The sequence below is a fragment of the Protomyctophum bolini genome (genome assembly GCF_963924005.1).
Source record: "Protomyctophum bolini genome assembly, chromosome: 5".
NCBI lineage: Eukaryota > Metazoa > Chordata > Actinopteri > Myctophiformes > Myctophidae > Protomyctophum > Protomyctophum bolini.
Genome location: NC_137866.1, coordinates 2,298,091 through 2,370,179, shown reverse-complemented (window position 1 = coordinate 2,370,179; position 72,089 = coordinate 2,298,091). Strand labels below are relative to the sequence as shown.

The 72,089-nt window shown below is 43.1% G+C and overlaps 5 protein-coding genes across 7 annotated transcripts in view; 4 read left to right on the top strand and 1 right to left on the bottom strand.

The window, feature by feature from the left end:
- Positions 1-12,600, top strand: part of LOC308315455 (NSFL1 cofactor p47-like) — a 21,251-nt gene extending 8,651 nt beyond the window's left edge. For 2 of the 3 annotated variants that reach the window (XM_080763439.1, XM_080763438.1), the window contains 4 exons: positions 1,100-1,209; positions 2,668-2,805; positions 6,921-7,091; positions 9,449-10,682. In XM_080763439.1, the coding sequence (XP_080619565.1) occupies positions 1,100-1,209; positions 2,668-2,805; positions 6,921-7,091; positions 9,449-9,611 (582 nt within the window). In that variant the 3' untranslated portion in view covers positions 9,612-10,682. Of the gene's footprint in view, positions 1-1,099; positions 1,210-2,667; positions 2,806-6,920; positions 7,092-9,448; positions 10,683-11,162 lie in introns of those variants that run through there. The other variant, XR_013964030.1, reaches the window with a different exon arrangement.
- A 2,888-nt stretch (positions 12,601-15,488) lies between these two features.
- On the top strand, positions 15,489-40,829 carry LOC308315454 (sodium-dependent lysophosphatidylcholine symporter 1-like). The gene is made up of 14 exons (XM_080763437.1): positions 15,489-15,696; positions 17,362-17,484; positions 18,096-18,220; positions 19,675-19,813; positions 20,289-20,367; positions 21,814-22,004; positions 23,289-23,379; positions 27,813-27,934; positions 28,186-28,269; positions 31,259-31,342; positions 32,107-32,219; positions 35,338-35,481; positions 37,913-38,095; positions 40,305-40,829. Exons 1-14 carry the CDS (start codon positions 15,580-15,582, stop codon positions 40,354-40,356), a joined length of 1,647 nt encoding a protein of 548 aa, XP_080619563.1. The 5' UTR covers positions 15,489-15,579; the 3' UTR covers positions 40,357-40,829.
- A 1,545-nt stretch (positions 40,830-42,374) lies between these two features.
- On the top strand, positions 42,375-48,598 carry LOC308315458 (myosin light chain 5-like). The gene is made up of 7 exons (XM_080763443.1): positions 42,375-43,134; positions 43,368-43,475; positions 45,053-45,128; positions 45,793-45,897; positions 47,000-47,078; positions 48,091-48,139; positions 48,247-48,598. The coding sequence occupies exons 1-7, from the start codon at positions 43,132-43,134 to the stop codon at positions 48,346-48,348; spliced, it is 522 nt and encodes a 173-aa protein (XP_080619569.1). The 5' UTR covers positions 42,375-43,131; the 3' UTR covers positions 48,349-48,598.
- Positions 48,599-49,883: 1,285 nt separating this feature from the next.
- Positions 49,884-64,331, bottom strand: hpse (heparanase; the record flags this gene model as incomplete). Its single annotated transcript, XM_080764110.1, has 13 exons — positions 49,884-50,145; positions 51,772-51,924; positions 52,596-52,720; positions 53,790-53,904; positions 54,597-54,703; positions 55,001-55,094; positions 55,785-55,832; positions 58,127-58,298; positions 60,693-60,866; positions 61,504-61,586; positions 61,761-61,803; positions 62,910-63,058; positions 64,069-64,331. The coding sequence occupies 13 exons, from the start codon at positions 64,329-64,331 to the stop codon at positions 49,986-49,988; spliced, it is 1,686 nt and encodes a 561-aa protein (XP_080620236.1). The 3' UTR covers positions 49,884-49,985.
- A 2,684-nt stretch (positions 64,332-67,015) lies between these two features.
- The window catches only part of fkbp1ab (FKBP prolyl isomerase 1Ab), a 17,351-nt gene continuing 12,277 nt past the window's right edge, over positions 67,016-72,089 (top strand). Inside the window, exons 1-2 of the mRNA XM_080763447.1 lie at positions 67,016-67,168; positions 67,339-67,386. Coding sequence (XP_080619573.1) covers positions 67,132-67,168; positions 67,339-67,386 — 85 coding nt within the window. The 5' untranslated portion in view covers positions 67,016-67,131. The remainder of the gene's footprint in view (positions 67,169-67,338; positions 67,387-72,089) is intronic.

Below are 72,089 nucleotides of genomic sequence, written 5' to 3'. Positions count from 1 at the left end.
TCTTTGAGGGTGCGCTATAGGACGTCCACCGACATCGAAGGCACACATCTTTTCGAATCCTTATGACGGCCTCATGCGTCGTATGAACTGAAACGGTTAAAAGAGTCAGTAGACTCTGTGGTGCTCTCTAAAGAGTCAGTAGACTCTGTGGTGCTCTCAGGTGTTTAGGGAGAAAGAGAGTTCCAAGGCCCGGTCGCCCATGGTGCGGAGGTGGGTGTAACCACGCTGTAGGTCGCTCACCGCCAACACGTCACACACAGCGAGCTGCTTCCACTTGTTAGCGTGGGGACCTACTTTCCGTTTTCTCCCCTTTCTAATGGGAGTGGGTGGAACTTGAGATGCCAATGGAAGCGTACGTCTGCTCGCCCCAGCCCACTGGGATCAGATTGCTCCAGGGTTTCCACCAGACCGTACGTCTCAAAGTGCGTGCCCACTGGGATCAGATTGCTCCAGGGTTTCTACCAGACCTGTCACCTGATGTGTGTGAAAGATGATCCTGCTGATAGCGTGGCCCTAACCCACAGTCCATCTAGAGTGTGGTCTCAATGTTCTACAACACCGCTGGTGGTTCCCAAACGGCAGATCTGCAAGCTCACAACGCATCGCTTCACGCCGCGTTGTGAGCTCGTAGATCGGCTATTTTTATCACTACTTCTAAACATTTGTTTTCTAATTCATGGAATTTCTAATTTTTTCTTTTAATTTGTTCATGAAATCACTGGGGGGAAAAAAAAATCACTTTTTTGTTGGGTGGATGTTTCTGAAAAACCTGTTTTTTTATAATCAGTGGTTCTCAAACTATTTAATGTGAAGGATCCCCAAAATCATATGTAATCGCCCGCAGACACCCATCTGAAAATATGTTGTTCCAGGGACCCCCCCCCCCCCCCCCAAAGCAAAAATATGAGCTAAAACCATTCGATGTGAAAGAATATATATTCAAAGATTTGCGCCACATTTTCACGATGTTTCAACAGCTGAAGTTTAAAATGATCTTTAAAAGCTAAAATACTGTGTTATTTGTGTGTGACTGTGACTGTGTGTGTGTGTGTGTGTGTGTGTGTGTGTGTGTGTGTGTGTGTGTGTGCGTGCAAACCAGGTGCACGTGGTCCTGAAGCTCTGGAAGACGGGCTTCAGTCTGGACGAAGGCGAGCTCAGGAACTACAACGACCCGGGAAACGCCATCTTCCTGGAGTCCATCCGTAGGGGGTAAGAGACCTAATCTATAAACTACTACTACTACTACTATTCTGAACGGGAACCCATTTTGGTGTTAGCATCATGTTATGCTTTAGCTATTGAAAAATAGCAGACCTACAAGCTCATAGCGCGCCACCGAGTGGCGCGCTACGAGCTTGTAGGTCTGCTATTTTTTGAAAAATCGAAGAACGACTGACATTTTTTAGAATCTGATCTCAGGTCAGAATGGGTTATAATCAGACCAGTGTGTGTCCAGTGGAAAACCTCGTATGAATCTGATCTCAGGTCAGAATGGGTTAACATGCATCCCTGTCAGAGCATGTGAGCGGGGCGCGAAGCGGCCGAGATATCTGCTCTTCACTCTCGACGGCTTTTGTCCCGTCATTCGCTCGTGTTGTGTGTGTGTGTGTGTGTGTGTGTGTGTGTGTGTGTCCTTCGCTCGCTCAGCACTCCCCTTCCTTTGCGCGTCGGGCGCTCCGCTCAGACACGCCCGCTCAGCGGCAAAAGAAATTACGGGAAAGGGAAAAAGAAAAAGGCTGTTTTCCTGAATAAGCAAATTAAACGGCATTATTGCCTGAAGGCATTCGAAGCATAAACATTTATAAATGTGTTTTAAAAAGTGATGTTCTTCTGTTTTATAATCTAAACACTGACACATTTTAAAATCACGTTTCCACTTTTAACTAACAGTCGATTGATATCATCATGCTCATTAAAGGAGAATTCCATACTAAAAGGCTTTCTTACCTTTCTTTGTAGTCGTTACGTCCCCACCAAAGAGGTCCAGGTGTTATTTTGTGCAAAAGCTCCTTATTGGCTATTTCCCCTACCATAAGCCCTATGAATTGAATGGGAATTTAATGGGGCTATGGGGTGTTGTTCTAATTCGCTTATTTCCATCGCTCAAAATTATAATTTCTTTATATATATCCTCTCTTCATAATGTAAATAATATCCCAAGCGGCACACTTTACTACTTCTTTCGATGGAAATAAGCGAACTAGCATAACACTCCATAGCCCCATTCAATTCCCATTCAATGCAATGCAATTCATTGAGGGCTTATGGTAGGGAAAACAGCCAATAAGGAGTTTTTGCACAAATAAACACCTGGACCTCTTTGGTGGGGACTACAAAGAAAGGTAAGAAAGATAAGAAAGCATTCTAGCATGGAATTCTCCTTTAACTGCGTCTTTGATGGCTAACTGAAGCAGATTAATTGGGCGTCGCAGGTGTAAACTTGACACGGTTAAGTACTGGTTTACCATAGCCAACGTGGGCCAACGTGCAACGGGACATATCACACCGCAGGGACCACGCTAAAACCGTCTGGACCCTTTGGTGTGGTTAGGGCTTCAGGAACATGGAACACTGGGGAATACTTGACATATAAGTTCACACATTAGCAAACATCCTGTCACAATTGCGACAGTTTTCTTTTTAAAACATCTTGCTTCTCCTCCTCAGGGAGATTCCTCTGGAGCTGAGGCAGCGCTCTCGGGGCGGACAGGTCAACCTCGACATGGAGGACCACCGAGACGAGGACTTCTCCAAACCCAAGGTGGCCTTCAGGGCCTTCGGTGGCGAGGGAATGAAGCTGGGAAGGTCAGTTCTTTAAAAGGAAACTCATGTTAAGGTGGTCTTCAGGGCCTTCGGTGGTGAAGGAATGAAGTTGGGGAGGTCAGTTCTTTAAAAGGAAACTCATGTTGTTAAGGTGGTCTTCAGGGCCTTCGGTGGTGAAGGAATTAAGTTGGGGAGGTCAGTTCTTTAAGAGGAAACACTCATGTTGTTAAGGTGGCCTTCAGTGGTGAAGGACAAACTGGGAAGGTCAGTTCTTTAAAAGGAAAGGAAACCGTCCTAAAGTCGTCTCTTCGGTGCTACTGAAATTTTTTGACGAGCCGAAATCATTTCGGCGCTACAGCGGTAAAATAGGAGTATGAATCGGCCCTAATACTAGTCCCAAGGATCCTGAGGATTCCACTCGCTCCTTTTAAAACATTTCTAACTGAATACAGAGTCAAACAGAACGGGTGTTAACGGGTTCTTATTACAATTTAAGCATTTATCAGACGCCCTTAATCCAGAGCGATTTACATTAAGCAAGAACAAAAACATGGCATACATCACATAAATATAAAAAAAGTAGTTATCATGAATCATGTATAAACTAAGAACGCCCTTTCGAGCCCTATTTTGTGGAATACATTCTGAACAGAACCGGTATCTTTTACTCGTAGCAGACCATAATGTGTGCCAGGTAAGGTAACATCTATAATAGGCTTTGTTCTTTGTGTTGTGAAGCGGAAAGATCAAACAAATTATATATCGGCCCACAAAGTCATACATGTACTCAGCGGTGCCGCTTAGAAGCTTTATTTATAGATACTCCAGATGCCTGGCTGTCTGCCTGCCTGTCTGCCTGTCTGTCTGTCTGCCTGTCTGTCTGTCTGTCTGTCTGTCTGTCTGTCTGTCTGTCTGTCTGTCTGTCTGTCTGTCTGCCTGCCTGCCTGCCTGCCTGCCTGTCTGTCTGTCTGTCTGACATAACCAATATTAACCATTCACACACAAGGCAAAATCCAAAATCCAAGTACTCATTAGGCAGAATGTCTCCATTTAAAGTTTTATTTTACTTTACGACAAGCTCACATGCTCTCGTGCGCTCCGATTGCGGCAAATGGCCGAAATGTACGTATATAGGGCGTAAGTGGTGAATGTATGTTTAGTATAATATCACAATCTACAAAGTAACCCAGTAACTAAAGTTTTCAATGGATCCAACAGCACAGCTAAAAGGATAACACACCAAAAAAAAAGGTACAGAGGACTTGTTTGGTATTGTCAGCACTGAGCATACAACAACAAGACGCACGCCACCACGGCCGTTTAGCGTTACAGAAGTCGCTTTTTCAGTAGCACAGCAAAAATTGCAAACTTAAAGCAGGGGTGGACTGGCCACAGGACGTACCAGTTAAGTTATGATGTGATTTATTTATTTTTTGACAGGCAGGCAAAGTGACGATAAACCCTCTTCTATCTTGAATCCTTTTGCCAGCATCATTCTTGTTAGAGCAACAAAGGGTTGTGTAGTTAGTTGTCTGTTGGTTTGTATCATTTATGATGTTGTTTTTAATTTATTTTGTCGACCGGTCCTTCATTGCCATCCCCAGTTCCTGCTTACTGATGCATGTGTCCCTAGCGATGACATCATGTGTCCCTAGCGATGACATCAGGGAACAGTACTTTTCTAACAGACAGAAGGCAATTGACCTTTTTACCAATACAATAATATTAAAGAAACTGGTTAACTGGCTAATATGTGTGCCGTCACTTAAAAAGCATAATTTTGTTTACCCCGAACAGTATTTTTCAACCGACATGTTTGTGCCAGCGTGGGCGATTACATTTATTTCTAGACATACATGTTTGTGCCAGCGTGGGTGATTACATTTATTTCTAGACTGACATGTTTGTGCCAGCGTGGGTGATTACATTTATTTCTAGACAGACATGTTTGTGCCAGCGTGGGTGATTACATTTATTTCTAGACCCACACGTTTGTGCCAGTGTGGGTGATTACATTTATTTCTAGACAGACATGTTTGTGCCAGCGTGGGTGATTACATTTATTTCTAGACAGACATGTTTGTGCCAGTGTGGGTGATTACATTTATTTCTAGACAGACATGTTTGTGCCAGCGTGGGTGATTACATTTATTTCTAGACAGACATGTTTGTGCCAGCGTGGGTGATTACATTTATTTCTAGACAGACATGTTTGTGCCAGTGTGGGTGATTACATTTATTTCTAGACAGACATGTTTGTGCCAGCGTGGGTGATTACATTTATTCCTTGACAGACACGTTTTTGCCAGCGTGGGTGATTACATTTATTTCTAGACCCAACATGTTTGTGCCAGCGTGGGTGATTACATTTATTTCTAGACAGACATGTTTGTGCCAGTGTGGGTGATTACATTTATTTCTAGACAGACATGTTTGTGCCAGCGTGGGTGATTACATTTATTTCTTGATCGCCTCTTGTGTTGATTGTTGAAACATGACGTCATGGGCCGCTATGCTCCATAACGGGCTTGATAAGCCCACAGCTTATTGATAACGGGTTATCACTCCCTCCCATCTTGTCCAGAAACGAGTCAGTTGTTCTGCATACTGGTGGATTTATTGTGAAGAACTTGAAGCACACACACCAACGTGGAACTGATAAACAACAAAAAGTACACAAATGCTTAGTATAACATGGCATAAACAATACAGCATATAAGCATGAATTAAATTACACTCAAATAACATGCAAAACAACAACATTAACATACCTTACTGGCTGCTCTAAGCATAAGGGAATGAGATAGCTGTGCTGAACACAGCGATGCACAAACTTGGGAACTTCTGTCTGCATCACGCTGTCAAACAGACGTGTGTAACCTGTCTACCTGTCTCAGTGATACCAGACTGCCCTATAAGGGGTTCCGCATTATAGCCAAACAATGGCACTTCCGGCCTGAATTAGACATGCAATGAATAAGACATTATGCGAGCAATTATTAACTTGAATACAAATGAATTGGAATAATTGCAGCAGTTACAACGGGTACCCGATAAGCTTGTTATCTGATTTTCTTCTGGGTATCGTTTATCGAGCGCCATCTCTAGTCACTACATGTAATTCATTCAATAGACACGTTTTACTGTGTTACAAGGAAATGGTTCAATTTATTTGCAGGCTACACAAAAAGGCCTTGCTGCTGTTGCACTTTCTGTCCACAAGATGGTGCAACGGAGTGACAGAATACATTTTTGCAATAGTCTATATTAGCTTGACATATATTGTTTACTAGTGACTACCTTTTGTCAAATGTATTTAATTATATTCTACAGTGGCATTAATTTGTTGTGGAATTATCATTACAGTTTTATGAATATTAAAGAATTCATTCCTCACAGAAACCCTTCAGTTTGTTTCTACAGTTATTACCTGCAAATGAAAGACATGATTACAATACTAGACATGCACTAAATGGTCACTTTACTGTTCCTCTGACCAAAACCAATGCACTTAACCCACTTAGACCTGAATTAAAAACATTCACTTTAAAAGAATATATATTCAAAGATTTGCGGCACATTTCTACAATAAAAAAAAGAATAGCAGGCGCGCTACTCGGCAGGTGACAACTCATGACAATAAACCATTTTTTGGGGGCCAAACAAATAATTAGAAGAAAGAAAATAAGTGTTGTACTCTCTGCCCTTTCTAATTATCTGTTTGGCCCAAAAAAGTTGTCTTATTGTCATGCGTTGTCACCTGCCGAGTCGGCTTATTGTCCGAGGTTTTAAAGGTCTTTAAATAAATACTTTATGAAACGTCTATGGGGAAAAATGAATGGGGAATTATTTCCTGGTGCCCTCGCATGGGGCGGGACTGCGACGCTCTGTTATTGTATGTTTATGACGATAGCTCGGTCTTGGGCTTAAACTCTTGAGTTCAAGTTTTACTTACTACTACTACTACATATATGTATGGATGTCATATTCCCATGTCTTTGATTGATTGAATATTTTATTAGACAAAAGAAAAATGCAAACAGCACAAGGTACAGTTCAGGCATTTTGGTCCCAAAAGGATTTCAGAAGAAAGACCTTGCGGTCTTGTTTCCATTCTGGTCCCATGCACTGACACACATATTCCTCTGTCTCCACAGCGCCACCCCAGAGCTGGTGTCGGTCCCAGGAGGTGCACAAGCAGAGCAGGCCACCAACGAGGCCCAGGCCAGCTCCTCCGTGACCCTTGACCCCTCCCAGCCCGTCACCAACATTCAAATCCGATTGGCCGACGGCGGGAAGCTGGTGCAGAAGTTCAACCACACCCACAGGTGAGCCATTACGGAGCTGTGTGTGTGTACAATGTCCATGCACAGGGCTCCAACTATTAAGTCGCATATGCTACTTAATTTCTTAATGTTTAGTGAGTTAAATTTGAACGAGGTCGCACCGGTGCTACTTATTGCTTTCACTCCCAGCCTCAACCATGAAGCACGGGAGTTGGGTGCAGGTCTTTTTTCCGACAGCATATTGATCCGAAACCTCAATCCTAACCTAACCCTAAACGCAAGCACGGGAGCAGCGCATGTCGGACCATCGCTTTTTCGCATCGCTGCGGAGCGGACCGTTGCCCCGTCGGCTAGAATGCTGTCGGGGGGGGAAAAAAGGCCGCACTAACTCCCCGGGAGTTAGTGCGATAATAAAATATTACTTTATTCTCCCTCACTCCTTCGAGTCTCGCCTCCTCTCTCTCTTTCTCGCTCCCTCTCTCTGCCTGTCTGTCTGCACACGACACACGTGAGTCCAACAGCGGCGGCGCGCTCACTGATCAACCCCGAAAAAAACGAAACAAAGATTTCAGCATCAACTGTACACTTAAGTTTCCCCGGAGCGCACACTTCACACAACACATTTTACAACTGGGATGATGATGATGCTGTGCATTGCTGTAGCTGAATCCACGGAGACAGCAGACACAGAACATATGGGGGACTGCACAGTGCGCCTCGTCCCCGACCCCAAACACGGTAAACTTGTTGTTGAAAAATAGCTTCCAATAGCTTGTTGTTTTGTGTCGTGTAGCGCTGTGTGCAGGCCATAGACTGTATGCAGGCCAGGCTACATACATGATCGCCTCGAACAAAATACATCTCCCACGTGAAACCTGGTATATTCTTCGTCGTGCGACGTGGTGTTGCATGCTGAAAATAGCAGATTTACAAGCTCACAACGCGTCGCGTCCATCACACGTTGTGAGCTTGTAGATCAGCTAGTTTCAGCACATAGGAAATATGCAGGCTAATCCGTTTAGCCATGTTCCCCTTCTCAATAAAAGCACATCAGCTTTCACACGTTCATTCCATATAAAGAAAAGACGGGAGCAAAGTGGGCAAGGATTATGAATTCGGTGGCATTTCACATTGCAAAAGGGTGCAGGAAGCGTGGGCACGTGGGCACCTCGGTGTTAAATATCCTTACGCCAGGGCTCCACCGGGGGGCGCGTCCGAGTCCAGTCAGCGTAGGGAATGTTCCCTTTTAATCAATGGAGGGTGGCTCCAATGCCCGCGCTGCGTTGCGTTGTGCTGCGTTCGGTGACTCAAAAATTGCCCCGGTTCGTTTTTTGACGCGCGCACGTATACAGTACCTACAATACATTAGCCATAATGTTGCTGACGCGCAGTTTTCAAAAGCCCGCGGTGGAGCACCTCTATAGCGTGACGTTGTCATGACGCGAGCAGGACGCGACGGAGACGCAACGCGTCCGTCCGGTGGAGCCCTGCCGTTATTGGCCATTAGGTTGAACATGGCAATGCAGAAGGTAAGGGGTGTGTGTCTCATTTCTGTTTCATATTTCCAAATGATAATAACGATATGGAAAAATGCATTATAGGTTAATTCATTATAATAATTTCCTATAGAATGTGTGAGTGAGAAATATTCAATTTCAATTTCAATTTCAATTTAGGCATTTAGCAGACGGTCTTAATCCAGAGCGACTTACATTAAGCAAGAACAAAAAGCATGGGGAATACATCACATAAAAACATTTATCATGAAAATATTCCATGTTATGTGCTTAATTTAAGGCATTTATGCTTCAGCCAAGAAAACCTTTGCTGGCCTTGGTGATAAGGTCATACAAAGAAAAAGTTGGTGCTACCCAACGCAACAGGTGGCACCAGTGCTACCTGGTGCCACCTGCTTTCCTTTTTTTTATTATATTTTTTTTATCCCACGATTTTGTAACCCATTTTTCACCCCTGTGTCAATCATCTAATGTGATCCTGGGCTCTACACACCCTCCACCAACCTGGGGAGAGCAACGGACTTAACTCATGCTTCCTTCATGCCTGAGTGTCCAAGTTGCTCCTTTACACCTAACAGGGGGGACTTTCCCTGGTTGGTCGTAGCGCGTGGAAGGAACACGTTATTCCAACCAGTTCCTTTCCCCTCCATCAGGCGCCCCGGCTGGCCAGGGGGAGGCAGTTTAGAGACCAGGATTACTGCATGTTTTTGTGAGGGTACCTACCCTAGGGGACACGGGGAGAACATGCAAACGCCACACAGAAAATGCCACCTGCTTTCCTGTGCTCCGACATTTGCTCAGATCATTCCGTGCAACAAACACCTCAACCTGTCTGTTGTCCCACATGGCCTCTGCCCTTGGCTCCGTTGTTTCTCCCTCCAGGGTGTCGGACGTACGCCAGTTGGTGGTGGCGGCGCGGCCTCTGATGGGCGCCAGAGAGTTCGTCCTCATGACCACCTTCCCCAACAAGGAGCTGGCGGACGAGAGCCTCACGCTGCAGGACGCCAACCTCCTCAACGCCGTCATCGTCCAGCGACTAAAGTAGACGCAGGAGGAGGAGGAGCTTCCTGCTCTCGCTCCCTCTCCTTCCTCCCTCCCCCCCCCACCCCCACCCACCACCTCTCACGCTGAGAGGGTACAAATGGAACCAAAATGGATCCCGTAACCGTAAAGGGGTCCATTAGGTTCCATTTGTACACGCTTGGTTGGACCTCTTTTTTTAAAACCGGTTGGTTCCCGATGAGAACCGGTTCAGTTCTTTGTGGTTCTCCAAAATTGGAAACGTTTAATTATGAATTGAGTTTATATCAAAAACCATACCTAATATTAGACCGTTATCACCATGAAACTCCCCCAGTGGATTACTTACACGAAGACAAATTTAACAATTTAAACATGCAAATTAAATTAGGCATTATATAGGAACATTTCGCAAAAAAAATAAAAAATATATGAAAAAGCTGCTACTGTGGAAGTGTTATCATATATTAATTTACGTGTATTGATCCTATAAACGATTTAACATGGGTACAGTGTTGCCCACTCAATTCAAAATGAACGTTCCAATGTTTGGAGCTCTGGGCTCTTGGTCTAGGAACCACAGAGAACTGAAGCGGTTCCCAAACCGGTGGAAAAAAGGGGTCTCTGAGACGAGTGGACAGATGTGTCCTCTCTCAGTGGTGGCTGAACAACAGCAGCGGATGAGAGGAGAGAGAGGACCCCCTACCTTTCCTCCTGAGAGAGGGGGATAGGGAGAGAGAGGACCCCCTTTACTCCTCCTGAGAGGAAGGAAAACCCATGGACTTAACATTTTGGACTTCTAATTTCTTCTTTTGTTTTTCTATAGCAATGCATATAACATTCTTCTAGACGGCCCCTCACTCCTCCTACCTACCCTACCCTACTCTTCAGCAGTCTGTGTCGGGTAAAGCAACGCAGCGTGGCGGGCGGGGGAGGAGTCGGTGATATGTGTCAGGTAAAACGACGCACACAGCAGGCGGGCGGGGAGTCAGTGATATGTGTCAGGTAAAACGACGCGCACAGCAGGCGGGGGGGGAGTCAGTGATATGTGTCACGTAAAACGACGCACACAGCAGGCGGGCGGGGAGTCAGTGATATGTGTCAGGTAAAACGACGCGCACAGCAGGCGGGGGAGGAGTCAGTGATATGTGTCAGGTAAAACGACGCACACAGCAGGCGGGCGGGGAGGAGTCAGTGATATGTGTCAGGTAAAACGACGCACACAGCAGGCGGGCGGGGAGGAGTCAGTGATATGTGTCAGGTAAAACGACGCGCACAGCAGGCGGGCGGGGAGGAGTCAGTGATATGTGTCAGGTAAAACGACGCACACAGCAGGCGGGCGGGGAGGAGTCAGTGATATGTGTCAGGTAAAACGACGCACACAGCAGGCGGGCGGGGAGGAGTCAGTGATATGTGTCAGGTAAAACGACGCGCACAGCAGGCGGGGGAGGAGTCAGTGATATGTGTCAGGTAAAACGACGCACACAGCAGGCGGGCGGGGAGGAGTCAGTGATATGTGTCAGGTAAAACGACGCACACAGCAGGCGGGCGGGGAGGAGTCAGTGATATGTGTCAGGTAAAACGACGCGCACAGCAGGCGGGCGGGGGGGGAGTCAGTGATATGACGTACAAGCAGCAGAGGCTGTACACGTGTTTAAAAAAAAGAAGTTGGAAACGTTTTGCCGTTTAATACAGTTTGGGGGTTGAAATGATGAAAATGTTGGTTGCGATGTTATGCCGTTTAAAACAGTTTGGGGGTGGCGAATTGATGAAAATGTGAGAACTCAAGCTGCTGCACCCCCCCCCCACCACCACCACCCCCCCAATGTGTACCAGTAGCCTTACGTCTACATTTATGCTCTGTAGTATGACGGTGTCGCTTGACAAAAATAACACATGATTTGTGTTTGATGGGGCAGCAATCGGCCATCTCAAACACAAATGTTTGGTCAAACCATGATGTGACTCTCTACATTGGAATTGCATTGTGGCGGCCATATTAATTAATCACAGACAAAGCATAGAACATTAGTTTGATGCAAGGTTTTTTTTTTTTTTGCGTGCAACACTGTCGTACGACGAAGTATTAAATTGGACTTCAGTTCATGCTCCTTTAGCCACCTCTGGAAACACGACTCACTGTGTCCAAAAGAAGATGGAATTATTTTTTTAAGCGGACTTCCACCCCCCCTCGCCCCCGCCCACCAACCCCGCCTTCCTTTGTTTTTCTTTTACAGACGTGTAAGATGGTTGGATTTTGATATTGTGCAACATGAAAAAAAAACACTGCTTTAGGTTTAAAACCAATGGTTTGGAACAAAAAAAAAAGATGAAGACTTGTATTGTAAAAAAACACTGGGTTGTAGCTAGTCGTGGCAGTTTGAATTCCTATAACACACACTGACCTCTGCTATGCATCCTGAGACACTGGGTTGTAGCTAGCTAGTAGCGGTGGTCAGTGTGTGTTATATTCCTAATACACACTGACCTCTGCTATGCATCCTGGAACACTGGGTTGTAGCTAGCTAGTAGTGGTGGTCAGTGTGTGTTATATTCCTATAACGCACACTGACCTCTGCTATGCATCCTGGAACACTGGGTTGTACCTAGCTAGTTGTGGTGGTCAGTGTGTGTTATATTCCTATAACACACACTGACCTCTGCTATGCATCCTGGAACACTGGGTTGTAGCTAGCTAGTAGTGGTGGTCAGTGTGTGTTATATTCCTATAACACACACTGACCTCTGCTATGCATCCTGGAACACTGGGTTGTAGCTAGTAGTGGTGGTCGGTGTGTGTTATATTCCTATAACACACACTGACCTCTGCTATGCATCCTGGGACACTGGGTTGTAGCTAGCTAGTAGTGGTGGTCAGTGTGTGTTATATTCCTATAACACACACTGACCTCTGCTATGCATCCTGGCTGGACAAGACAGGGAACGATGGAGAATTGTACGTTTGGTTTGGACCTCTGGAACAATTAAATCAATTTTATGTTTGGTGTAAAGAATCTGTTGTCCCGTGTGTTTCTTCTTCTTATCGCCGTTTATTTTTCAGCTGTCGGGGGTCATTAATTTTGTTTTAATGGGCTGCTGTATGTATGTTACAAAAATAGACTATTGGAAATGTCTTGGACAGAGTCATGTTTTCTGTTCATTTGTATTATTGAAATGTAATCTGTATGCTTGTAAGACATTCCATTTAGTTGCTAAGAGTGTTGAGTAATTAACACGATTAGCATAATCGTGTTCCAATTAACAGTTTTGCTGCATAACCCGCTTTCCACGCTATCTAATCCCTGTTCTTCCCCTGCGTAATACGTTAAACCCGCTATTGGTTTTGTGTTTAATTCGCCGTTTTATTTTATAATGAAAAATAAATGGAGGATTTGTCGCGGACCTGGTGACGAGGCCGTCGCGTTATGACGACGTAACCGGAAATCGACCCGTGCTCTGGTGGGCTGCAAGGGCTTCTGGGAAAATGAGTTCAGTGCAAGTGAACGGAAGTTTCAACTAGACTACACCAGCCCTCACTGCTTGTAGTTCCGGATCGCGACGGAATATTTTTCCCATGGAACTATTTTCAGGGGGATTTTCATGGATCAAAGGAGCAAATACTTCGGCGTATGCCCTAAAGGTAATTAACCCATTCTGAACGGGAACCCGTTTTGGTGTTAGCATCATGTTATGCTTTAGCTATTGAAAAATAGCAGATCTACAAGCTCATAGCGCGCCACCGAGTGGCGCGCTACGAGCTTGTAGGTCTGCTATTTTTGAAAAATCGAAGAACGACTTGACATTTTTAGAATCTGATCTCAGGTCAGAATGGGTTCATCAGACCAGTGTGTGTCCTAGTGGAAACCTCGTATGAATCTGATCTCAGGTCAGAATGGGTTAAACGATCTCGGCAGCCTCTGTATATGTCTCCTTTTAATCTAAAGCTGCACCGAGTGCAGTGCTACACACTTGTAGATCAGCTGACTTTTTTATCGTGAATGTGGCGCAAATATTTGAATATATATTCTTAACGTTTTTAACTCCTCTTTGCTTTTTAGGGGGGTCCCTGCTGGAACTACATATTTTCAGATGGGGGTCCCTGGTCCTGGAACTACATATTTTCAGATGGGGGTCCGCAGCCAAATACAGATAATTCTGGAGGTCCTTGACATAACAAATGATTGAGCACCAACTGACATGGAAACATAGGGTTTTCAGAAAACATTTAGGATTCAGAAGACTTTTTATTTATTTATTATAATCGTGCTCAGTCCTAAATGGGATAAGATGCTAACTTTGCTTCACCCAGGTCTTGAACTTGACTTTGTCATGAAGCTATACCCAGAGACGCACATGGGGAAAATCAGAGGCGTCTTTGAACCAAGACGTTATGCAACCACCATGGTTGCACCAAGATGCATTAAGCAATTTCCAACTACTGGATGGTGACAGAAAAACCGCAACACATTTTGTAAAATGCACCAGAAGTATAACGAATACACAACTTCATAATTCCTGCTAGCTTGAAGCATTTGAACTTGCCCACATTTTGCAATGTATGGTAGCACATACAGTAACTGATTTGCTATGAATTTTAATTTGAACAGTTCTGTGGAAGTGGAGGCTGCTGGGAAGTCGAAACGGGCCCTGCGTGTTGACGTTGTACTAGGAAACCAACCGTCAGTCAGGCATTCTGAATTCAAAACCATGCATAATATCTGTCCTCTGACCTTTACTTTACTGATTTTTTTTTTTAGAAAATAGCAGAGCTACAATCTCACAACATGTAGCGATATATGATTCGTTGTGAGCTTGTAGATGTGCCATTAAAGTCGTATTTTTAAGAATAATTATTTTTAAAGAATTTCATGCAAATGAATATCGGCTAAACTGGGCTACTGTATAGGTTAAAATACCGTAAATCCTGTCCGATAAAATGTCTACAGGTGATTTCTTAAACCCACACGGACCTTACGTCTCAGAGTATGCTAGCTACACTACACTTTCGTTGTAGCGTGGTATTAGTATAGCACCTTTCATGAGTAGATATTTATTATTTTATGTCCATTCTGCATTAATCAAACTTTGTTTTAACCGTTTGCAGGGGGGAAAAGCACAGGAAAGTAGGCCTACTGTAGTCTGATACGAGGATTTATTTATAACCCAAGAAGGCACTATGGCTTGTTTCCATTCGCGTCCTTCTTATTCAATTCATCTGAACTTTTTGTGGCATACAAATATGCACATTATGCAGTACTACTGGATCCCCCAGGAGGAAGTCACTAATGTTGCTCTGGAGAGGGAAGTCTGGAGCACTCTGGTGGAGCTGAACAGTGGAGGTCTTCTTGACTTTGACCTGGCCATGGTCCTCCTGGCACACACAAGTACATCTTGATGACATCATACTGTATACATATTGAAAATGTATTTAATTTAGAGGATAGCCCCTTGAGATGTATCATCCCGTTTTAAAGGGGGTCCTGGATGTGATTCACCATGTTAATGATTTTTTTCAGACCTCCAATTCGCAGGAAACACAGGAGGGGGGGGGGGCTTTTTATTATTATTTCCACACAAGAGCTCATACTCATTGGTATGTTAATGACATGGTAAAATGTTGAAAATGAGTGTCATTCCCCTTTAATTTCTTACATGCCTACATTGGTTTACATTGATTTATTTGTATGGTTGTATAAGATGACAGTAGAGTCACTTGCGCGTGTGCAATTAATTACAGCATGCAGTAGGCGTGCCAGACGGGATCCAACCGTTAAAATAACTTTCTTTCTACAGTATTGCGGAAAGCCTGATGACAGTTATTTCACACGCATGCACAATATCTACGCGCTGATGCAGACCGGGGTTGTGCATGCATGGTCGACGTGACGTGACGTGAGGAAGAAGGAAATACCTCGGAACCTCGCCATGGATGGATGGGGTGAAGTGAAAACACCCCGATGATGAAATGTTAGGGTTATGATGATGATGATCAGATGATGAGTGGACAGGCAGGCAGGACCACAAGGACCATGGCCGAACATGACGACGTCAAGACGGGAGGAGAGGAGGCCGAGGCTCCGCTGCGCCAAGGAGGATCTGCCCGTAATACGGTAAGTCAAAATAAAGTTATTTACACTTTGTCGACTGTCAAAAGTGTAAATAACTTTATACAACCACGTTAACTTGGAAGTTGGATCATAAGCTAATGTTCTGTGGAAAGTAAACTATCATTCATCGTTGTCTAAACTATAAACGATACCTAATTAAGCTTTGTATAGCGCGTAGCTTAATTATTTGATTATCTTGGTGGTTAATTCACATGACGATAATTATGACAGTCATGTTTCAGGGAGCTCTGCTCAGGCTCAGCTGATTATATTTTGGAACGCATGACTGACCCGTTCTGTTTTCACTAGTTTTTACTGTAAATATAATTTATAGCCTATATACGAGTCCATCACGTTATAGGAGATAACTTTATGGGGTAAAGAAGATGAGTCGGTGGGTAAAACTAAACTTAACTAAAAGTAGAAAACTGTCTGCTCTGTAGTCATCATGTCATGTGACCTTAAATCGATAGTAAACAACCATAATTTGCACCTGGCTGTGACGTTGGTAAACACATGGGGATGGTCATGGTTAGCTCTGATCCATAGCTCTAATGCAGCACTATTATTCTGTCCAATGCAGAGCAGAATCATAGAGCATTAGAGCTATGGCCCAGAGCTAGGGGAAAGTAGAATAATAGCCAGTATTTTGTACCAAAAGCTAAAATACAAATCAAAGTAGGCTAATATTATTAGTATATTTCTACACTTTCAGGTAGATTTACCCAGGTCTAAAAATGTGTATCATACATGTTGGGGATATGCAATGATGGGCTATAATAATAATTATTATCATAATTACGCCTGCTATATATAATTAATAATAATTTTGCTGAAGTATTATTGCAGCTATTTCTGTCTAAAATTAACCAATTAAATGTCATTGAGCCAATTATCCTAACATTAACCACTATTCATATTTTGTATTATGTTTTTGCTACTCAAATGATGCTTTATGGCCTTTCATTTGGAAGAATATCACACTCAGAAGTTTTCAATATTCTTTTAATATATGTTTTTATTTATTTAGTTTAGTATTCCTATGTGTTCTTCTTTGTTGTTTTTGTAAATAAGTGAATACATTATTTGTTCAGGTTTAAACTTATAAAATATCAAGTGGGTCAATTTGATCAACCTGGGTCAATTTGAGCCACGTGACCACTTATTTTTTAAGTCACATATTTATGACCCTTTGGTAGATGTTTAGATTTTACTGCTGTATTTTTCTTGCTTATTATATAAGCAACAATATTTAACTTAATTGAAAAGTGGCTCATCTTACCCGTTCTCCCTATCGATCGATTAATAACTTGTCAGTCAACTCGACACAGTTTGCACAGCTAGCCTAAAGGCATATTCATAGTCTGGATTTTCGGTGGTGAGGTGACCACCGGAGCTGAAATAAAGTTGAGCGGTGGTGAGTAAAAACAGAGAGAAGGGCTGGAGCGTCATGTTGTAGTTCGGTGGTCACCTCAGTGACGTCATGTTGTAGTTCGGTGGTCACCTCACCACCGAAAATACAGACTATGTATGAGCCTTTAACGTGCCCTAATTAGCAGTCTGACTCCGCTCTGACATGGAAATAACGTCAGTCGTCGTAGCCAATAATAAATAACAGGAAATAACAGATTGCTGTAAATAAAGGCATATTGTTGTGTGTGATTCCAGAAAGGCACGTTGGGCATCCCTCTGTGCAGAAAGATCAGCTACGCGGTGGGAGGCATGCCCTACCAGATGACGCAGACCGCCAAGGGATTCTTCCTGCAGATCTTTCTGTTGGACGTGGTGCAGGTCAGTGTTATGTCTCTGTTGGACGTGGTACAGGTCAGTGTCATGTCTCTGTCAAAAAATAGGAATTTAAAAAATTCCGAAAAGGTAGCACATCCAAAAATTAAACAAGCGGGGGACAAAGTACTCACATTTCCATTTATTTATTGGCACACACCAAAAAGGAACGCTAAGGCGTTTCGGCTATGCAGCCTTCATCAGAGCATATGTCTCAGCTCATTTCATGTCATGCTTGTGCAATGTATGTATTGATTGATTTAAGTATTTATTAACGGTTTGCAGAATTACAGTACATTTCAAGCACAACGCTATACAAAAACTGTTGACTGTGAGTGGACGACACCATAAAGCATTACACTTGTTTACAAAGAGGGTCCACAGTTTTAATTTCATCATAACATTTAGAGACGTACAAATATACACTTCTATATAGCGGCCAAAAATAGGAAATCATCATATACAGTGAGGGGGGAAAAGGGGTGGGTGGGGGGCCAGTTTCGAATTGCAGCCAGTATAATAAGCACATTAGGAGCAGGGCATGCACCTAAACAGTGACTGTAGCTAATATCTTCTCTTGGATCTTCTTACACTCATCTTTTATCTTCTCTGTCTAGATGGGTCCGTTCTATGCCTCTCTCATCTTGTTTGTGGGACGAGCGTGGGACGCCATCACTGACCCCATCGTTGGATACATGGTCAGCAGGAGTGGAAGGACGCGCATCGGAAAACTCATCCCTTGGTGAGTTGACCAGAGAGAGGGACACTTGCATCTTCACCGCTCATGGTTCATAATCATGACAGTCATGGTAAAATGGTGCATTTATATAGCGCCTTTATCCAAGGCGCTTTACATAGATTGTGCATCACATTCACCCATTCACACACACATTCATACACCGATGGCGGCGGAAACCATGCAAGGCACCAACCTGCACATCAGGAGCATTTAGGGGTTCAGAGTCAAGGACACTTCAACACCAACTCTGGGGGAGCCCATAGGGTTCGAACTGGCAACCTTGCGGTTCCCATCCAGCCACTCTACCGCTGAACCACCGCCGGCCTGTCATGACGCAACTGAAGCCAGATTTACGCCATCGCTACATTTACAATGAAAAACGTGTACATAAACATTCAGATTTCAAATATAAAGTCCTCAACGCCACGTGTGCCACCCGGGTGTTAGAAATATGCTGGGACAGCGATTAGCATAATTGCTGCATTCCGTGTCGTTTACTAAAAAAAAGCATTTTTATCCGAGCGCCACCGGCCACTTTTCTCAAACGGGTTTACGTTCGGGAAAACTCACAGTTGCACGCCCGGGAGCACACTCGCCTATTAGTCTGTATGGGCAGTGCTGTCGGCGTGACTGTATCGAACACACACCCAGTGTTTCAGACTAGTGCCACACTCCTTCCCGACCGATAGGGGCACGTAGTTGAAAGCCAATGGCAAAAAAAAACAGCTCAGATAAAAATGTCTTTTATTAAACGATGAAACTCCCTCCTGCCCATAGGACGGTGGTCTCTATGCCCCTGGCTGTGATCTCCTACATCAGGGGTTTTCAACTGAGTATGAACCAGGGACCACCACCCTGACTGTGAGAATCAACCTGGGGACCACTGTTGTGTTGGGAGGGGGGGGATATGGTCGTGGTGTGGGGGAAAGAAATTAACCTTCCATATTAAACTCATGTTGCTGTTCATTGTAACTTACTCTATGACTCAGTAACGCAGACACTTGCGATTGATTATGGGCACATTTCCTTATAATGGTGACTCAACCAGGCAATCCGGTACGGTTTCCCATGAGATTCTAACTCACTTTTCTGTGGAAGTTCTTGACATCCGTCTTCCCAGTAACTGACAACATCGATGCGTCATCATTTGTCACCAGATCATTTACTGCATTGTTTCTCAACTTGTGGTCAATACAATGAATTCAAATACGAATCTTCACTTTCCTACATTACTAAATGCATTATGGTCAGGGACCACATGCAACAACTTCACGGACCACCAGTGGTCCACGGACCACCTGTTGAAAACCCATGTCCTACATCATGTTAGTGACCTCTGAACTCTGACCTCTGAACCCTCTCCTCCCTAGGACGGTGGTCTCCATGCCCCTGGCGGTGATCTCCTACATCATGTTAGTGACCTCTCTGAACTCTGACCTCTGAACCCTCCTCTCCAGGACGGTGGTCTCCATGCCCCTGGCGGTGGTATCCTACATCATGATGTGGTACGTTCCACAGACCTCCATGTCTTCGTCGTCGGCCTTCACTTTCTCCTGGTTCCTCATCTGGACCTGCCTCTTCGACATGTTCCTGAGTGTAAGTCATCGATATTCTGACTATCCAGAGATGATTGATTGATTGATATAATATTAACATAAAATAATCAATGTCTGTAACTTACTTAATTTACAACAACATGTTGGAACTTTGAGAGCAAGAGTGTCTGTCCTGTTGTCTGTTTTGTTTGTCTGTTCACACTTGTCATTGTTTAACTGTTTTTTGTTTTTTCATGTTTATCACACTTATGTCTTTTTTATTATACTGTATGTGGAACATTTACATTGCCTGTTATTTTTTTCATTTTCTAATATTCTGAAATTGTCATACAAAAATGCCTAATAAAAAAATAAAAATCAAACATAAAATAATCAAATATACTGTGGTCCTATACTATCCATATATCATGGGTAGAATTCAACCCCCCCCCCCCCCCCAAGAATGTCTGTTCTTTAGCGGTTGTAAAGTCAAAGTTGCATGATTAGTCACACATGTCTCTTCTATTGTGTTTTAGTGCTACAACGTCCCGTACTCCTCGTTGAACATGTTCCTGGGAGGAGACCAGAAGGACAGAGACTCGGCCACAGGATACAGTAAGACTGACTGAACTGTATACATTATCATCATCAATCAATAATCATCATCATCAATCAGGCACATTGATGGATATTGATATGCAAATCACACACACACACACAGTGTGTACAACCTCCCGCTCTTTCCCCCCTCACACACACACACACACACACCAAATCACAAATGTGAAAATGGTGGAATTTGGAATGGAATTTTGCCCTCGTGTACCTGCGTGCCAATAACACACACAGAAAGAAGGTAGGATGTCCGTATGTCCGCCCAGCGTATCTGGAGCTCGAACCGGGCGGGGCGAAACGTTGATTCTGTTCTTCTAAAATAAACGTCTTGGGAGTTCAAGATACGGTGTGTCCGACATCCTACCTTCTTTCCCGTCAACCGTTTTGGATTTAGTCTCCTATAACACACACACACACACACACACACACACACACACACACACACACACACACACACACACACACACACACACACACACATAAACACACCCACACCCACCCTTGGACCTTTGCTAGCTAACTCATTAAAATTCCGAGCAGTGCAAATTACACTTCCAGCAACTATACTGGCAACCAACTCAACTCCCCTGCTGGCTTCAGAGAGGCCTCCCAGGGTCCACTTTTAAAGATTAGTTTTTTGGATGCCTTTATTGACAGGGAACAAGTAGACAGACAGGAAAGGGGGAGAGAGAGGGGGGGGGGGGGGGGGAGACACGCAGCAAAGGCCGTCAGGCTCGGGAGTCGAACCCGCGGCACGCTGTCTGTCCGTCTGGCTTGGCAGCCTGGGTGCCCAGAGTCCACTTTTGTTTGCTGCAAGCTTAGAGAAGGAAATATAAACATATGTGAATTTGACCTGAGATCAGATTCTAAAAATGTCTGTTTGAAAATGACAGTTTTCTTAAAAAGCATTGTTTCTATGTCAGTCGTTCTTTGATTTTTTCAAAAATAGCAGACCTACAAGCTCGTAGCGTGCCACTCGGTGGCGCGCTATGAGCTTGTAGATCTGCTATTTTTCAATAGCTATAAAGCATAACATGATGCTAACACCAAAAAGGGTTCCGGCCCAAAATGGGTTAAAACCACACACTGCACTTGGCATGATATTTTACAACAGCAACGTGTAAAAAGAAAACAAAAACAGCATGAAATCAAATAAAGCCATGCTTAGTTATAACGTGTTCAGCACTGCAGCAATAAACATAGCAGTTCTAGCACAGCTGTGTTATAGCTGTCAAAGTTAGAGCAGGGAGAATTTAACATGAACAAACAAACAAATAAATAAACAAACGAAGGAAAGAAACAAAGACAGCTGATGTGAGCAGCTGATGTGATCTTTACATGTGTCATGTTGTGCGTGCGTGCGTGCGTGCGTCGTGCGTGCGTGCATGCATGCATGCCTGCGTGCGTGGGTGCGTGCGTGCGTGCGTGTGTGTCTCAACCATCCAGGAATGGGCGTGGAGATGTTTGCCGTGCTGGCCGGGGCGATCATCCAGGGTCAGATCGTGGGCGTTTATCACGCTAAGAAGGCCCAGGCCTGCAGTCTGCTGAACTACAGCGATGCCTCCTCCCTCCTCAACGTCTCCTCTCCTTCCCTCCTCAACGTCTCCTCGTCCCTCAGCGACAGCCTTCAGCATATAGTAAGTCATGTTTTTTGAAGAGGCATACCTATAGCTCTGGTCCATAGCTCTAATGCTCTGGTCCATAGCTCCATAGCTCTAATGCTCTGGTCCATAGCTCTAATGCTCTGGTCCATAGCTCTAATGCTCTGGTCCATAGCTCTAATGCTCTGGTTCCATAGCTCTAATGCTCTGGTTCCATAGCTCTAATGCTCTGGTCCATAGCTCTAATGCTCTGGTTCCATAGCTCTAATGCTCTGGTCCATAGCTCTAATGCTCTGGTCCATAGCTCTAATGCTCTGGTCCATAGCTCTATAATGCTCTGGTCCATAGCTCTAATGCTCTGGTCCATAGCTCTAATGCTCTGGTCCATAGCTCTAATGCTCTGGTCCATAGCTCTAATGCGTTGCCTTTAGAGCTATGTTACTCTCAACTTCCGCCGCTCGCATAAATACAGACCAGCCTCTACTCTTTGGCGTAAATAAAAATAACGTTTTTGCTACTCACCAAAACAAAGGCGGGTTGTGTCATTAGAAAGCCTACTTTCCTTAGTGGACGCACTCTGAGCCCCCCCACCACACGTATAAACGGTACTTTTTGGCCAAAAGGGATTACGTTATTTTCTCTGTGTCCACCAGAGGAGGGGCCTATGCTACGTTGTCCAATCAAACTGTGTCTCTGTCCCCTCAGAGGAGGGGCCTATGCTACGTTGTCCAATCAAACTGTGTCTCTGTCCACCAGAGGAGGGGCCTATGCTACGTTGTCCAATCAAACTGTGTCTCTGTCCCCTCAGAGGAGGGGCCTATGCTACGTTGTCCAATCAAACTGTGTCTCTGTCCCCTCAGAGGAGGGCCTATGCTACGTTGTCCAATCAAACTGTGTCTCTGTCCCCCAGAGGAGGGGCCTATGCTACGTTGTCCAATCAAACTGTGTTTCTGTCCCCCAGAGGAGGGGCCTATGCTATACGTTGTCCAATCAAACTGTGTGTCTGTCCCCCAGAGGAGGGGCCTATGCTACGTTGTCCAATCAAACTGTGTCTTTGTCCCCCAGAGGAGGGGCCTATGTTGTGTTGTCCAATCAAACTGTGTTTCTGTCCCCCAGAGGAGGGGCCTATGTTGTGTTGTCCAATCAAACTGTGTTTCTGTCCCCCAGAGGAGGGGCCTATACTATGTTGTCCAATCAAACTGTGTTTCTGTCCCCCAGAGGAGGGCCTATGCTACGTTGTCCAATCAAACTGTGTTTCTGTGTCCCTCAGAGGAGGGGCCTATGCTACGTTGTCCAATCAAACTGTGTTTCTGTCCCCAGAGGAGGGCCTATGCTGTGGCCGCTGTGGTTCAGAGCAGTCTCTTCTTCGTGTCCAGTCTGGTGCTCTTCCTGGGGGTCAAGGAGCAGCTGGGTGAGTCCAAATAATCATGACAAGGACCTCTAACTTAACCCATTCTGACCTGAGATCAGATTCATACAAGGTTTCCACTGGGACACACACACTGGTCTGATTAACCCATTCTGACCTGAGATCAGATTCTAAAAATGTCAGTCGTTCTTCGATTTTTTCAAAAATAGCAGACCTACAAGCTCGTAGCGCGCCACTCGGTGGTGCGCTATGAGCTTGTAGGTCTGCTATTTTTCAATAGCTAAAGCATAACGTGATGCTGACACCAAAATGTGTTCCCGTTCAGAATGGGTTAATATAGATTTGGGAGATTTGACAATAATCGAATAATTAAGCCCCAAAGTCATGTCCCATTGGAGTCAAATCCATGTGACCGTTTCTCACCTACAGTAATTTGCACTGTAGGTGTTTTGTCCAGGGAGAAAACAGCCTGTAATTATGTCCACTGCTTCCTCAGCGGTGTCACTGCACTCCTTGACATTTTATTTTATACATGCATCAAGATCGATACTCGACATACATTATTATATAATACACTTCACAGACAGACAGCTCTGCTACCGTTCAAGGCAGTGAGCAGAGCACACACTGCTCTTAACACACACACACGCACATGCACACGTGCACACACAGTGGTCCTACCCCCCCCATGAGACTTACAAATCCCAAATGTTTATAAACAAATCCCAAATGTTTGTAAACAAATCCCAAATGTTTATAAACAAATCACAAAATGTTTATAAACAAATCACAAATGTTTATAAACAAATCACATATGTTTATAAACAAATATCAAAATGTTTATAAACAAATCCCAAATCCCATGAGACTTGGTCCTACCCCCCCGACCATGAGACTTACTACAGGTCAACTGGTAGTGGTCCTACCCGTGTGACACACACACACACACACACACACACACACACACACACCCTTGGCTGCCTTCCCAACATGATCTGGAAGTCGCCAGCTGTCCAGCCCTTCTTCGTCACATTAGTTTAAAAAGAGCTGAATGTGACGAGCATGAGAAACACAGGCAGAAAATAAATACATGTTGTTTTATTTCAAGCTACTAATTTCTTCAGCTTCTGGCACTGTACATACCTTTGCAATTTAACTTTTAAAATCAAGCTTGAAATGTACAGTATGATAATTATTGTCAAATAGTAGATCAATCTTACAGGATCACTTATAACTATAAGACTGTTCTCCATCAGTGGAGCTTTCAAGGGTCAATAATTGTTATTCCATTGTGTGAGGAACAGATGGGGGTCGGTGGCATATTACATATCATTACATATCATTTTTGGGGTCCTTGACATGACATATTGAGCACCACTGACTGATATAGAAACAGAAAACTAGGTATTTCAGAAAACTGTCATGATTTAGAAGACATGTTTTTAAATGTCAAAACAAACAGAGATAATACTGGGTGTGTCTTATAAACCGTTGCCTAGAACATTCTTCTGACATGATGTGTTTATCCATAATTTTACAAGAAATGAAAATAGCAATAATCTCACAATGTGTCACAATGCAACATGCTGTGAGCTTGTACAGTACTAACATTGTACAGTACTAACGTGTTCCTGACCCTAACATTAACCCACTGTGTTCCTGACCCTAACATTAACCCTCTGTGTTCCTGACCCTAACATTAACCCTCTGTGTTCCTGACCCTAACATTAACCCACTGTGTTCCTGACCCTAACATTAACCCACTGTGTTCCTGACCCTAACATTAACCCTCTGTGTTCCTGACCCTAACATTAACCCACTGTGTTCCTGACCCTAACATTAACCCACTGTGTTCCTGACCCTAACATTAACCCACTGTGTTCCTGACCCTAACATTAACCCTCTGTGTTCCTGACCCTAACATTAACCCTCTGTGTTCCTGACCCTAACCCTAACCCACTGTGTTCCTGACCCTAACATTAACCCACTGTGTTCCTGACCCTAACATTAACCCACTGTGTTCCTGACCCTAACATTAACCCACTGTGTTCCTGACCCTAACATTAACCCTCTGTGTTCCTGACCCTAACATTAACCCACTGTGTTCCTGACCCTAACATTAACCCACTGTGTTCCTGACCCTAACATTAACCCTCTGTGTTCCTGACCCTAACATTAACCCTCTGTGTTCCTGACCCTAACATTAACCCTCTGTGTTCCTGACCCTAACATTAACCCTCTGTGTTCCTGACCCTAACATTAACCCTCTGTGTCCCTGACCCTAACATTAACCCTCTGTGTTCCTGACCCTAACATTAACCCACTGTGTTCCTGACCCTAACATTAACCCACTGTGTTCCTCACCCTAACATTAACCCTCTGTGTTCCTGACCCTAACATTAACCCTCTGTGTTCCTGACCCTAACATTAACCCTCTGTGTTCCTGACCCTAACATTAACCCACTGTGTTCCTGACCCTAACATTAACCCTCTGTGTTCCTGACCCTAACATTAACCCTCTGTGTTCCTGACCCTAACATTAACCCTCTGTGTTCCTGACCCTAACATTAACCCTCTGTGTTCCTGACCCTAACATTAACCCTCTGTGTTCCTGACCCTAACATTAACCCACTGTGTTCCTGACCCTAACATTAACCCTCTGTGTTCCTGACCCTAACCCTAACCCTCTGTGTTCCTGACCCTAACATTAACCCTCTGTGTTCCTGACCCTAACATTAACCCTCTGTGTTCCTGACCCTAACATTAACCCTCTGTGTTCCTGACCCTAACATTAACCCACTGTGTTCCTGACCCTAACATTAACCCTCTGTGTTCCTGACCCTAACATTAACCCTCTGTGTTCCTGACCCTAACATTAACCCTCTGTGTTCCTGACCCTAACATTAACCCACTGTGTTCCTGACCATAACATTAACCCTCTGTGTTCCTGACCCTAACATTAACCCACTGTGTTCCTGACCCTAACATTAACCCAGTGTGTTCCTGACCCTAACATTAACCCTCTGTGTTCCTCACCATAACATTAACCCTCTGTGTTCCTGACCCTAACATTAACCCACTGTGTTCCTGACCATAACATTAACCCTCTGTGTTCCTGACCCTAACATTAACCCACTGTGTTCCTGACCCTAACCCTCTGTGTTCCTGACCCTAACCCTCTGTGTTCCTGACCCTAACATTAACCCACTGTGTTCCTGACCCTAACATTAATCCTCTGTGTTCCTGACCCTAACATTAACCCACTGTGTTCCTGACCCTAACATTAACCCTCTGTGTTCCTGACCCTAACATTAACCCTCTGTGTTCCTGACCCTAACATTAACCCTCTGTGTTCCTGACCCTAACCCTAACCCACTGTGTTCCTGACCCTAACATTAACCCACTGTGTTCCTGACCCTAACATTAACCCACTGTGTTCCTGACCCTAACATTAACCCTCTGTGTTCCTGACCCTAACATTAACCCTCTGTGTTCCTGACCCTAACATTAACCCACTGTGTTCCTGACCCTAACATTAACCCTCTGTGTTCCTGACCATAACATTAACCCTCTGTGTTCCTGACCCTAACATTAACCCACTGTGTTCCTGACCATAACATTAACCCTCTGTGTTCCTGACCCTAACATTAACCCACTGTGTTCCTGACCCTAACCCTCTGTGTTCCTGACCCTAACATTAACCCACTGTGTTCCTGACCCTAACATTAATCCTCTGTGTTCCTGACCCTAACATTAACCCACTGTGTTCCTGACCCTAACATTAACCCTCTGTGTTCCTGACCCTAACATTAACCCTCTGTGTTCCTGACCCTAACATTAACCCTCTGTGTTCCTGACCCTAACCCTAACCCACTGTGTTCCTGACCCTAACATTAACCCACTGTGTTCCTGACCCTAACATTAACCCACTGTGTTCCTGACCCTAACATTAACCCTCTGTGTTCCTGACCCTAACATTAACCCACTGTGTTCCTGACCCTAACATTAACCCTCTGTGTTCCTGACCCTAACATTAACCCACTGTGTTCCTGACCCTAACATTAACCCACTGTGTTCCTGACCCTAACATTAACCCAGTGTGTTCCTGACCCTAACATTAACCCACTGTGTTCCTGACCCTAACATTAACCCACTGTGTTCCTGACCCTAACATTAACCCACTGTGTTCCTGACCCTAACATTAACCCACTGTGTTCCTGACCCTAACATTAACTCTCTGTGTTCCTGACCCTAACATTAACCCACTGTGTTCCTGACCCTAACATTAACCCACTGTGTTCCTGACCCTAACATTAACCCACTGTGTTCCTGACCCTAACATTAACCCTCTGTGTTCCTGACCCTAACATTAACCCACTGTGTTCCTGACCCTAACATTAACCCTCTGTGTTCCTGACCCTAACATTAACCCTCTGTGTTCCTGACCCTAACATTAACCCTCTGTGTTCCTGCAGCTCCTCTCAGTACTCTGGGCAGGACAACGATGCCCTTCCTGACGGGCATGAACAAGCTGGTGAGACACACGCCGTACGTCAAGCTGGTGTTTGGCTTCCTCTTCTGCTCGCTGGCGTTTCAGGTGCGGGTCAACGTGTCTGTGGGCGAAGGCTTGATTTAGATTTTCTATTCCACCATAATAATGGTTCTTATTTTGATCATTAAGACTCAATTAGTGAATGTCAAGTCTCCAGGATTTCTGTTTGACACTGATTTACTACGAACGAGACTATGGCATATTATGCCCACCCCTCACCATGTGTGATGTGATGTCTCCTTTATAGATGGTTATGCCCACTCCTCACCATGTGTGATGTGATGTGTCCTTTATAGATGGCTCAGGGCAACGCTGCCCTGTTCTTCACTCACGCCGTGGGTCTGGGACCGTACTTCCAGCACCTGCTACTGGTTCTGATGGTGAGTAATAAGTCTGCCTAGATACTCAATATGCTCAATGCCAAGAAGACCAAAGTCATGGTATTTAACACAGAAGACAGAACCAACCAGCGCTATTACTGCCAGCAGGAATAAGATGGTGCTCGAGGTAGTTGAGGATTTCAAATAGCTTCTCCTCAGTGCCTGGATTTTCCTGATGGGATAGCTATAGGATCTGAAGCTCAGGTTCAGGTTCATTTATTTGTTTGTCCCCGAGGGGCGATTTGGTTTACAGCAAGGCATACCACAGGCAGATAACATGAAACACATAAAACACAGTAAAAAGCACATGGTACACAATACACATAGAACAATACAACAGGATGGCAGTTCAAGGTATCAGTGTAGTGTTGAAATTCATAACATTTCCAAAAACAAATCAAAATAATTTCTACAAGACAGTCAAGTGACAAGTTACCTCCTCCTCCTCCTCCTCCTCCTCCTCCTATCGGCATTTAGAGCCTGGATAAACACAGTGAGGCACGAAGGAGAACTTATACCTGTTGCTTTTGGCCCCTGGAACCTTTAGGTGAAGGAGAACTTATACCTGTTGCTTTTGGCCCCTGGAACCTTTAGGTGAAGGAGAACTTATACCTGTTGCTTTTGGCCCCTGGAACCTTTAGGCGAAGGAGAACTTATACCTGTTGCTTTTGGCCCCTGGAACCTTTAGGCGAAGGAGAACTTATACCTGTTGCTTTTGGCCCCTGGAACCTTTAGGCGAAGGAGAACTTATACCTGTTGCTTTTGGCCCCTGGAACCTTTAGGCGAAGGAGAACTTATACCTGTTGCTTTTGGCCTCTGGAACCTTTAGGTGAAGGAGAACTTATACCTGTTGCTTTTGGCCCCTGGAACCTTTAGGCGAAGGAGAACTTATACCTGTTGCTTTTGGCCCCTGGAACCTTTAGGCGAAGGAGAACTTATACCTGTTGCTTTTGGCCCCTGGAACCTTTAGGCGAAGGAGAACTTATACCTATTGCTTTTGGCCCCTGGAACCTTTAGGCGAAGGAGAACTTATACCTGTTGCTTTTGGCCCCTGGAACCTTTAGGCGAAGGAGAACTTATACCTGTTGCTTTTGGCCCCTGGAACCTTTAGGCGAAGGAGAACTTATACCTGTTGCATACCCTCTATACATACACATGAGCAAGTGTAAATATGCCTGATTTAGCTAAAGTAGTCCACAACACAGACATTACAATATAATATTTGATACAACAACAGTTAACAACAACAACACTCAAGTGTACATCAACTAGTATCAACAATAGGCATTATATTAAAATCCCATATAGAGTCATGGACCTAGTCGATAAAATATGTGATCGTTAATGACTATATACTCTGAATACATTTGAGTCATAAATAATACAACACAATTCTGGAACACAGAAAGGGAGTAAGAAAATAAAACAGTCAAACGAAGATGATGCACACCTTAAAGAGGCTGAAATGTGCAGAAACAGAAGACAGTAAACAGTGAATTCCTTTACACACCAACCTCCCAGCTACTTCTGCACTGATTAGTTTTGACATTACAGCCACAACGTAGGACCTCGACCAAGACCACCCAAACTATGAGGTGTTTAAATATACAGCCCATGCTTCCCTATTTCCCTAATGACCTACAGCTGTGTTGGTTGGAGGTGTGGCCACAATCTCACACAAAAAAACATCTGCATATGATAATGTGTGTGTCTATAGTATAGTATACAAAAACACATTCATGCACAGAAGTCATATATATCATTCCTCACAACAAATCACTTTTACACATATGAAAGGTTTGAGCAGCAGAAGCAGGCAAAGTCCCAGCCCTGAAACATGACTGCCATGATGATTATCATGACAGTCATGACGTAACTGCACCCTGTTTTTGGCGCTCGCTACATTTACAACTTTTACGTATTATATAAACATTCAGATTTCAAATATAAAGTACTCACAATTTGTCCCACGGGTGTTAGTTAGTTGCAGCACCAGCGATTAGAATTGCTGCATCCCGCGTTGTTTAATAAAAAGCATTTTTATCCGAGCGCCCCGGCTACTTTTTTCAAACGGGGTTCGTTTGGGAAATCCACAGTTGCACACCGGGAGCACACTCGCCTATTAGTCTGTATTGGGCAGGGCGGTCAGCGTGCCTATATCGAACACACCGAGTGCCACCCTCCTCCCGACCGATAGGGGCACGTAGTTGAAAGCCAATGGCAAAATAACAGCTCGGATAAAAATGCTTTTTATTAAACAACGCGGGATGCAGCAATTCTAATCGCTGGAGCAGCAACTAACTAACACCCGTGGGACAAATTGTGAGTACTTTATATTTGAAATCTGAAAGTTTATACGTAAAAGTTGTAAATGTAGCGAGCGCCAAAAACAGGGTGCAGTTAAGCCATGACTCTCGTATGAATACGAGAGTCATGAACCATGGCTAGCAAAGTCCAATTGAGGACAAGCGAAGGTAGGCCACTGTAGGAGAGTTGGGGGAAAAAAGTGAATCAAAGTGATCAAGGTTATCTCCATGTTCTCCTCCAGGCAGCAGCTACACTGTCCATCCCTCTGTAATAATAATCTTTATTGTCCCGAAGGATATTTGTCTTCACAATCTGTTCAACACCCACATCAAAAACAACACAGAGCACATAACGCCAAGACGATACAAAAACTGTACATCCTGTCATACTGTACACTGTGTACAGAACCATCCTATCGGCGGGGCAGTTTGTTTAGAGCCGCGATGGCTGATGGGACAAAACTACTAAAACGGACCTTTTTCCATGGCAAGGTTCTGTATCTTTGTCCAGATGGCATGAGGTTAAAGAAACGATACAGAGGAATGATCATCAGTGTCATTTGATATCGAAAGTGCTAGTCGTGTGATGGCCTTATTGTTCATATCAGAAAGTGTTTGTGTGGCAGATGTTATGGTTAAATAACCACAGTTATGTTATAACCTTCAGTTATGTTCTCCTCCAGGGAGCAGCCACGCTGTCCATCCCTCTGTGGCAGTTGTTGCTGGGCAGGCTGGGCAAGAAGACCACCCTCTTCATCGGCATGTCTGTGAGTCCATCAGAGAAGAACGCTTCTATAGAGCGTCGCAGTCCCGCCCCCTCGAGAGACCTGGAAAATAAATCCCCGTTCATTTTCCTCAGACTTTTCAAAAAGTATTTATTTAAAGACGTTTACGACGCGGACAAAGCCAACTCTTGTCGTGACAAATCATGACAACAAACACAATGTTTTTCGGGCCAAACAAATAATTTCAAAGAAGAAAAAAAACAGCAGGTTACAACACTTTTTTTGTTGTTTTTCTTCTTTGTAATTATTTGTTTGGTCCAAAATACTGTGGTGATTTGTCACGACTAGAGTTGGCTTTGTACGACACTTAAAAGGTCTTTAAATAAATACGTTTTGAAATGTCTATGAGGAAAAATGCATTGGGAATTATTACCTGGGCCTGGCGTCGTCATGCAGCGCTCTATACTACCTGCTTTGACTTGGATCCACTGTTGTTTTTGGCAGCAAATCAGCAAATTTCGATTTTAGTTTTAGTCATAGTCTCTTCAATAGTTTTCATTTAGTTTCAGTCACATTTTAGTCACCTAGAATGTCTTATAGTGTTAGTCTAGTTTTAGTCGACTATATATCTGGATCACAATAAGTTATCATTGAATTTCCTTGTTGAAAGAAAATTGCCTTGCTAAGGTTCTGGCACTAAATATCTGCTATGAATCTGCAATTGTCTTATCAATTGAGTATATGTGCTACGTTGGCATGTTAAAATGTTGGTATTAATGTTCTCTACCTGTCTGTGTCTGTGTCAGATCTATGTCCCAGTGCTGGCGGTGATCGTCAGTGTTCATGGCAGTCTGGCTGTCTTCATCCCCCTGTCCATCACTGCAGGGTGCAGTCTAGCAGTTCTCTACCTGCTGCCCTGGTGAGTAATAATGAATTAATTGCATTTTTATAGCTGCTTTTCCAAATGCTCAAAGCGCTTCACAACGGTTCATTCATCCATACATTGGGAGGTGAAGCGGCGAACAGTCGACGCCAGCGTCCTCACTTCCCCACATTCACACACCGACAGTGGCGAGCTCACACCGACCGACTCACTGGAGGCGATGTAGGGTTCAGTGTCTTTTTGCCCAAGGACACTTGTAGGACAGGAGGAGGAGCCGGGATTCAAACCGCCGACCCCAGGGATCCTTGGGCGACCTGCTCTACCTCCTGAGCCACAGCCGTCCGTATGTTTGCATGCACAGTGTCAGCGTTAGGGCTCAGTCGTACTGTTCAGAACTCAGAAGGGTCTGATGAAGACCTAAGAGTCGATGCACATCGTTGGTCTGTTTGTTTGACCTGGTGGACAATGAAACGAATCTTATAATTTGAGGTCCTTAGTTTCTTTAACTGTCTGTCTGTCTGTCTGTCTGTCTGTCTGTCTGTCTGTCTGTCTGTCTGTCTGTCTGTCTGTCTGTCTGTCTGTCTGTCTGTCTGTCTGTCTGTCTGTCTGTCTGTCTGTCTGTCTGTCTGTCTGTCTGTCTGCATCACTGGGTGATTCTTGTAACTCTTTCAGCATTCTGTAAAGACGGAAATGTTTGTACGTCTGTCTGTCTGTCTGTCTGTCTGTCTGTCTGTCTGTCTGTCTGTCTGTCTGTCTGTCTGTCTGTCTGTCTGTCTGTCTGTCTGTCTGCATCACTGGGTGATTCTTTAACTGTCTGTCTGTCTGTCTGTCTGTCTGTCTGTCTGTCTGTCTGTCTGTCTGTCTGTCTGTCTGTCTGTCTGTCTGTCTGTCTGTCTGTCTGTCTGTCTGTCTGTCTGCATCACTGGGTGATTCTTTAACTGTCTGTCTGTCTGTCTGTCTGTCTGTCTGTCTGTCTGTCTGTCTGTCTGTCTGTCTGTCTGTCTGTCTGCCTGCCTGCCTGCATCACTGGGTGGTTTTTAATCCAGCAAGACGTACAGTAAGTCTTGGATTTTGTTGTCATATAATCTGTTAACCCATTCTGAGCGGGAACCCCTTTTTGTGTTTTAAGCATTATTTTATACTTTAGCTATTGAAAAATAGCAGATCTACAAGCTCGTAGCACGGCACTATATAGGTCTGCTATTTTTTTTTAATCGTGAAAATGTGGCACAAATTTGGAATATATATTATTTCAGAGCGAACATTTTCAACTCAAATGTTTGCTTCTGGGGAGGTGGTCCTTGGGAACAACATATTTTCAGATGGGGGTCGGAGGCCAAATACAGATATTTTTGGGGGTCCTTGACATGAAAATGTTTGAGAACGACTGACACAGAAAGATGAGGTTTTTCAGAAAACTGTCATGATTTACAAGTCATTTGTAGAATTGGTCTCCGGGTGTCCCCGCGGACCACACTTTGAGAACCACTGTTTCTACATAATATTCATCATAATATTTCACTTTTAATATCTTGTTGTTGCTGATCCTGATTATCTCGTTCCAGAGGACAGGAGTCAGATGTGAGACAGATGTCAGGGTCGTTGCGACACAGTAAATATCACACGTAGGGTTCCATTTTTCTAAACTTCTTTGCCTTTTTTTTTTTTACTATTTTGAAAAACATGTTTGAGTAGTTCAACTAGGCAATCTACTTTTCTTTTTAAATATATGTTTATTGGTAGTAGTTTTCAACAATGTAGTACAGTTTGAACATACCATATTTATTTATTTTCTCCCTCCCCCCACAGTTATCGTCATTAAACAATATAGAAAACAACAACAATTGAGTACAGACATACAAAAACATGTATGTATATTTGACATATAATATGAACAGTAGGAAATAAAAATAATAATTTAAGCCAATCTACATTGACACGTTGTGAGCTTGTAGACTGGCTATTTTAACTATTCAAAAATGTTTCGCAAAATAGTAAAAAAAAAAAGGGAAATAAGTTTATGGATAAGGGGTTTAGCGGTGCCTGGCTGAATGCTGATTTGGCTCACACACGCTTGTTTCCCTTCCTTCGCCAAAGCCCTTCATGCTAAGTGTCCTTTCCAGTATGTAGGATTATGTCTCTTTAGTGTCGTCAACCTCCTAGTACAGTACAGTACAGTACAGTACGTACGGTTTGGGCATTTGAGCCACAGATTCCATGACATTTAGCCTCTCCAGACCCAAGATATTAAATATTTGAATCATATTAACCCATTCAGGACGGGAACCCTATTGAAAAATCGTGAAAATGTGGCGCAAATCTTCGAATATATATTCTTTCAGAGCAAACGTTTTTAACTCAAATCTTTGCTTCTTGGGGTGGGGGTCCCTGGAACAACATATTTTCAGATGGGGGTCGGGTTAGGATGACTGACATAGAAACGTAGGTTTTTCAGAAAACTGTCAGGATTTAGAAGCCATTTGTAGAAGGTCTAAATGGGTTAATACTTTAAATATATAATATTGTTGTTGTACAGTATAGTACAAACGTTCAAGATCAAAATAACAACTCTTCTTCATTCTCTAATTATTGTAAATTAACTGATGCAGATGTTGAACAATAATGTAACTCTTGAGAGCGTAAAATGAAAAAGACTTTCACCTGGAACCCTTTCAAGGACTACTGGTTGAAAACCACTGTCCTAGACCTAGTCCATCAGCAGTGATACAGCGCCACCTATTGGGATATATTCAGAACAAAACATAGTGATGACTGATGAGCCTATTAACCCATTTAGACCTATGTTCAATTCTACAAAATGTCTTCTAAATCATGACGGTTTTCAGAAAGAAAACCTGTTTCTTTATCAGTGGTGCTCACACTATTTCATGTCGAGGACCCCCAGAAATCATATGTATTTGGCCGCCGACCCCCATCTGAAAATATGTTGTTCCAGGGACCCTCCTCCCAGAAGCAAATGTATGAGTTAAAAACATTCGCTGTGAAAGAATATATATTCAAAGATTTGCACTACATTTTCGCGATTTTTCAAAAATAGCACTTGGTGCCGCGCTATGAGCTTGTAGATCTGCTATTTTTCAATAGCTAAAGTATAACATAAACACCAAAAAATGGGTTAAATGTCTCGCTACAGGTCCATGCTTCCTGATGTGGTGGACGACTTCAAGGTGAAGCACCCAGATGATAAGGACCTGGAGCCGCTGTTCTTCTCTTGCTTCGTCTTCTTCAACAAGTTTGGAGGAGGAATGGCCATCGGGATCTCCACCCTGGTGCTACAGTGAGTTCAATGGGGAGGCCGCATGCAGGCACACACGCACGCACGCACACACACACACGCACGCTGCATGGCCATCGGGATCTCCACCCTGGTGCTACAGTGAGTTCACTGTGGAGGCCGCACGCACGAACGCACGCAGCCACGCATGCACGAACGCACGCAGCCACGCACGCACGCACGCACGCACGCACGCACGCACATACACAGCTGTTGCTTGCCTGATCCGAGTTTCAATTTGGGGGACGATGCTGCAGTTTTCAGAAAGGATAGAAAGGAGCCTAGCCCCTTAGATAGCACTTTTTTTTTCTAATATATTTTTTATCCCACGATTTTGTAACCCATTTTTCACCCCTGTGTCAATCATCTAATGTGATCCTGGGCTCTACACACCCTCCACCAACCTAGTCCCCCATATATGGGGGACAAGGGGAGAGCAACCTAGTCCCCATATATGGGGGACAAGGGGAGAGCAACCTAGTCCCCATATATGGGGGACAAGGGGAGACCAACCTAGTCCCCATATATGGGGGACAAGGGGAGAGCAACGGACTTGAACTCATGCTTCCTTCATGCCTGAGTGTCCAAGTTGCTCCTTTACACCTGACAGGGGGGAGTTTCCCTGGTTGGACGTAGTGCGTGGAAGGAACACGTTATTCAAACCAGTTCCTCACTTTATGTAGACTTAGATAGTATTTTTGGACAGACTTATAGCTCGTTACGTAGACAGCACTAGAATAGAATTTTATGTAGGCATAGCACTTTATGTATATTGTATAATATAGTATAGTATGTATATAGTTGACATAGATACTCCACTGTTACCTTCTTAGTTTATAGGTGATTCATGATAACTACTTTTTATATTATGTGATGTATGCCATGCTTTTGTTTTTGCTTAAATGTAAGTCGCTCTGGATCAAGAGCGTCTGATAAATGCCTAAATTGTAAATTGTATACTGCAGTGCGTGAAAACAAGCGTGCGCGCGCGCACACACACACACACACACACACACACACACACACACACACACACACACACACACACACACAGTGTTATCAGGCCGTGTCTGAGTCGTGCCCGGGACAGACAGACAGACACAGGTTTCATGAATGAATAGGTTGTGTTTTATTCCTAAGTGATACAAACAGCAGAGGGCGCTGTCTATGACACGCAACCATTTGAGTATGAAGATGTGTCTGTTGCCTGTTTAGGGCTTAAGACAATCTTTAGATTTTCCAAACTATTCCGATGAAGATATTTCAAAGAATAGCTGACGTGTCTGTATGACTTTTCCTGGTCAAGACCAAAAACATACAAATAGAAGATGCCCCATTTGATGTTTTCAAATTAATAAGAATCTTTGGAAAAATAGCAGATCTGCAAGCTCACAACGCATTGCGGTGCGACGGATTGTGAGCTTGTAGATGGGGACAGATGTTTAGATGGTTCTGTTATGACTTCTCCTCTGCATGCTGTAGTGTTTAGATGGTTCTGTTATGACTTCTCCTCTGCATGCTGTAGTATTTAGATGGTTCTGTTATGACTTCTCCTCTGCATGCTGTAGTATTTAGATGGTTCTGTTATGACTTCTCCTCTGCATGCTGTAGTGTTTAGATGGTTCTGTTATGACTTCTCCTCTGCATGCTGTAGTATTTAGATGGTTCTGTTATGACTTCTCCTCTGCATGCTGTGTAGTGTTTAGATGGTTCTGTTATGACTTCTCCTCTGCATGCTGTAGTGTTTAGATGGTTCTGTTATGACTTCTCCTCTGCATGCTGTAGTGTTTAGATGGTTCTGTTATGACTTCTCCTCTGCATGCTGTAGTGTTTAGGTGGTTCTGTTATGACTTCTCCTCTGCATGCTGTAGTGTTTAGATGGTTCTGTTATGACTTCTCCTCTGCATGCTGTAGTGTTTAGATGGTTCTGTTATGACTGCATGCTGTAGTGTTTAGATGGTTCTGTTATGACTGCATGCTGTAGTGTTTAGATGGTTCTGTTATGACTGCATGCTGTAGTATTTAGATGGTTCTGTTATGACTGCATGCTGTAGTGTTTAGATGGTTCTGTTATGACTGCATGCTGTAGTGTTTAGATGGTTCTGTTATGACTGCATGATGTAGTATTTAGATGGTTCTGTTATGACTGCATGCTGTAGTGTTTAGATGGTTCTGTTATGACTGCATGCTGTAGTGTTTAGATGGTTCTGTTATGACTTCTCCTCTGCATGCTGTAGTAACTCACTAGTTTGTGTGTGTCATCCTGACATGTGTCCAGTTTTCTAGTGACCAAACTCACTAGTTTGTGTTTGTCATCCTGACATGTGTTCAGTTTCCAGTGACCAAACTCACTAGTTTGTGATGTGTTTGTGTGTCCATCAGTTTCCAGTGACCAAACTCACTAGTGTTGTGATGTGTTTTGTGTGTCCATCAGTTTCGTGGGCTACACCCCGGGGGCGTGCTCCCACCCCGCGGCGGTGACCACGGCCCTCCGCGTCCTGTTCGCCCCGGTTCCCATCGTCCTGCTGCTCATCGGCATGACGCTGTTCTGCCTCTACCCCATCGACGAGACCCGACGGCGGCAGATACAGAGAGACCTGACCAAGGCTGTGGCAGAGTGAGTATAAATACATTATCTACAGATACAGAGACCTGACCAAGGCTGTGGCAGAGTGAGTTTATATACATTATCTACAGATACAGAGAGACCTGACCAAGGCTGTGGCAGAGTGAGTATAAATACATTATCTACAGATACAGAGACCTGACCAAGGCTGTGGCAGAGTGAGTTTATATACATTATCTACAGATACAGAGACCTGACCAAGGCTGTGGCAGAGTGAGTTATATACATTATTATCTACAGATACAGAGATCTGACCAAGGCTGTGGCAGAGTGAGTTATATACATTATTATCTACAGATACAGAGAGACCTGACCAAGGCTGTGGCAGAGTGAGTTATATACATTATTATCTACAGATACAGAGACCTGACCAAGGCAGTGGCAGAGTGAGTTATATACATTATTATCTACAGATACAGAGACCTGACCAAGGCTGTGGCAGAGTGAGTTATATACATTATTATCTACAGATACAGAGACCTGACCAAGGCTGTGGCAGAGTGAGTTATATACATTATTATCTACAGATACAGAGACCTGACCAAGGCTGTGGCAGAGTGAGTTATATACATTATCTACAGATACAGAGACCTGACCAAGGCTGTGGCAGAGTGAGTTAATATACATTATCTACAGATACAGAGACCTGACCAAGGCTGTGGCAGAGTGAGTTTAAATACATTATCTACAGATACAGAGACCTGACCAAGGCTGTGGCAGAGTGAGTTTAAATACATTATCTACAGATACAGAGAGACCTGACCAAGGCAGTGGCAGAGTGAGTTATATACATTATCTACAGATACAGAGACCTGACCAAGGCTGTGGCAGAGTGAGTTATATACATTATTATCTACAGATACAGAGAGACCTGACCAAGGCTGTGGCAGAGTGAGTTTATACATTATCTACAGATACAGAGACCTGACCAAGGCTGTGGCAGAGTGAGTTTATACATTATCTACAGATACAGAGACCTGACCAAGGCTGTGGCAGAGTGAGTTTATACATTATCTACAGATACAGAGACCTGACCAAGGCAGTGGCAGAGTGAGTTATATACATTATCTACAGATACAGAGAGACCTGACCAAGATTGTGGCAGAGTGAGTTTATACATTAATTATCTACAGATACAGAGAGACCTGACCAAGGCTGTGGCAGAGTGAGTTTATATACATTATTATCTACAGATACAGAGACCTGACCAAGGCTGTGGCAGAGTGAGTTTATACATTATTATCTACAGATACAGAGACCTGACCAAGGCTGTGGCAGAGTGAGTAAATACATTATCTACAGATACAGAGACCTGACCAAGGCTGTGGCAGAGTGAGTTTATACATTATTATCTACAGATACAGAGACCTGACCAAGGCTGTGGCAGAGTGAGTTTATACATTATTATCTACAGATACAGAGACCTGACCAAGGCTGTGGCAGAGTGAGTTATATACATTATTATCTACAGATACAGAGACCTGACCAAGGCTGTGGCAGAGTGAGTTATATACATTATCTACAGATACAGAGACCTGACCAAGGCTGTGGCAGAGTGAGTTTATACATTATCTACAGATACAGAGACCTGACCAAGGCTGTGGCAGAGTGAGTTATATACATTATTATCTACAGATACAGAGACCTGACCAAGGCTGTGGCAGAGTGAGTTCAGGATCCATTCTCTTACACCCATTTTGGGCCGCGGGAACCCCTTTTGGTGTTCTTAGCGTTATGTTATGCTTTAGCTATTGAAAAACAGCAGATCTACAAGCTCGCAGCGCGCCACCGAGTGGCGCGCTACGAGCTTGTAGGTCTGCTATTTTAAAAAAAAAAGTTGTTAAACATTTTTAACTAAGATTTGGCTTCTGGGGAGGGAGGGGGGGTCCCTGGAACTACATATTTTGAGATGGGTGGTCCGTGGCCCAATAATAGAGATAATTCTGGGGGTCCTTGACATGAAAAAGGTTGAGCACCACTGACATATAAACGTGGGTTTTTCAGGGGGAAAAAATAGGATTTAGAAGCCTATTTTTAATCGACCTCAGACCAAAATGGGTTAACACGGGTGTCTCTCTGTCTCCATCCTGGTGTCCTTTCCTACCATGATCTAAAAATCAGACACACACTGTATATGGTATGTGGGTGTGTGTATATAAATAAAGTACTTGTGTGTGTGTGTGTGTGTTTTTTCCACCAGGGAAGAAGACAGGAGGGTTGCCATGGACTTAGAGGAGAGTTCATACCTGTAGTACCATCCACAACAATCCAGTCACAGGTTGCTGGTTTGAATGTGCAAATAATTATGAGAACACATCAGCACAAAGAAAAACATTTTGTGTCTCGAGAGACGACAACGAATGACACAGTCGTATATTATGTGTACTGTACATAATGTGTATATGTCTTTTCCCCCTTTTTACCTCCTTTATGATTATTTCCTGTTTTTGGCTACAGTACATAGAAGTGTATATTTGTACGTCTCTAAATGTTATGATGAATTGAAAACGGTGGACCCTGTTGTAAACAAGTGTAATGCAACAGTCTTTGTATTGAGTTTGTGCTTGAAATGTAGGCTACTGTAATTCTGCAAACTGTTAATAAATACTTCAATCAATCAATACTGATAAAGTGCTGTCATCACTATTTTGAGCATGCATGTGTTTATTCAGCAACAAATGCACAGCGACGGTGGAGAAAGGCAACTTGGAAAGACACTTTCGGACATAACTTTTAAACTACATTTCCCACCCTTATCCCTAAACCCCCTATCCCTAAACTTCTTTGCCTTTTTTTTTTTTTACCATTTTGAAAAACATTTTTGAATAGTTCAACTAAAGCCAATCTACATTGACACGTTGTGAGTTTGTAGACTGGCCATTATAACTATTCAAAAATGTTTTGCAAAATAGTTTAATAAAAAGGCAAAGAAGTTTAGGGATAAGGAGTTTAGCGGTACGCCCCTTGTGCTCCCGAGGAGCACAAGGAACAAACATAACAAACATGAAAAGGGCCTCTTCTACCAAGGAGGCTGCTTGCTTTAGTTCTTGGCCTTTACTCTGTACCTGTCACTCGGTATGCGGTCAGGCTTTCAGCTGGCTCAGGGAAGAGGACGACCCTGCCATGCATAGTTCACTATAGATGGGTGAATGAACTGTGTGTGAGTGTGTGTGTGTGTGTGGTTGTATGAGTTGAGGATTAGAGGTAGGCTATAGGTATTTTTGTTACGCTGTAATATTTGACTCACTGTTGACTCGTTTAGCTTCAGTGCAATTTGAAATGTATCTTTTGAAATGCAATGTAGGCTACTATTTTGTAATGTAATATAATGTATGGAAGATTATAGCCAAAAGGCTAAAAGAGATCAAAACCAAATCAAAATCCTATACGTACGTTTCACTCTTACTGACACCTGCCTTTCCTTTTGGGATCAACAGAGGTTTATTTCATCAACCTAACATCTTCAACTTGCCAACTGTAACCTTCTTGAGATCGGAAATCCAACCCACTAAATATCATTGTGTGTTTTATTTCTGTTAAAGTTCATGTTATTGTTGCATTTATCATCCATTAAAAGTTATTTTCAGTTGACCAAAATATAGATTTGTGAACTAAATTCAACCATAACTTCTAAAACCGTGCATTTCGGCCAACCTTGACTAACTGACTACTATTCAGCTATACTTTTGGTAATGTTTAATGTAAAAATCTAAAATAAAGCTACGTTTATGGACGATGTATTGAAGCTGTGAATGAACAATGACATGACACTGTCAATGTATGGTCCTTTTAACCAAAACAATCTGAAATACGAAGCAAAGCCCAATTAAGGCAGTAAGGACAGAAATGCACATATTCTGACAACTCACCCCGGTGCGTGCCCGTTTTTCCTCCCGGAATTTTCACCAGCGAGGGGGATAACTTTGTAATATGCTATTGGCTGTTTGTATTCTTTTTGGAAAAATATAAAAATATACTCCTGTGGAAAAGGCTATATTATTTTACTTATATTGACCCTATACACAATTTAGTATTATTTAGTATATGTAAGGTTTTGCCCACTCAAATGGTACCTCGTCAGATAATCCCCACATTATCCTACAACAACTTCTGTGAACAGACTTCACTGTAGTAGCTTTTCATGAATTATATTTGTACTTATATTTGTTTATAGTTCGAGAAATTCAAAGTCCAGCCGTCTGCCAACCCATGAATCAAAAACTTTAAAAGGTACAATACATTAAAATATACAATACACACTACAGAAACCCTTTACAACCAGAGCTTTCTATTGCTCCACAAGTGACAGGCAGGCATGTAGCATAATTATGCAAAGTCTCTCTGTTAGTGCCCACAAAGAGTGAGCTCAAATCAATACCCTCATGTCCATATTTCACTCTGATATCTTGTGTGAGGTCGGAGGACACACCAGTATGTGTTGTTCGTTTTGTATACCAGTCTCACATTGGCAAAACCGCTGTTCAGGTGGTATTCCCGCTGTTCAACCGCTGTTCAGGTGGTATTCCCATTTCCACACGCAGTCTATGAGCGGACAACCGAAACCGTGTAAAGGTTATCCTCAAATAGTCCTCAATGTAAGGTGTACTGCTGGTGCTGTATAGAGTGGGTGAACAGATAGATCTGGGTTGATGGCTTGGTATGTCTTACACAGTGTGCGGGTATAATAAATAATAATTAACTTGGTATAATAGCACCCATGTTGCATTACGGAATAAACAGCTGATACTGTAAACGCTTTGGATCGTTAATAACAACAGTTGTTAGTGGAAGGCCTCTTGAGAAGCAGGATGTTTGTCTCAGACAACGTGTCCATATATGGAGACTATAGAACCTGCTGCGTCACAGGACGTCCCAGGGAGAAGATAGAGAGTCTGGCAGTCTCAGAACCTGCTGCGTTCCGACTGTCATCACGGGACGTCCCAGGGAGCCGCCGCGTTTAAAAGGCCTCATCACAGGACATCAGACCCACTCCCTGGAACAGCAGAACAGCACACAGACAGAGAGAGATGGTACGTGATGAACATATTTACGTACATCGCTTTAAAGGATAATAGTAATACCCTTTTTGAGTTGAGCATAATTATGAATATTGTACTGTACTGTAGTTGGTTGTCTGGAGTTTACGTCTTTAATAACATGCTGTGTTGATGCATAACCTGTAGGCCTAATACATGTATACTGTACTACTTGAATAACCAACGTGTTTTGTCTTCCCATAATATGCTGTATGTATTTACTGTAGGCCAGCAGAAAGACCAAGAAGAAGGAAGGAGGGGCCAAGAGGGCCCAGAGAGCCTCGTCCAACGTCTTCTCCATGTTTGAACAGCAACAGATCCAGGAGTTCAAAGAGGTCAGAGCAGGGGGCGGGGCTGGGGGACTTTGACGATGGCGATCGAGGGCCAATAATTATATTTCCACAATCACTCCAGAGGGCCAATATATTGCTTAATACTGTCGTAGCAAAAAACAGCTGATCTACAAGCTCAAAACATGTCACGGTGCGACACGTTGTGAGCTTGTAGATCAGCTAGTATAGTTGCTATATTTGAATTGAAAACCTGATTTTTTTTTGTTGCTATTTTTGAATTGGAATCCTGAAAAGTATGCAAATGCATTTGGTTATAGTTATGTTGACTTTATGAACTGTTAACATAACATAACATAACTGGACACAAAAATGTAATTGTAATACTAGTCATTAGGTATATAGTCATTTAATACTATAGTCATGTTAGTAATTAAAGCGGGTTTGGAATTGTAAACAGCTGAAATCAATACAGTATTCTGATATTAACCCATTCTGACCTGAGATCAGATTCATACGAGGTTTCCACTGGACACACACTGGTCTGATTAACCCATTCTGACCTGAGATCAGATTCTAAAAATGTCAGTCGTTCTTCGATTTTTCAAAAATAGCAGACCTACAAGCTCGTAGCGCGCCACTCGGTGGCGCGCTATGAGCTTGTAGATCTGCTATTTTTCAATAGCTAAAGCATAACATGATGCTGACACCAAAAGGGGTTCCCGTTCAGAATGGGTTAACATGCCGGGGCCGCATTAAGTGAAGGCATGGGGGCCGCATGTGGCCCCCGGGCCGCCAGTTGCCCACCCCTGGGTTACAGGTTCATTTGAAGGATACCAGAGAACCCAGTTTACCAACTCGCCACGGTGAAAATGCTTCATCGATGTCTTCATCGTTAATATGCGAGCATGCTGTCTTCATCAGTGTAATATAGTCAAACCCACAGTTCATTTCCAAAGTGATCAAATTATTTTGTGCAATTAAATGGTCAGCTAGATGCTGATAAAAAGGTGAGTATGTGAATACCGATGATAAAGTAGTCCTACCATTTCAGGATATTGTTTACTAATTAATTACATTGTTTCGGTACTTTGGTGTTTACACTTTTAGCATTCCTACTTTCTTTAGTGTTAACTCTAAACAACTATCCTCTCTCTCTCTCTCTCTCTCTCTCTCTCTCTCTCTCTCTCTCTCTCTCTCTCTCTCTCTCTCTCTCTCTCTCTCTCTCTCAATTCAATGCAATTTAAATTAAGGTGAAGTAAAACTAAAATGCACTAAATGGTGGCGAGTTGGTAAACTGGCGAGTTCTCCGGAGACCCATTTGAACGTCACAGTTCAACCAACACCAAGACTCAACTCTTTGTGTGTTTGTTGTTTTAACTTGTGTCAATACTTCCCTGATCAGTTTTAACTTGTATCAATACTTCCCTGATCAGTTTTAACTTGCATCAATTCTTCCCTGATCAGTTTTAACTTGTATCAATACTTCCCTGATCAGTTTTAACTTGTATCAATACTTCCCTGATCAGTTTTAACTTGTATCAATACTTCCCTGATCAGTTTGAACTTGTATCAATACTTCCCTGATCAGTTTTAACTTGTATCAATACTTCCCTGATCAGGCGTTCACGCTTATTGACCAGAACCGGGATGGCTTTATCGACAAAGAAGATCTCAAGGACACATACGCATCTTTGGGTTTGTATATTATTTGTTATAATATTAACTATATTAATTATAATATAATTAAACCCACGTAGCAAACAGGGGCTTGAAATGATGTATTGTATAACAGTCAGTGATGTAAAGAGGTTTTCAATGTAATGGTCCCGGGACCCAGGAGGTGGTGTTTTAGAGATTGGTCCCAGGGACATTTTAACCCATTCTGAACGGGAACCCCTTTTGGTGTTAGCATTATGTTATGCTTTAGCTATTGAAAAATAGCAGATCTACAAGCTCGTAGCGCGCCACCGAGTGGCGCACTACGAGCTTGTATAGGTCTGCTATTTTTGAAAAATCGAAGAACGACTGACATTTTTAGGATCTGATCTCAGGTCAGAATGGGTTAATCAGACCAGTGTGTGTCCAGTGGAAACCTCGTATGAATCTGATCTCAGGTCAGAACACTTCAACGATGTTAAGAGTACAGTACCAAGTACAGTATTGCATCCCACGACCCCAGAGGATGACATGACTGTGTCCTTAATGTCTCTATTTAGTGAGTCTAAGGATGCAGGCTTGTTTGTTGTTGTTTGCATCACTGGTATAGTACTATACATAATGCATACACAAACAATTACATTTATCATAGATTCTGGATCATGTCTGAACGCTTACATCTAAATGTAATTTTCTCTCTCAGGCAAACTGAACGTGAACGACAAGGAGTTTGAAGACATGCTGAAGGAGGCCACCGGACCCATCAACTTCACCATGTTCCTGACGCTCTTTGGAGAGAAGCTACACGGTGAGTCACCATGAATTACATCAGGGACGGAGAGGGCCACTATAGTTCCACACTCACTCCAGAGGCCACTATAGTTCCACACTCACTCCAGAGGGCCACTATAGTTCCACACTCACTCCAAAGGGGCCACTATAGTTCCACACTCACTCCAAAGGGGCCACTATAGTTCCACACTCACTCCAAAGGGGCCACTATAGTTCCACACTCACTCCAGAGGGCCACTATAGTTCCACTCTCACTCCAGAGGACCACTATAGTTCCACACTCACTCCAGAGGGCCACTATAGTTCCACACTCACTCCAGAGGGCCACTATAGTTCCACACTCACTCCAGAGAGCCACTATAGTTCCACACTCACTCCAGAGGGCCACTATAGTTCCACACTCACTCCAGATGGCCACTATAGTTCCACACTCACTCCAGAGGGCCACTATAGTTCCACACTCACTCCAGAGGGCCACTATAGTTCCTCACTCACTCCAGAGGGCCACTATAGTTCCACACTCACTCCAGAGGGCCACTATAGTTCCACACTCACTCCAGAGGGCCACTATAGTTCCACACTCACTCCAGAGGGCCACTATAGTTCCACACTCACTCCAGAGGACCACTATAGTTCCACACTCACTCCAGAGGGGCCACTATAGTTCCACACTCACTCCAGAGGGCCACTATAGTTCCACACTCACTCCAGAGGGGCCACTATAGTTCCACACTCACTCCAGAGGGCCACTATAGTTCCACACTCACTCCAGAGGGCCACTATAGTTCCACACTCACTCATAGCGCGGCACTCGGTGTTGCGCTATGAGCTTGTAGATGTGCTATTTGTGAAAAATCGTGAAAATGTGGCGCAAATCTTTCTATTATTTCACAGTTGCTTTTCCTTCTGGGGGGGGTCCCTGGAACAACATATTTTCAGATGGGGGTCAGTGGGCAATTACATATCATTTTTGGGGTCCTTGACATGAAAATGTTTGAGAACGACTGACAGAATGATAGAAACATGTTTTTCAAGAAAACTGTCAGGTTTTAGAAGGCATTGGTAGAATCTCCCTCGGGTCTAAATATAATATTTCCGTCTTGTTTTGCGGCGTGCAGGCACAGACCCAGAAGAGACCATCTTAAATGCCTTCAAACTGTTCGATCCCGACGCAAAAGGCTACGTACACAAAAACGAGTAAGTTCTGTGTAATTTAACTTGGAATAAATACATTTATTTTCCGTCAAATGTCATTAACCCTCCCACCCATACTGCTCAGTGACACTGCATACTATATAATAAGATGATAGAAAGCTCATGGAAAACATCTGAAAAGAAACTGGCGTACAGTCAACCATATCAATGGTATCCTGTCTATTAATCGTTTCTACTCAGGTAATGGACAAGGGGCAGCCAAACCTTATCAAACTGTCTCTCCCTGTTTCTCAGGAAATACCTTATTCTCTCAAGATGAAGTGTACTATAGTCATTTCATTTAACACACGACACAGACAGCTAGCTAACTAGGCTAGGCTAGCTAGCTTCTCGCTCCATTGAAACCGAGCATTCAATAATAACATCCCTCTGCCCTCATCATGGATAATAATCATTGTATTCATATTATCTTATCAAAATAGTAAACAAATTCCAAGTTAATTAACCAGCCAAACATATATGATTTAATTCGTTGGAAATGGGATGCAGCCGGCTTGAACGTCTCCAGTTGGACGTCTCCAGGGAGTGGGGGAGAGAGTGGCCAATCAAATCGCACCAAAAACACGGTCCCTCTGACCGTTCAGCGACTGAGTAGTAGTGAATTTTTTTCAGACTGGCTAGTGTTAACCAGTGCTTAAATGCAGGAGCCTCCTCCTTCTTCCAGTGTGTCAGAATTAGTTTTTTCGCTGTAATCAGACCATATATGAGAAGAGTTGTTTCTGTGCTCTCGTCAACATAGGCATGGAGTCTGACAAACCCAGAATTATTAGTACATAATGATCGGGGTCAATATGAATACTCAAAATATCAGAGAGCGTCTCAAATATCTTAATCCAATATCTTTGTATCCGAGGGCAAAGGACGAAGCTATGAAGAAGATTTGCATCTATTGTATTACATTTGTCACAATGCGAAGAAATATCTGGGTATATGTTATGTCATTTTAATTTGGAATAATGGAATAAGGACTTCTAACGCAAACCATTTTCTCCAGATTACAGAAACTACTAACGACACAAGCAGACAAATTCACAGCCGAGGAGGTACAGTATAACCAATTTAATGTTCTCTATGGCAATTAAAGTACATTCTTTTTTCGCTTCTTTCATTGTAAAAAAAAAAACTATACATTTTGTCTGATGTATTCCAGGTGAAACAGATGTTCCGGTCCTCCATCATCGATCCGACCGGGAACCTGGATTACAAATCACTGTGTTACGTCATCACCCACGGAGAGGAGCAGGAGGAATGAGACCATCACAGACAGCATTATATAACCCATTCTGACCTGAGATCAGATTCATACGAGGTTTCCACTGGACACACACTGGTCTGATGAACCCATTCTGACCTGAGATCAGATTCTAAAAATGTCAGCCGTTCTTCGACTTTTCAAAAAATAGCAGACCTACAAGCTCGTAGCGCGCCACTCGGTGGCGCGCTATGAGCTTGTAGATCTGATATTTTTCAATAGCTAAAGCATAACATAATGCTAACACCAAAATGGGTTCCCGTTCAGAATGGGATAAACATATATATCATATAAACACAGCTTAACACAGCTGCTGCAATCGCTTGAAATGGTGCCAATAAAATGCACTAGTGTCGACAGTTGTACAGTAGTTAACCCATTCTGACCTGAGATCAGATTCTAAAAATGTTCTTCTACATCCTGACAGTTTTCTGGAGAAAAAAAGCTATGTTTCTATATGTCAGTCGTTCTTCGATTTTTCAAAAAATAGCAGATCTACAAGCTCATAGCGCGCCACCGAGTGGTGCGCTACGAGCTTGTAGATCTGCTATTTTTCAGTAGCTAAAGCACAACGTAATGCTAACACGAAAAAGGGTTCCCGCCCAGAATGGGTTAAACTTCAACAAAAACAAAACACCCATTCTCTGACTTTAAATTAAACAAGAATATGAAATCGTGGTGCATTCAAGTCGTTCTTTCAAATACATTTATTTCCCCGTTAGAAAGAACAGCTTTTCATTGAAGACAGACGAACAACAAAGCTATAATTATGTTAACATTCTTTGCCGATTGGCCACGGCCAGTCCAATGACCAACCAACCAACCAGCCCTGAGGTTCTGGTACCATGTGACCCGTGTTGCTGTCTGTCAGACAACAGTGATATTATTGTCCTGGGAGTTTTATTTTCAGGTCCGTCCCATACGTGTATACGTCATTGACCCGGTGTCCCCTCTTGACTGGGGTCCACCCATGGCCCCCATAATGTGTCCCCATCTTGACCCGGTGTCACCCATAGGGGTCCACCCATGGGCCCCCTAATGTGTCCCCTCTTGACTGGGGTCCACCCATGGGCCCCCATAATGTGTCCCCATCTTGACCCGGTGTCACCCAGGGTTCTCCACCCTAATAGGGGGCATAGCAGTGGACGTGGTTTTCTTGCACCACTGAAAAATCTGTGCAAAAATGGGGCCAGAATCTAATTCCAGAGCTGCCAATTCCTTGAGATATTCCCAGGAGTACCATGGGTACCATGGGTGCGTGTGGAGCGGAGCGGTGTGGAGCGCGTGTGCCCGGTATCTGAGCCTGTCTAAGGGGGGTCCCGCATGCCTAGTAGTTTTTGAGGGGTTCAACATTTAAAATGCAATGTCCAACACGGAATTTAATTCCGTGTTGGGACATTGCATTTTAAATGTTCTCTTTCCACATTTAGGACTCGGGAGTGCACAAAAAAAGAAACAAATTAAACCTTCATGGGAAAAATGAATGGCTGATTTTTCCGTGGTGCCAGAAGAAAAATCACACCCACTGCTATGCCCGATAATACCAAATCTCTTCACTATAATGCTCAGCTTATAGATCTGCTATTCCTTACAGAATCGGGAAGTGAGGCGAGGGGGGTTGGCGTGGTGGTTTAAAGTCACTTGCACGCCAGTGCCCGGGCCTCGGTGAAGACGTAGAAGGCCAGCGAGAACCCGGGGAGTTGGAGATGATCTCCTGGTTCCAGACGCGTTCCTCTGAGCTCAGGGAGGGTTCTGTCGTCCACCATCTTCAACACGTCTCCGTTGAGCCTCACGGACCTACAGATAAATCACACAAACACAACAACTCGTCATTCATCCAAAACCACACAACTCCAAAATGTTCCATTTGTTTTCCCGAAATTAACCCATTTAGGCCCGACGTCGACATTTAACCCATTCTGACCTGAGATCAGATTCATACGACGTTTTCCACTGGACACACACTGGTCTGATTAACCCATTCTGACCTGAGATCAGATTCTAAAAAATGTCAGTCGTTCTTCGATTATTCAAAAATAGCAGACCTACAAGCTCATAGTGCGCCACTCGGTGGCGCGCTATGAGCTTGTAGATCTGCTGTTTTTCAATAGCTAAAGCATGACATGATGCTAACACCAAAATGGGTGCCCGTTCAGAATGGGTTAAAAAAGTCTTCTGAAAGAATATATATATTCAAAGATTTGTGCCGTATTTTCACTATTTTTCAATAGCTAAAGTATAACATAATGCTTAGTTAAAACACTGAAAGGGTTCAATGTGACTTTTGTCAATGACTTGCATGAGAGGGGTTGGAGTTAGCTGCTTTAGCAGACAGTTTGAGCGTCAATATATTTTAGCCCCTCCTATATACAAGTTTAATGTTCGTCTTGTCTAGACAAACATTAAATACGCCATTGACAATGAACAGAGTTTAATGTTTGTTTTGTCACTAACGCAAACATTAAACGCCATTAACAATGAACAGAGTTTAATGTTTGTTTTGTCACAAACGCAAACATTAAACACCATTAACAATGAACAGAGTTTAATGTTTGTTTTGTCACAAACGCAAACATTAAACACCATTAACAATGAACAGAGTTTAATGTTTGTTTCGTCACTAACACAAACATTAAACGCCGTTAACAATGAACAGAGTTTAATGTTAGTTTTGTCTGTCACTGAGCAATTCAGCATATGATGTTATGTTATGTTATGTTATCACGATGATAAGGGGTTTGGTTGCCCCTCACTTTACACGGGTGTGATTTTTTAACTAACACACAGTGTTAAACAGCACTGATTAAAGTCCAAAATGGAGTTAGTTGGCTTCCTCACGATAGCAATGATGGTGGTAAGTGGTGTTGGGGGTGGGGAGTGAAAGCTTGCATCCCTCCATTTCACGTTTTTTCATAAATTAATGTCCAATTTGATAAATGCCCCAATGTTTATACCGTGATGCGTTGCGAGTTTTTTGCCACCGTATGTGGAAGTGAGCACGGAAAGCTGCAAACGCGGTAACTGTGTAATTTCTCGACCGTTTCGGACGCGCGGATGTCTGTGGGTTAGAAACATATTTAACCAATGAAAGATTATTAAGACCTTGTGGCTATCACCCCCTCCATTAAATATAATGGAGGGGGTAATGGATATAATATCCCTTTTGGTGTTAGTATTATGTTATCCTTTAGCTATTGAAAAAATAGCAGATCTACAAGCTCGTAGCGCGCCACTGAGTGGCGCGCTACGAGCTTGTAGGTCTGCTATTTTTTTGAAAAATCGAAGAACGACTGACATAGAAACATAGCTTTTTCAGAAAACTTTCAGGATGTAGAAAACATTTTTTAGATATCTGATCTCAGGTCAGAACGGGTTAATAGACCACAGACTAAGGAGCCAGAGGGGCTGATCACTGATCAGTACCTGGAGTAGAGTCCCTCCTCCCCGGGCTGCTCTGCCTGAAGGACAAAGGCCTCCACTGTTCCCTCAGACATCTGAGCAGGAAGGAGGACTCCAGCTGGACTCTTGTTCATGTTCAGGGCCACCAGCGTGACCGCTCCACTCCTGTAGCACGCGCTAGAGAAACGGAGAAGAAACAGGGATTTATATTCATAACAACACGTTGATGTCGAAGGAGAGAGATCGCATTAACGACGTCAACAACAGTCGACTAAAACTAAAGACGAAAAAAATGTTCGTCGACTACCTTTTTTCACTGACGAAAACTACATGGAAACTAAATGAAAAACTATGAGCTATGATGAGTAAAACTAAGACTGACAATTTCGTCAACAAATAAAAACTAGACTAAAATGTTAGGAAGGGACTAGTGGACAAGGGATCCAGTATAAGTCATTTCACACTTGGTTGCATGCTGAAAATAGCAGGCGGTGTGAGCTTGTAGATCGGCTATTGTCAGCAAGTATAAAATGTCATTACGACGGCATCAAGGCCCGACAAAATACACTTTTGTCGACTAAATCAACTGTAGATTTAGGGCACCACTAAACCCCTTATCCCTAAACTTCTTTTCCTTTTTCTTTTTTTTTTTTGAAAAACATTTTTGAATAGTTAAAGGGGTTTATGGATGACGAAAATGGAGCCCTGTGTCGACTAAAATCGTATGATTTAGTCGACTAACTAACACTAAAACATTCCGGTTAACTAAATTAAAACTATTTAAGAGACTATGACCAAAAAAAACTAAAATCGCTGCCCAAAAACACTGCTCTTTAACCCAAGAATACCTTCTCTTATTGGTGCAGTGCAGATACAGCCTCACTCGTTTCCTCTTTCCCAGAGGGTTCAATATGTCCATCTTCAGAACCTCGGGTCCAACCAGTCTCTTGTAGAGAACGGACAGCCAATAGTCCTACCGAAGATTATAATTAGATACGTGTTATTAAAGATAGAACAGACAGCCAATAGTCCTACCAAAGATTATAATTAGATATGTGTTATTAAAGATACAACAGACAGCCAATAGTCCTACCAAAGATTATAATTAATAATGTGTTATTAAAGATAGAACAGACAGCCAATAGTCCTACCAAAGATTATAATTAGATATGAGTTATTAACCCATTCTGACCGGGCACCCATTTTGGTGTTAGCATCATGTTATGCTTTAGCTATTGAAAAATAGCAGATCTACAAGCTCATAGCGCGCCACCGAGTGGCGCGCTACGAGCTTGTAGGTCTGCTATTTTTGAAAAATCAAAGAACGACTGTGACATTTTTAGAATCTGATCTCAGGTCAGAATGGGTTCATCAGACCAGTGTGTGTCCAGTGGAAACCTCGCATGAATCTGATCTCAGGTCAGAATGGGTTAAAGATAGAACAGACAGCCAATAGTCCTACCGAAGATTATAATTAGATATGTGTTATTAAAGATAGAAAAGACAGCCAATAGTCCTACCAAAGATTATAATTAGATATGAGTTATTAAAGATAGAACAGACAGCCAATAGTCCTACCAAAGATTATAATTAGATATGTGTTATTAAAGATAGAACAGACAGCCAATAGTCCTACCAAAGCAACAAGATTAGAATTAGAACCCCTTTTGGTATTAGCATTATGCTGTGCTTTATCTATTTAAAAATAGCAGACCTACAAGCTCATAGCGCGCCACCGAGTGGCGCGCTATGAGCTTGTAGGTCTGCTATTTTTGGGATGGATGTGTAGAAGACATTTTTAGAATCTGATCTCAGGTCAGAATGGGTTAAAGTTGATGATGGAGAAGGCATATATATATATATTGTTGTCTTTCAATAACAAACGTTTTTTTGCATCGTAACTAGGTGTGTAACCTTCTCCTTCCCTTACATTGCTTATAATTAAACATTAAAAAGGTCTAAATCATTATAATTAAACATTAAAAAGGTCTAAATCAGAGGTTCAGGAACCAAGTAACACAAAGTCATTGAAACTTGCTTACAGGAAGTGGATCCAAATTGTCATCGACCAGGTGGTACGTCCCGGAACCAATCAGAACCTGCCTTATGACGGTATCCAATCCCAGTCTGGCACCCAGTCCTAATTTATCCAGCCACCTGTAATTATATAGAAATGATTCACAAATGGTTTACGTCACAAAATACTGAAACAAAAGCTGTGCTACTTCTAACCAGTAAAATAGTCAAATGTGTCGACTCGAGCAACAACATATTTTCAGATCGGGGTCGGCGGCCAATCTGGGTGCGCGCGCTTTCCTGACACACCAAAGGTCCGAAGCGCACCGGGGACATGCGATGGTCCGACATGCGCTGCTCCTGTGCTTGCAGTTATGGTTAGTGTAGCTGTCCCAGCAATGGGTATTTTGTAATATTCTTTTTTTATTGCTTCAATGCTTACCTTTCTGAAAATGTATAATATGTGAACATTGTATGTATGTTTATTTGGGTACATATTGTATTTGTATGCTGTGTGTGTGTGTGGGTGCCTGGTCCTTTATTGCTGTTCATTATGAGCTAGAAGGGCATGCAGGAGCAGTGCCCTGTGATTAGAGTGAGGCAGCATTGATTGCACCTGTGTGAGCTGAACTCAGTCAGAACAAGCTGAGTTTCAGTGGTGTAAGGAGCTCTTCCCAAGTCTAAAAAAGAGTGTTCTTAAACAAAGAATATAAGAGAAGATAAAGTAGCTCTCCTAAAACAATCTGCAGAAGGCGCACACGGTATGTTACATGTTGCAGGTGTTTTCTTTGTTTGTATGAATCCATACTATTAATACAAACACACATACTCACATGAATCCAGCTACGAAGGTGTCCGACAGTCCCAGAGCCCCTCCTCCGTAGGCGGAGCTCGTCTCCCCCAGCCACACCTTCTTTCCAGGCGAGACCAGTTCAACCGTCTGACGGGAGAGACAGGAGCACAATGGAACTTATATTAATCCATTCTGACCTGAGATCAGATTCTAAAAATGTCTTCTACATCCTGACAGTTTTCTGAAAAAGTCGTTCTTCGATTGTTCAAAAAATAGCAGACCTACAAGCTCGTAGCGCACCACTCGGTGGCGCGCTACGAGCTTGTAGATCTGCTATTTTTCAATAGCTAAAGCATAACATAATGCGAACACCAAAATGGGTTAAATCCACCACATAGCAACTACATAACGTTATAACATAACATTAGAACTACATAACGTTACCTCCAGCACTTCCGTGATCTTTAAGGCCAACGTGTCCAACACGTCAGGATCCAGAAAGTCCTCCAAGGACGTGTCTCTGCCGTTCACATAGTAACTAAAGAACGAATACATTCATTAGAGCAGCTTAATGTATATGAATTACACACAGAATGTTGAAATGTAATGAATTGCATTTTTCCAGCACTTTTCTACCAAATGCTCAAAGCGCTTCACAACGGTTCATTCATTCATACATCGGGAGGTGAAGCGGTGAACAGTCGACGCCAGCGTCCTCACTTCTCCACATTCACACACCGACGGTGGCGAGCTCACACCGACCGACTCACTGGAGGCAACGTAGGGTTCAGTGTCTTGCGTCCCAAGGACACTTCCACATGTAGGACAGGAGGAGGAGGAGCCGGGAGTCGAACCGCCGACCCATAGGGATCATTGGACGACCTGCTCTACCTCCAGAGCCACAGACAGCCGCCCTTATCACACACACATGATTGTCGACTGTGGCTCAGGAGGTAGAGCAGGTCGTCCAATGATCCGTGGGTCGGCGGTTCGAATCCCGGCTCCTCCTCCTGTCCTACATGTGGAAGTGTCCTAGGCCTAGGGCAAGACACTGAACCCCAAATTGCTCCCGATGTGCTGGTTGGTGCCTTGCATGGCTTCCGCCGCAATCTGTGTATGAATGTGTGTGTGTGAATGGGTGAATGTAATGCACAATCTATGTATATCGCCTTGGATAAAGGCGCTATATAAATGTACCATTTACTAATGGGAGGAACGGTCCACTTACTGGTGCCAAGTGCATGCATCAATTGCCTCTGCTCCACTCTCTAAAAATCTGTTGGTGAGGGGAAATATTAACATTATAATATTTTCATTTCACATTTGGTTGTGATTGTCACGTCAATTTAGAGTGTTCATCTGACCGATATGAAAGTTGTTCTTTATCTGATTTAAAGCTGCCCCAAATAATAATATGTAAAACAATATGATGACTTTTTTTGGTGACAAAAATAATGTCTAAATGACAAAGCTTCTAGGAACATCTTTGAATGCAGATTGTGGTCCCTAGATGTTGTCACAGAGACTACTTTATTTTCGGGAGCATTTTACTCGCTGCTGTCTGTCTGAATAATACATAATTATATTCATATTACAGCAATATAGTCCCACATGTGTCCATATAAGACAATAATATTGTTCAACTGCAGTCCTCTAAGGCAGCAAAACGACAAAGTGGAAACACCAGTAAAGTAGGGCAACAGTTTAACCCATTTAGACCAGAGTTAAAAACATTCACTTTGAAAGAATATATATTCAAAGATTTGGGCCACATATTTTTACGATTTTTCAAAAATAGCAGACCTACAAGCTCATAGCGCGCCACTCGGTGGCGCGCTATGAGCTTGTAGATCTGCTATTTTTCAATAGAAAAACAACAAAGTGTAAACGCCAGTAAAGTAGGGCAACAGACTGGGGCAAAGGGACTAGGTTGATGTGGTTAGCTGAAGTATGCACATCACATGAGACCATTACTACGTTGTACAATCCTCCCTTACTTACTTCTGCTAAAAAATGCACCATTTGCACAGGCTGTGTGTTTGACTGGCAAGAGTTGTCGTTTTAGAAGCTTGTGTGTTATAAAATGAAAATATTATTTTTAGTACAATCAATTAAGTCAGCCTCAGGTACTGTTTTTCAAGACATTTGAAAATAGCAGATTGCATTGTTGTAATCTTGTAGATGAGCCATTTTCAAACAGCTAACATAAAAAAAAACAGGCTTGACTCAACCAACCATGAGTTAGTGTTGTTTTTGGCAGATTCTTTAGTTTAAGTCATAGTGTAACTGTCCCAGAACGAGAGACAGGGTTTTCAGTTATAAATATAAGTAATATTAATTGTTATTTTGTGTGCAACATTTATGATCCTACTTGGATAAAAAGGTTGATTTCATTATGAATAAATAGAATTTAGAAATGGCAATATGACAAGGTAAAAATGCACCCTTTGGAAGGGAGTCACATGATCAGAGTGTCACGTCACTCACATGACGTCACCTGTCAGTAATTAGGGTCAGAGGTTGAACTGAGTTCCTGGAGAGAAGTTGTATGTTTTGGGAACGTCAGAGAGAGAGACGATATTAATCAATCTGCACACGGTTCAAAGGCGCACACGGTACATACTCTCTGTGATTTCATTGTGATGCGTTGTTGTGGATTGTTTAATGTTGCTTAATGTAGAACCGTGGACTTTGTTTGATCTTTTGAATGCACATGTGTGGACTCACTAATTACTATTTCACAGTAGAGTATGGACTCCTACATCTGAACAAATGTATGTTTGTTCTTATTCTAGTTTTCACGGTGTCTTGGTGACTGGAGGAGTTGAAAGTCGCATGGAAAATAAAACCAATATCAGACATCTGTATGATGCGTGGACATACTTCAACCTGTACAGCTACACGACTAAATATCATACGATTTTAGTCAACTGAATCTACAGCTGACAGTCGACTAAAATTGTATTTGTGGGCCTTGATGTCGTTGTAATGACTGTTTTTACACTTCTACAATCTACAAGCTCACAACACGTCGCAGCGCGTTGTGAGCTTGTAGATTGGCTATTTTCAAGTGTAAAATGACTTATACTAGATCTCTTGTCCACTAGTCCCAGTCTAGACATTTTAGTCTAGTTTTTATTTGGTCGACGAAATAGTCAATATATTTAGTTTTCGTAGCTTAGTTTTCATTTAGTTTCCATGTAGTTTGTCAGGGGAAAAAGGTAGTCGACGCACAATTTTCGTACTTAGTCGACGAAATAAACACTGGTTACATATCAAAATAGTTAACCCATTTAGGGGTGGGAACCCCTTTTGGTTTTAGCATTATGTTGTGCTTTAGCTATTGAAAAACAGCAGATCTACAAGCTCATAGCACGCCACCGAGTAGGTCTGCTATTTTTGAAGAATCGTGAAAAGTGACATGAAAGTGTTTGAGAACGACTGACATAGAAACATAGCTTTTTCAGAAAACTGTCAGGATGTAGAAGACATTTTCAGAATCTGATCTCAGGTCAAAATAGTTAAATAATAAAAAAAGCCATACAGTATAATATATATAATAACTCTCACCCTTCCATTAGGTTCTCTCTGAAGTCTCGTGGCTGGCTAACATCCGGGCCGTACAGCCGGGCGTCGTGGTACCAAGCTGAGCTTCTGATGATCTCTCTGAGGTGAGCGAAGTCCTGACCCAGCTGGTTCCCGTCCACACGGAACCCCGCCTTCTTTTCATAACTGTTGGGTTCTAAATGGGAAAGAAAATAATATGATATAGTACTTTATTGTCTGTTCACACTGAAATATTCTTGCGACCCAGCAGCCAAGTATGCAGAACACATTATATGTGTACACATTTGACACAGCACAAAGAACAAGACAATTTACATTGGGGCAGCGGTGACCGAACGGTTTGCGGAGAGGTCTTGATACTGGAAGGTCGCTAGTTCGTATCCCCGGACCGGCACGTTAAAATTACCACCGCTGAAGTGCCCTTGAGCAAGGCATTGAACCTCTACCATGAAATGTTCTATGAGCAGGGCCTGGCTGTAAACAAGTTATTGAGCTTAGTCCAGTTACCCTGGGTAAACATAGTACCTTTCCTTTGCTTTGCTTTGCAGAACACATTATATACACACATTTGACACAGCACAAAGAACAAGACAATTTACAAACAGAGACATGAAGACAAGAGTAATATCCACCGCCTAGATTACCCCGTGGCTACTACAACTCCTGATTAAGCCTCAAGGTCGACTGGTGGACAAAGGACCTCTTTAGTCTGACCTTATTGTATGCTGGAACACCATATCTCCTTCCTGAAGGCAGCAACCTATATTCTATATATTGTTTATAAGACACATTAATGTACACAATCTAACTTCCATCATGACATGTGATGTTTGCGTGACCTGCACTATCAAATGTTGCTGGAAAACATTTAGATGTGCACTTCATGGGCAGAAAGACGTTCTGTAGAGAAATTAGTATTGCTTTCAACACAAGTCTGTTGGGAGAAATGGCCTTGAAGCTAGGAGCACTTAAATAGCTCAGACTTTAATTAAAGGAGAACTGTACTGTGCCAGTCTTGAACAGAACAGTGCACAGTTTGTTCTGTGTCGATAGATCGCTCATCAGCCAACCGATGTAAAGCAACACATCTCAAAAGGATTCCCTTTGGAACGTCTAGGAATGACAGAAAACAGTGAAAAGGAGCTCTGTGTTTCACATCAGCTCAGAATGTTTTAGTATTTAACATGATTTTTCTGAAAAACCCATGTTTCTATGTCAGTTGGTGCTCAACCTTTTTCATGTCAAGGACCCCCAGAATTATCTCTATTGGGCCACGGACCCCCCCCCCCCCTCCCTCTCATGAGCTTGTGGATCTGCTATTTTTCAATAGCTAAAGTATAACTTAATGCTTAAAACACCAAAAGGGGTTCCCACCCAGAATGGGTTAACATGACTTTAATGTCCTCCTCGTGGTAGTTATTTATGAAAAACAGTTTGAGGAAAAAACAAACGTATGAGCGTATGAGGTCTGAGCTCATTTCCTTCTAAAGAAAAGGGCCCTCGCCATTAGCACGCCACGTCACATTTACACGCTGCACCATGTGGACGGGTTACCATAGATAAAAAGAGTGGATCCGATCACTCAAAGTTAAAAATGAGGAACACCTTTATTAAATGAAAAGGGCAATTAACTTCCAACACGTTCCGACCAACAAGGTCCAAAGGTCAGTAAAGGCGTAATAAGACAAAGGTAATAAAAGGCCTTCCTCATTTTTTAACTTCCGTGTGAGCACCTTTTTATCATTATCACGTTTTGCGGTCTCCGTTGAGCACCTGGTCAGTTCCTCTTTTTCTCTGAACTGGTTACCAATTTGAATGAAAAATAAGTGTTTCAAATCACCCACTTCCCCTTCTCACACTCACTGGATTAGGGACACCTTGTACCGTGTCAAACTGGAGACGATTAGACTCTTCTTAAAATGGTTCTTCTGATAAGTTTGGGAGGATAATCATAATGGCGTCCATTCAGAAATTGTGTGAGGTCCGCTTTTGATTTAAAAGTATACTGTGGTTGGACTGCTGTGATGCAATGCTGATTGGATTATGGATGCATCATGTACTGGTAATTGTTTTGTCGGATGTCTTGTACCGTCGTTTTGTGTCCGTCTTATTGATCCTGTATTTAAGGTTTGTTTGTCAACACATGACGTGTGTCGTCATCTGAAAGCTTGTCTGAGGACAAAGGTTGAAGATGTCAACAAGATTGTCATGTTGGAAACAGCAGTAAACCAAGCGGGGCGCAGCCGCGCAGCTGGTGCTCAGAGGGTTTGATTAGGCAGAGGTCTGTTATTTAGCGGAGCGGTCGTTATGATGAGATAACGCACCGCTGAATTAAGCGATTGACCAATCAGAATCAAGCGTTCAACCAAAGCCATGTAATAAAACAAAGTTAATAAATAAACCCTACCATTGCCCAGCTCCCAGGACATGCTGTACTGTTTGGACTCACAGTACTGCAGCAGAGACCGGGCATTACTGCTGTAAACGTTACTGGGCATTATACTGCTGTAAACGTTACTGGGCATTATACTGCTGTAAACGTTACTGGGCATTACTGCTGTAAACGTACCATTGCCCAGCTCCCAGTCCATGCTGTACCGTTTAGATTCACAGTACTGCAGCAGAGACCGGGCATTGCTGCTGTTCCAGGCGTTCTGAGACGTTCTGAGGAGAGCGTTGAGGCCAAAGATCAGGTCCATCCCCGTACAGTTGGCGAAGGAATGGAGCAAATCCACTGTGTACTCTGACAACATGAGAACACACAATTAGTTTATTTTTTTCATCTTTTTTACCAAACTTTTTCATGTCAAGGACCCCCAAAAAGCGACATTTATTAGGCCGCGGACCCCCATTTGAAAACATATGCCAGTGACCCCCATAAGAGAGGATTTTCACGGCTCTAGCACTGATTCCCGAAACATATTTATTTCATTGACCCCCAGTTTCACACGCATTAGGCTACGGTCACCCCCCATTTAATGGCATTTCTATCTCTGGGACCCCCAATTCCCTACTGGGGATCTATGTTTTAATCTATGTTAATTTAACTCAAGTCTAAACATGGAACCAAAAGGACCCGTTGGGGTCTATTTGGTTCCATTTGTACACACTCAGAGTTACAGACCCATATAAGGGTCCATTTGGTACCAAACTATCATTTAGCTGGGGACCTCCTGGAACTCCCTCAAGGACCCCTGGGGGTCCCCGGACCCCACTTTGGGACTTACACGCAGCAATGGTATACATCCATTTAATACTGGAATACCAAACTAAATGTCCACATGTACCATGTTCCCTGTGGCTATAGTGGAAGTACAGTATAGCAGTATATAATATTGCAGAACCCTTCTTCCCATCGTAGGCTACAGTACGGTAGCTACCTGTGAACTTCATCATCTTGTACTTTCTCTGTACGTCCTCCTGTCGAAGGTAGACGACCTGTTGAGACCATTCCTTCTTCAACCTCTTCTCCAGTAACGGAGGCAGCTCCAGCTTCTCACAGGCATCTGAAAACAGTAATATAATTATTACTGACCAAAGACCACATAGTCTAATAGGCCCTCCAGTAAGGGAGGCAGCTCCAGCTTCTCACAGGCATCTGAAAACAGTAATATAATTATTCCATTCCTTCTTCAACCTCTTCTCCAGTAACGGAGGAAGCTCCAGCTTCTCACAGGCATCTGAAAACAGTAATATAATTATTCCATTCCTTCTTCAACCTCTTCTCCAGTAACGGAGGAAGCTCCAGCTTCTCACAGGCCTCTGAAAACAGTAATATAATTATTCCATTCCTTCTTCAGCCTCTTCTCCGGTAACGGAGGCAGCTCCAGCTTCTCACAGGCATCTGAAAACAGTAATATAATTATTCCATTCCTTCTTCAACCTCTTCTCCAGTAACGGAGGAAGCTCCAGCTTCTCACAGGCCTCTGAAAACAGTAATATAATTATTCCATTCCTTCTTCAGCCTCTTCTCCGGTAACGGAGGCAGCTCCAGCTTCTCACAGGCATCTGAAAATAGTAATATAATTATTCCATTCCTTCTTCAACCTCTTCTCCAGTAAGGGAGGCAGCTCCAGCTTCTCACAGGCATCTGAAAACACCAATATAATTATTACCGACCTGCAATGACCACAGTCTAATGGGCCCTTTCACGATAAATGGTAGTATAGTAGTAGACCATGTTACTTCCTTCACAGGACAGATATTAGTGACTCAGGTTCCATTTGACTGGAGTTGTGAATGGCATGAACACCATGTTGGCTCACTGGAAAAGTGTCCTTGAGCAAGGCACTGAACCCATAATTGCTCTCGGTGTGCTGGTTGGTGCCTTGCATGGTTTCCGCAGCCATCGGTGTGTGAATGTGTGAATGTAATGCACAATCTATGTAAAGGTGTGTGAGTGTGTGTGTGTGTGTGTGTGTGTGTGTGTGTGTGTGTGTGTGTGTGTGTGTGTGTGTGTGTGTGTGTGTGTGTGTGTGTGTGTGTGTGTGTGTGTGTGTGTGTGTGTGTGTGTGTGTGTGTGTGTGTGTGTGTGTGTGTGTGTGTGTGTGTGTAGGCGCTATATGAATGCACCAGTTAATATGATGAAAGTTCCATTCAGCCTTCTTCAATTTGACCATAATCACAATTACTTTTGACTCGATGTTTTGTATCTTGCAGTATGAAGGGCCTCAGATCAAGACTTATTGCATCAGACATTTACTTTCGTAATGTCAAAATCGACAACTAAATACCAAGGCTAGAACTATAGAAGGGAACCATATGGTGGACATAGTTTTGAACTAACCTGCATTTGAAATAGAGTTGTGTGGATGATAACTGGTGGACTGCGTCAACGCCTCCTGGGGGCTAAACACCATGAAGTCTTGCCTGGTGCCTCCAAACCTCAGGAACGCTGGTGTCAAGGCTGAGGTTAACATCCGGAGCTTTGGAGACCTTGAAAAGACAAAAGTACATTATAACTAAAAACGCCCGGGACAACGCTCCACACGTCCCAAAACTCTTCTCCCTTCTGGCTCCAAAACTGTGGAATGCACTTCCCATTGCAGTCAGAACTGCAGCATCACTCCCAATCTTCCGCCGTAGTCTGAAAACCCACCTTTTCAGACTCCATCACTTACCCTACCCCCTTAGATAGCATTTCTGTAGACTTAGATAGCATTTGATACAGACTTACAGCATGTTATGTAGACAGCACTATAATTGCATTGTATGTAGTCATAGCACGTCATAGTACATATGTATAGCATAGTATCATAATTACTACGAGCTTGTAGATCTGCTATTTTTTTTTTAATCGTGAAAATGTAGTGCAAATCTTTATATCAATATTCTTTCAGAGCGAACGTTTTTAACTCAAATCTTTGCTTCTGGGGGGGGGGGGCTTGATACGTGTGTATGAGGCCTAAGCAATTTCCCCAGAATTGCACCTTCCCTGTGGGCCTATGTCGTGTAGAGTGGGGTTTAAAACTTAACCAAGTGGTCTCTCCGTGAAACAATAGAATGCTAAACTTCTCCCACACCTGCAGCAGAGCCAGGTACTAGACTGCGTGATCCCTTTCAGACCTGTAGTCAGACAGACAGACTAGACTGAAGTAAAAAAAAATCACGAACATGCATGATAACATATGGTATAGAATTATTGCCCAGAAACGACACCTACTAATTGCCTGACACCAGAGTGATTGATTATTCATAATATATTCGAACGGGTATTACTAGTTTTTATCATTTCCGAAACTGAAACTAAATTATATGATATCACAGTGTATATATACATATATAGCCTACACTGTTGACAAATGATTTGATTAATTGTGATCAATCAAGAATCAGCCCCAAACTCTTCACAATTAAATTGCCTCTTTTTAAATGTATGTTTTTTTTTTAAATTAAAAACTAGTCTAGTTACCGTAAAACATGCCGTGAATCAGAAATGCCCTTACCCCAGGAGGTACATGAACTTCTCCTCCGCGACCAGGCTGGCATCTATGGCCACGGACAGATACCGCTCGCTGACCTTCCTGAGCACTTTAGACAAGTCAATATTCAAGTTAATATCTTCATTAATATTCCTCCTCCTCGGGAACTCGCTCTGCGCCTCAGCGACAACAACAACAACGTGACATTCACGGAACAATAGAGTCCAAAAAACGAAAAGCCTAAAAGAGCTTAAACCGAAGAGCAGGTGCCGCGGTACTAGTGTCATGACTGTATAGGTAGGTGATCATCAGATTCATATAGCTATAGACTCTGTTTTCTATACGCCGAGAACCGTCCAGACCATCCGTTGTTGTGCTGTGCAGACCCTGCCCGTTCACACTGCGAGCGGAGCGGCCAGCATGAATGAACGTTTTCTTTTCGGTGGTTGTTCCAACCCGGATACATGTGTTGTATTTTTATAACCCCGCCCCCCACCAATCTGCTGCATGTTAAACAAACAGTGATTTGTTGTTTAATAGCTGCCTGCAGCTCGGCCTCGTTGTTACTTATTAATTTGTTACAGAAATTGCTCACTTCTATAGAAGATAATCTCATGCAAGTGAATCTTCGTTCTCTATCCAATTTAAATTATGTTAATATAGCCTCCTCTATGATGATTTCCTGTTTTGTCCTGTTTGTCTCTAAATGTTTTGATGAGTTGAACATGTGTGTGTTGTGTGCAGGCGCCCTACACTCTGTCTTTGTACTATGGATTGTACTATGTTTTTGTATGGACGTGGTGTTGGGTGCCTGCACATATGCACACATGGCATCAACGCATGGTGTTGTGTGCAGGCACACTACACTCTGTCTTTCGTTTTCTTTTATCCCCCTGTTCCCCTCACTGTATATATATATTTTTCCCTTTTCGCTTCCTATATGATGAATTCCTGTTCTGTTCTTTAACTACATAGAAGTGTCTATTTGTTTGTCTCTAAATGTTTTGATGAATTGAACAATGTGGACCCTGTTGTAAACAAGTGTAAGGCTTAATTGGGTCGTCCACTCACAGTTAACAGTCTTTGTATTGAGTTTGTGCTTGAAATGTACTGTAATTCTGCAAACTGTTAATAAAGATTTCAATCAATCAATCAAAAACAGGGTGGACCCTCTTGTAAACAAGTGTAGCTAATGCTTTAAGTTTATGGTGTCGTCCACTCACAGTTAACAGTTTTTGTATCGAGTTGTGCTTGAAATGTACTGTCATTCTGCAAACTGTCAATCAATCAATCAATCGATCGATCAATCAATCAAAAGCCTACTACCACCCAGGCTTTTGTCACTCAATGACATGCCTCAAGGTGCCCCCCCCCCCCTCTCTCTCTCTCTCTCTCTCTCTCTCTCTCTCTCTCTCTCTCTCTTGTCAGGACTTTACAAGTATCCTCCTCAGTTAAGTGGCAATAGAAATCTTTAGTATTAAACAAATATATTAAGCTACTTGGAAACTGTCCCATCAGCTAAAAATGATGAACTATAGCTTTGAAAACCTCTTATCAAGTTGCATTGCAGGCTTCCCAATCCTAATTTGTTTATTGAGTGGCACTATAGCCCGGCCTCCTATATACAGTAGGCTACAGGTTTAATGTTTGTTTTTCCTTAAACAAACATTAACAATGAACAGACTTTAATGTTTGTTTTAATTGTCACTAACACAAACATTAAATGAACAGACTTTACTGTTTGTTTTAATTGTCACTAACACAAACATTAACAATGAACAGACTTTAATGTTTGTTTTAATTGTCACTAACACAAACATTAACAATGAACAGACTTTAATGTTTGTTTTAATTGTCACTAACACAAACATTAAATGAACAATGATAGGCTACATGTCTACGTTATGTCCATGTTGTGTGAAATGTTGTCTTGTTGCAGTTTTTGTTTTGTTGTTTTGTTGTTTGTTTCTGGAATTGTATTGTTTTGTCTTGTTTTGTTTTGTCTGGTTGAATTGTTTGTAAAAAAGTGTCTTTATGTATGAAGTGTATTTAGTGAATTGCGGAGCCCCTTGAAAACGAGATGGTTCATCTCAAGGGATATCTATTGTTCCTAAAGAATTTCAGACAGACAAAAGACTTTAATGTTTGTTTTAATTGTCACTAACACAAACATTAAATGAACAGACTTTAATGTTTGTTTTGTCCTCGATGTTGTAAGATGATAAGAGGCAAGCGCCCCTCACTTCACAGGGGTGTGATTATGAAGTGGTGCAACCACTTCATTAAGTAGCTTTGTGTGTGGCTGGCTGGCTGGGTCTGAGAACGAAAATAGCATTTGGTTGTTTTTCAAAACCAAGTGTCACTGTTGTGCAGCCTAACACATGCACATAGCCTACATATTAACTTATGATGATTTCAGGTGTATCAGTACAGTACAGTACAGTACAGTACAGTACAGTACAGTACATTACAGTAGACTAGAGGGACACCCTGGGGACCCCCACACGGTAACTTGTCATTTCTCAACCGTTTCAGACGCGGGGCGGCTCGCCGGAACCGGCCCGGCCCCCTGGGCGCGTTCCTACTGGTCTGGAAGTTCCGGGGACCCCTACATGGAGTTGCACTACTTACTTCACACGGGTACGTGTGATTTTTTAATAAAGTTTAATGTGCAATTTTATACAGTAGGCCTAGCTATGTAGCACGCACACACACACCCAATCTTCTGCACCACACATGTTATGCACAAGATCAGTGCTATCTCTCTCTCTCTCTCTCTCTCTCTCACACACACACACACACACACACACACACACACACACACACGCCCACGTCACATGGTATAGGGCTGCCTGCCCTGCACTACACTGCCTCCGCCAGACACAGCTGGGAAGGACAACCTCCTCCACTGAAAATAGCAGAGACTGCAGGAGAGAGAGAGAGAGAGAGAGAGAGAGAGAGAGAGAGAGGAAGGGTGAGAGAGAGAGAGAGAGAGAGAGAGAGAGAGAGAGAGAGAGAGAGAGCATTGCCTGGGTGTGGGTGGAGAGAGGGATATATGCAGCTCAGAGCTCAGTTATATCGAACAAAATGGGAGTCGAAATCGAGACAATAACCCCGGGCGACGGTAAAGTGCTTTCAAAATGTGCTTTGTTGAATATCTGTCGTGAATGTAATGCGCGGCGTTATGTATTAATAATAATATTATTATTATATTCTATAGAAAGCCGCAGCCTTCCTTCTTGCTTGCGTCGCATGCCCGTTACATTATATACCAAGCGCCTTTTTCTCCCACAGGAAGGACTTTCCCCAAAAAAGGACAGACGTGCGTGGTGCATTATGTCGGTGAGTTTTACACGTCAAACTGTATAGTTGGGAAACCTTGTATTTGTATGCATGTTCCGCCGCAGTGTATTTGCATGCAGCTGCTTGGGCTAAAACATGGATTTATATGTTCTGCCGTTGGAGGGAGGCCGCATACACTGTACACTACACTACACTACACTACACTACACTACATACAAGTCAAGATAATGCAATCCGTCTCATATACTGTACAAAACATGGGTCTGTCACGGTGTCTCGGCTGCATATATAGGCTACAGTAACTGTAGTATAGGCTACAGTTAGATTCTTTCACGCACTTTCTTTTCAGTCACTTTCAGTGGATCTCCGTTAATAATAGATGCAGATTTATGAATGATTCAACAACTGTCACGTTTCATAATCTTTCTTCTAGTAGTCTGTATATGTTTGTACCTAACCTTACCCATACAGCGACACTCATACATACTGTATATATATAGTTCCCAATGCACTGTGTACAGTTTGGGGAAACAGACGTACAGTGAGTGAGTTGTTCGCTTTGGATTAGAGCCTAATAGTAGTAGTTTTTCTGGGCGAACGGGATGACATTTAATTTGTCTTGTCTGGAAAAGAGTAGAGAGCAGACGAACGGGTCCCGCCGCAGGGTTCATTCAGAGCCCAGGCAGACACAGACAGGCAGGCAGGCAGACAGGCAGGCAGGGAGGCAGGCAGACAGGCAGGCAGACAGACAGACAGACAGGCAGACAGACAGACAGCCATGGGGATTTAAAACCTCTGCTGTTTGTTGAAGTTCAGGGGATTGATTCATTGGCTGGTTGGTGGTGTTTTAGTAGAGCTTAGAGCGGATTAATTAAAAATCACCGTCTGGGTGAACGTTCTTAGTTTGATTTTCTATTTAGTAATATATTTAATTTAGTAATGTGTCAGTCTCATAATAACACACTTCTGACTGCAATGCCTGCAGCAAGATTATGTAACTCGAAATAATACCCGGATTCATGTAGGCCTACTGTCAGTCAGTCTGGGTACAGTGTAGTGTTTATATTCATGTAGGCCTACTGGCAGTCAGTCTGGGTAGTGTAGTGTTTATATTCATGTAGGCCTACTGGCAGTCAGTCTGGGTAGTGTTTATATTCATGTAGGCCTACTGGCAGTCAGTCTGGGTACAGTGTAGTGTTTATATTCATGTAGGCCTACTGCCAGTCAGTCTGGGTACAGTGTAGTGTTTTATAGTCATGTAGGCCTACAGTCAGTCTGGGTACAGTGTAGTGTTTTATATTCATGTAGGCCTACTGTCAGTCAGTCTGGGTACAGTGTAGTGTTTTATAGTCATGTAGGCCTACTGACAGTCAGTCTGGGTACAGTGTAGTGTTTATATTCATGTAGGCCTACTGGTAGTCAGTCTGGGTAGTGTAGTGTTTATATCCATGTAGGTCTACTGGCAGTCAGTCTGGGTATAGTGTTGTGTTTATAGTCATGTAGGCCTACTGGCAGTCAGTCTGGGTACAGTGTAGTGTTTATAGTCATGTAGGCCTACTGGCAGTCAGTCTGTGTACAGTGTAGTGTTTTATAGTCATGTAGGCCTACTGGCAGTCAGTCTGGGTAGTGTAGTGTTTATAGTCATGTAGGCCTACTGGCAGTCAGTCTGGGTACAGTGTAGTGTTTATATTCATGTAGGCCTACTGGCAGTCAGTCTGGGTACAGTGTAGTGTTTTATATTCATGTAGGCCTACTGGCAGTCAGTCTGGGTAGTGTAGTGTTTATAGTCATGTAGGCCTACTGGCAGTCAGTCTGGGTACAGTGTAGTGTTTTATATTAATGTAGGCCTACTGGCAGTCAGTCTGGGTAGTGTAGTGTTTATATTCATGTAGGCCTGCAGTCAGTCAGTCTGGGTACAGTGTAGTGTTTATAGTCATGTAGGCCTACTGGCAGTCAGTCTGGGTACAGTGTAGTGTTTTATATTCATGTAGGCCTGCAGTCAGTCAGTCTGGGTACAGTGTAGTGTTTATATTCATGTAGGCCTACAGTCAGTCAGTCTGGGTACAGTGTAGTATTTTATATTCATGTAGGCCTACTGTCAGTCAGTCTGGGTACAGTGTAGTGTTTTATATTCATGTAGGCCTACTGGCCGTCAGTCTGGGTACAGTGTAGTGTTTATATTCATGTAGGCCTACAGTCAGTCAGTCTGGGTACAGTGTAGTATTTTATATTCATGTAGGCCTACTGTCAGTCAGTCTGGGTACAGTGTAGTGTTTTATATTCATGTAGGCCTACAGTCAGTCAGTCTGGGTACAGTGTAGTATTTTATATTCATGTAGGCCTACTGTCAGTCAGTCTGGGTACAGTGTAGTGTTTTATATTCATGTAGGCCTACTGGCCGTCAGTCTGGGTACAGTGTAGTGTTTTATATTCATGTAGGCCTACTGTCAGTCAGTCTGGGTACAGTGTAGTGTTTTATATTCATGTAGGCCTACTGGCCGTCAGTCTGGGTACAGTGTAGTGTTTTATAGTCATGTGAAGATCAGGCATCAGTGTGTTTTTGTCAAAGAGACTACAGGATATCCTCTTCAACTCCCCCATCCTGCCAGGCAGTGTAGAACGCAGCATATAGAAAACACAGGATATTACCTTATAAAGAGGCTTTTTTTTTATTATTAATATTGTAGGTCTACTTTATAATATCAATAACAATCCAAACAACACAAAAAAGCAGGACATGTAAACGTGCATCGGCCATTGGACTGGCCTATAGCTGACATACTGTACACCACCACCATGCCCTCCCTCAAACCTTGTATCCTGCACTGGCAGATAATATGCATAAAGGGCCTTGCAAACAGGGAGCGATAAAACGCGCCCTTTTCATTTTTTAAAATATATTCTTTATTCCACGATTTTGTAACCCATTTTTCACCCTCACCCTCCACCAACCTAGTCCCCCATATATGGGGGACAAGGGGAGAGCAACCTAGTCCCCATATATGGGGGACAAGGGGAGACCAACCTAGTCCCCATATATGGGGGACAAGGGGAGACCAACCTAGTCCCCATATATGGGGGACAAGGGGAGACCAACCTATTCCCCATATATGGGGGACAAGGGGAGACCAACCTAGTCCCCACTCCCCATATATGGGGGACAAGGGGAGAGCAACGGACTTGAACTCATGCTTCCTTCATGCCTGAGTGTCCAAGTTGCTCCTTTACAACCTGACAGGGGGGAGTTTCCCTGGTTGGACGTCGTAGCGCGTGGAAGGAACACGTTATTCCAACCAGTTCCTTTCCCCTATAGTTCATTTTTCAATGAGACCTGCGTTTTTTTGCTCTGAGAAGTCGCGGAGCGTGTTTATGTGAGCGCGGTCCCGTGAATTTGTTGCGCATGCTCGTTACAGTACGTGCACATGCCCCCCGCCCCCCCCCCCCCCCCCCCCGCGACTCACCAGACCTGGATTCTGTTTAGCTCTTTCTTACGCTTGCGTTGCTGCGTCGCTCTTCAGCAGACCTGGAGGAGACCTGTGTTGATCCAGGGGCAACAAAACAACGCCTGCGTTCCTCGCTTCACGTTTGCAAGGCCCTTTAAACCGTTATAATTATGATACAGTAGACAAAGCCTGGCCGCTTGGAGAAAACACTTGAAACTTAAGCTGCCGGAAGACATTATTTTATAAAGAGCCTTTCGTTTGTATTCAGATTTCAAGATTGACCTCAAATGGCAAATTACCAGCGATCCCAATGTCCTGTTTTTCAGTTTTTTTTCTAAAAGATTTGTTTTTTTATTGATAGTATCAAGTGAAGACTGACAGGAAGGAGAGAGAGAGAGAGAGAGAGAGAAGGGGAGAAACACGCAGAAAAGGTGGTCATGAACGGGCCTCGAACCCGCGACACGCTGTCAGCCTTATATATGTGGCATGATGTGCCTGGACCGCCAGGCCAGTGGCGTTTCCAAGGAATTACATTTTGGGCAGGCAAGAAAGATGTGTTCATTGTCGTCTCCACCCTGTGCACAATCGTAGGACTAAAGGTTTTCAAAGACAAAGACCTGCCAGACGAGTACGTAGGATACAAATAAAAGGCTGAAAGGCATGCTTTTTTCTCATCTTATTTTATTTTATTTAACCTTTTATTTAACCAGTAAAATCACATTGAGAGTTTGAGACTGCGTCTCTTTTACAAGTGGGAACTGAAGGCCAAAAGAGGCAGAAATAGAAATTACACTTTCAATACCACCATCGTCAATGTTACATTTTGAACCAGCAAATACAAAACATCCATATAATACACCTTAAAGTACCTATATGCATAAATACAACAAGTCACCTGTCCTACTTTTATTAGTAGCAGGGCAAAATACACAATCTACACGATCTGAACTGACATAATAAATATTAATAGGCATGAACACACTGTAGGCTAGTACATATCCAAACAGGTGTTGGATTGTACATCAAAGATTATCCTTTTGAAACCTTTTGATTTTGGCCAGGCAGAAAATGGATTTGGACAGACGGGCCTGTCCTCGTCTTATCGTAGATACGCTGCTGCCGCAAGGCCAGCGGGCGCCCGGCGATTCCCAACGTCCTGTTGACAACGTCCTGTTGACAGTAAAACCCTGAAAACATCCGCAGAGTTGTGACCAGATTGCCGCTCCGCTCTGCGATGGGCTCTGACAGGAAGCTGTCAGCTCTCTCTCTGTGGTGGATAATGTCATTGTTATCTTTGAC

Coding starts and splice junctions, on each gene's coding strand:
- LOC308315458 (XM_080763443.1), top strand. Junction 45,129..45,792: donor GGACACATACGCATCTTTGG/GTTTGTATATTA, acceptor TTTCTCTCTCAG/GCAAACTGAACGTGAACGAC. Junction 45,898..46,999: donor CTTTGGAGAGAAGCTACACG/GTGAGTCACCAT, acceptor TGCGGCGTGCAG/GCACAGACCCAGAAGAGACC.
- LOC308315454 (XM_080763437.1), top strand. CDS start 15,580: ATGATGAGTGGACAGGCAGGCAGGACCACAAGGACCATGGCCGAACAT. Junction 17,485..18,095: donor TTCTGTTGGACGTGGTGCAG/GTCAGTGTTATG, acceptor TTCTCTGTCTAG/ATGGGTCCGTTCTATGCCTC. Junction 19,814..20,288: donor TCTTCGACATGTTCCTGAGT/GTAAGTCATCGA, acceptor ATTGTGTTTTAG/TGCTACAACGTCCCGTACTC.